Here is a 72,089-nt window from a genome sequence, read left to right on the forward strand (position 1 = left end):
AATACTTTTGTCCCTTTTCTCAAGAAAATGTCTGAAGGGAGCACTTTTACTTCAGTAATATTTTATCTACTGTATCTCTTTTACTCAAGTACATGGTTTGTGTACTTCATCCACCACTGATAATTACAAGGAACAAGCTTATACATTCTCTTATTACCATTTTATTTCTGTAAAGCTGCTTTGAAATGTCCATTGTTAAAAGCACTATACTAATAAAAATAAATTGGATTGAATAGATAAGGACTCGGTTTCCTTGGACAATATAATAACCCCCAAGTTTCATACAGTGTGCTCTGAACTGAAAATGTCAAACACATTTGCACACCATGATATCAAGATGTGTCAATTGTTTAAACATGAGTGGTAATAAAAAAAAACAACAACAAAGAGTTCTGAATGAAATAATGTGCTCATTGCTGTTGTTCTCTTTAGCATCTAATATGTTTAAGCGTTAAATATCACACAGTGACTGTATTATTTATTGTAACAAATAATTTTCTTTTTTTCATGTAAAAGTTGATTGAGTTGATTGACCTCACTCAATTTCATTATCCACTTTATTTGTATCCCTGGGTTCAGGTGGCTTTAGAGCTTATTCCAGAAACACTAGGTGTGAGGTTGGAATATACTCTGGATCTTATGTCCATTAATTCATAAATTGTGTTATAACATAAATGTCCAAACACATACATTACAGAACATAATAAGCACATAATTATAAGGAAAAATATATAGCTGTGAAGAACCAGGACAGTTGAAACAGGGTTGCTTTATTAAATCTTTTCACAATCTTTCCCAACATTTTAAACACAGCTTAATTTGCTCTTCCCACTTTCCATAACCCAGCTGTCACAAAAATGTTCAGTGCAAGCTGTTCTGTCCTCAGTATGACATGCTCAAACATAGAAGATCTGACTGTTTTTCAGTTTCAGCGTTTGCATTTCCTCTATTTCAAATCTTCGACATACATTAGTTTTGTTTCCAAGCCAGAAATGAAAAGGCAAATTATTTAAACTAGTCAACAATTATAACAGTAAAAGGAGCCTTGTTTCAAAAGAAATTCTGGCCCGAATCGATAAGTATTCCACATTGTATCCTTGGGGATTGCCAGTGAGAACAAATGGCTGAGGTAAGCGCTGTTACACTTTGGGTAGACATCTTAACATGGCTCAGAATGCAAAAAGGGGCAGAAATCCTATAATAAATCTATAATCGTTAAGAAAAAAAAAACATCCTTCACTTAAAATTGTTTTCCTAATCAAATACACATACCACAGTCATGCAAACTGCTATACAAGCAATAGTCTCACTCATTCACAATACTGAACAGGAGAAAGGTGCAAATAACATCAATTTGAATGCCCAGTGTCTTTACTAATCTTCCTTCCAGTTACAGATTTACAAGGCATGCCTTCAAATAGCAATTAAGTAACGACAAGGCGGACTCTCAACTTTGTCCATTTGTAACCAGCTGCAGGCTCCTTGAAACACCCATTGTTTAATTTTAAGTTTCATCTGGAATGAATGCAAAAATCCAGTAACATTATTAATATGAAAAAACTGCTGGCAAGGAACAAAAAAAAAGTGAAGGCAAGAGTATCTACTGCTGCTGGTGTCTCTTTTTTTTTTCTTTTTTCCTCCCTTGCACATTTAAAAGGCACTCGACCTCACAAGGAATGTGAACAGATGGAATAGAGACAGTGAGTATGAAAACATGCCTGGCCTTGAGCAAACCCGAAGCATTCATGAGTACGTATGCATTTCAATCTTTGCATTGTTAATCCTTGGGACCATGATATTGATGAGTAATATTACGCATGTCGAACGGTTTTAAAAGCCAGTAATAGGTGATATATCAAAACTTTGCACCTACGAGACCTACAAAGTGACTGTTTTCTTTAGTTATGAGATAACAAAGCTGTATTAAATGCAGTTTTGACAAGTAGAATAGAACTAAGAACCACTAACTTGACTAAAAGGACGGCCCGAAATGCTTTACATTCAGAGGAAATCGTTACATTTATGTACAGACTGCAATCGATGACCAGGTGTCCAGCACCTGAGAAGTTGCTGGCAGCGATTGTGCCCCAGTAGTACCAACGACAAGTTCGATCCTTAAACCAACAGCATTTTTTTTATCATAGAAAATGAGTTGTAATATCAAAGCAAGAAAAAAGATAGTAGCGACTGCAGGTCATAGAAAACACATCACCTCCACTGTGAATGCTTAAAAAATCCTTTGTTATCACCAAAAAAATTGACTTTGACCGATGCGATAATGAAGCAGATGATGCCGGACATTTTCACATTGTTTTTTTGACGGTAAACTGAACGTACCTGACGCATGTACAAAGCTTTTGTAACCAAATTTTTTTGACCACTGAAACACACAATGCCATGACCAGAAATCTCTGATCCAAACAAAGCATTGCAAAAACACCTGATAGATTGGATTAAGCAATGAATGCATTGATAATACATTCATTTCACACCCAAAATGTTCACATTTCCTCTCTTGAGAAGGTAAGGACCTCAGCTTTAAGGTTATATATATCACACAAAAGAAAAAAACAAAACAGAAACTTGATTTATAACTAAAAATTATTTGTTCACAGAATGTTGCAACTAAAAAGCAGGAAAACAATAGAATGTTTTTAAACGTTTTGCCCTCATCAGGTCCCACTTACTCATTGGCCATGACAATATGTCGTGTTTTGGCAAAAATCCTTCTGATCTCTTGTCATCTCCTTATTTCAGAGGGCAGTTAAAATTTCTTAAATAACCTGTTCCATGCACACCTCAGAATGCGCTCGTTTTTGTATCCAGAACAAAAGCAAAAAAATGTCTAGGAGAACAGCTGCTGTAAATGCAGCTACGGCTTTATACCAACCCACGCTTCTATCCCATCCAACACACTCACACCGCTCTTGGCAGGTCTGAGACAGTCCCTTGGCAACCAAAAAGAAAGTGTGTGGGTGACTGTCTGTGTGTGTGAATACCTCTGTGTGTTAGGTGGGGGGTATTGAATGTCTACTCTCAGGGATCAAGCACTAGGGGTGGAATCAGTTCGGTGTGTTTTGGAAAAGAGGAGGGGCTGCAGCCACTCTTTTCTTCTCATGCTAATTTGAAGAATGGGTGAAGCTGGCAAAACAGATTGACCTTTTTCCTACATGTGATAGTTTTTTATTAAGCGCAGGTGCCCAGGTGCAATCTCAGGGTACCGCTCTTGTGAAGATGCCAGAGCTGCAGGAACTCCTCGGGCATTGCGTGGAACCTAGACGAAGGCAGCACATTGTCATAATAGTGATGACTGACAGGTTGCTGGTCGAGGCCAAGAGCAAATGGCCAGAAGCCGAAAGCTGTGACTTCCTCACACACTCCCAGAGCCAGGCTCACCAAGAAGAGGCCCGTGGAAAGACGTCGGCCGTGTACGCCACGATGCTTCCAGAAGCGGCCCACTTTCTTTAGGAAGTCAGGGTTGGCGAACAGCACGGTCTGGTTGGACGCCGAATCAGCCAGGGCATGGTAGGCACGCAGGGACAAGTCCGTGCCCGGCTTCATGGAGAAGGCAGGCATGTAGATGTAGCTGGAGCCGTAAGCTTTCATGCTTTCCACAAAAGCTTTGCGAGACCAAAGCAGGCTCTGGAAGCTGCGGGAAAGAGAAGAAGCAGGTAAACCAGATCGAATCGAATATAATTGAATGAACAATATTTTCTCTCCGTTTTTGAACTGAGAAAGCAGTCTGCGCTTAGAACATGGAAGAACATCCAATTATCAGAAACACCTCATGGGCAGTATTTCCTGAACACAATTTCCTCAATCTACCACATGAGCATACCCCATGAGAACAACTTTGCAGCTAACGTCTTCAATGTTATCTACTTTATACTTTTTAAAGAAAAGCCTCTGTTATGGGTCTCTGTAAAAAATTTCATGGTTGAGCTTAAAATCTTCACGTTCAGATCTAGTGCGTCTTCATATTTTGTCATAGAAGCATAGTATCATGTCACAATGAGTCAGTCATGTGAAAACCCAGAGCACCATTTTTTCACATTGTTTGTTAATAGGATACATAAAACATATAGAATTACCTCTTCTCAATAATACTGGGATTAGCTGTCACCAGCTGGGTCTTCCTGCCTACATCATCGGTATATTTTTTGGACAGTGGGGGCAGGTTACATCTAAAGAGGAAACAAAAGAAGGAAGCCAGAAAATCAATCCTCTAGGCAGCATACAACAGGGGTGTCCAATCTTTTCCCCAAAGGGCCAACATGTCCACAACAAATTATACATTGAATTTAACATTAAATATCATATGTGTCCCTTGATTGGTTGGGATGAAAACCTGTTCGGATTAAAACATTCTCATATGTAATTTATAGGAACATTTTATTAAGAGTGGAACAGGAAAAAAAGTCTAAAATTAGAAGCAAAACCAGTTAAACTAAATATATTTAATTTTAAATTACTTCAAAAATTAAGCAAAACAATTCAATATGCACTTGACATATAATACTGTATTACAGTAATTCCTTGGTACTAGTCTGTAATTTGTTCCCGAACTTGTAATGAGTGCTGAAACTGATAAGTACTGAACATGTTTTTTTTATTGCAGTACTGCACTGTATAAGGAATAAAAAACAGTTCATAAAAGCATTGCTAACCACCTTGATTTAGGCTGAAAATGCACAGAAAGCACAACACAGAGGGCACTCCATAGCACTGTCTATGATGCTAAAATATAACATATATATCCTGTACAATTTATGCTCCAATACTAACTTTTTTTCTTTCGGCTTCTCCCGTTAGGGGTCGCCACAGCGGATCATCTGCATGTTTGATTTTGCACGTTATTACGCTTGATGCCCCTCCTAACGACACCCTCCCCATTTATCCGGGCTTGGGGTCAGGCACTAAGAGTGGCTTGGGTTGGTTCCCTGATTAAACCCGGGCCACAGCGGTAATAGCGCCGCATCCTATCCACTAGACCACAAGGGGACCTTATATAAACTTTTGCACACACTGTAAATTATTATAACTTTCTTATGCCTTATTATTACTTTTTTTTCTTTTTTCTTTAATACTCTTCTTTAATATTGTTTAATTAGACTCACTTAAGAATTTCATTGTGCATTGTACTGTAACTGATGTCTGTACATATGACAAATAAAACTTAGAACTTGCTCAACAATAATTTAACCTTCCCCTGTATTCTATATGATAATAACTATTATTTAGTGCTGTGAAGTGTAACACAAACACTCTCATCAACTCATGTTTTTGCAAGCAGAAAGCACAAGGTGCCTTAGATGACAGTGCTAGCCATTCAAATCGGTACGTATATATGTGTATGTATGTATGTATGTATGTATGTATATATATATATATATATATATATATATATATATATATATATATATATATATATATATAGACATACACATACAAATGTCTCCTAGTTATAATTGTTTACGATATTTCAATCTTACTATTAGAGTTTAACCGTTTGATTGGCCGGACGACTAATCAGAATGATTTTTAGCATTTTTTTATGATGTCGGTTGTGCTTCAAATTACACCGATTATTAGGCAGAAGCGTCTGAAACGCCAAACCACGTGGGCAAGTTTTGCGCTTGCTTAAAATAACATAATTCCCCGTTACCAGCAGGTAGCAGTAGTCTGTATTTGGCATGCAAACAGGGAAACGGACTCGTGTAGCTTTTTCAATCATGGCTGCTAAGTTGCAAAGACAAGAAAAGAATGACAAAAAGTGTGTTCTTTTTTTTGGTGCTTATTCGCTAAACAATTGGATTCTGTTTTTAATGGAAGATGCCGTCCGACACTGAAACCCCCCCGACATTCCATAACGGCCGACAATCAGCTTGGTGTGTACCAAGCTTTAAGTTCTTATCAATCATTCTTAATCTATCCTGGGAGAGAGTTTGAGAATAATATTGCAGGCAAAAATAGCAGTGTATTCTCCACCCTCCACTTGTCGTCCACATTCCCGCTGTCACACACACACACACACACACACACACACACAGTATATATATATACAGGGAGTGCAGAATTATTAGGCAAGTTGTATTTTTGAGGATTAATTTTATTTGAGGATTTAATTTGAACAACAACCATGTTCTCAATGAACACAAAAAACTCATTAATATCAAAGCTGAATATTTTTGGAAGTAGTTTTTAGTTTTAGCTATTTTAGGGGGATATCTGTGTGTGCAGGTGACTATTACTGTGCATAATTATTAGGCAACTTAACAAAAAACAAATTTATACCCATTTCAATTATTTATTTTTACCAGTGAAACCAATATAACATCTCAACATTCACAAATATACATTTCTGACATTCAAAACCAAACAAAAACAAATCAGTGACCAATATAGCCACCTTTCTTTGCAAGGACACTCAAAAGCCTGCCATCCATGGATTCTGTCAGTGTTTTGATCTGTTCACCATCAACATTGCGTGCAGCAGCAACCACAGCCTCCCAGACACTGTTCAGAGAGGTGTACTGTTTTCCTCCTTGTAAATCGCACATTTGATGATGGACCACAGGTTCTCAATGGGGTTCAGATCAGGTGAACAAGGAGGCCATATCATTAGATTTTCTTCTTTTATACCCTTTCTTGCCAGCCACGCTGTGGAGTACTTGGGCGTGTGTGATGGAGCATTGTCCTGCATGAAAATCATGTTTTTCTTGAAGGATGCAGACTTCTTCCTGTACCACTGCTTGAAGAAGGTGTCTTCCAGAAACTGGCAGTAGGACTGGGAGTTCAGCTTGACTCCATCCTCAAACCGAAAAGGCCCCACAAGCTCATCTTTGATGATACCAGCCCAAACCAGTACTCCACCTCCACCTTGCTGGCGTCTGAGTCGGACTGGAGCTCTCTGCCCTTTACCAATCCAGCCACGGGCCCATCCATCTGGCCCATCAAGACTCACTCTCATTTCATCAGTCCATAAAACCTTAGAAAAATCAGTCTTGAGATATTTCTTGGCCCAGTCTTGACGTTTCAGCTTGTGTGTCTTGTTCAGTGGTGGTCGACTTTCTGCCTTTCTTACCTTGGCCATGTCTCTGAGTATTGCACACCTTGTGCTTTTGGGCACTCAGTGATGTTGCAGCTCTGAAATATGGCCAAACTGGTGGCAAGTGGCATCTTGGCAGCTGCACGCTTGACTTTTCTCAGTTCACGGGCAGTTATTTTGCGCCTTGGTTTTTCCACACGCTTCTTGCGACCCTGTCGACTATTTTGAATGAAACGCTTGATTGTTCGATGATCACGCTTCAGAAGCTTGGCTATTTTAAGACTGCTGCATCCCTCTGCAATATATCTCACTATTTTTGACTTTTCTGAGCCTGTCAAGTCCTTCTTTTGACCCATTTTGCCAAAGGAAAGGAAGTTGCCTAATAATTATGCACACCTGATATAGGGTGTTGATGTCATTAGACCACACCCTTCTCATTACAGAGATGCACATCACCTAATATGCTTAATTGGTAGTAGGCTTTCCAGCCTATACAGCTTGGAGTAAGACAACATGCATAACGAGGATGATGTGGTCAAAATACTCATTTGCCTAATAATTCTGCACTCCCTGTATATATATATATATATATATATATATATATATATATATATATATATATATATATATATATATATATATATATATATATCATGGTTTATAAAATACAGTACTGTAAACTCTAAAGTTGTGATGGTGTTATGTAACACATCTCCATCTTAAGTCCGGGATGACCTGTATATATGACCTAGCCATGTCTGATCCTGATTATCACCATTGCAATTAAAGAGACAGACTAAGTCATCCTTCTCACCAAACTGAGGGCAGTGTTGAAAACACCTCGAATTGTGTCTTAACATTTATGTTAAATAACATGATGATCCGGCGTTACCTCATTACGAAATCAGCCTGGTCGATTTCTTTGCCACAGCGGCTGTTCTTCAGAACTCCTCCGTTCCCCACCACCACGCACTTCTTCAGTGGCATTTGAAAGGGAATATCCTGGCAACCGAAAATAGGCCCTCGTTACACAACAGACACATACATTCACATATTCAGCCCAGCTGTAACTACCAAAATGAAAAACACATCCACTTTTACGCAGAAGAAAATTATGCCATGATCAACAACACATTTTCGAACATTACACCCAGAGAACAGACATGCAGGTTAGACATAAAAAACAAAACAAAACAGGATATTGTGTGTATAGTGACAATGATATCCCTAGAAATGTACTGAGGAATATATTTTTTTGTTTCTTTTTATTAATTCCAATATTTGCCTGAACACATAAACACATTACAGGAACCTCTGAGATTGGTCAGGGAATACATTAAAATAAGTAATTAATTACAGGAAATGCATTATGCATTTACATATAACAAATGCATTAACATATAACAGATACTTTCCAGCCTCAATTTACTCAAGTTACAATTTACTTTTACCAGTAAGTATTTAACAGACTGTAATCAAGTGAACAAACTAGCCAAACCACCCCATACACACCACCATGCATACACACGCACAGAAAAGTACCTAAGCTGATATGGACTTGCAAGACTGTGGCAGAAATATTTCCTGAGGAAGCCCATCCCCCATCACACACACACACACACACACACACACATTCTGAGGAAGTTCTAGTTTTCATATGTGTGTGTGTGTGTGTGTGTGTGTGTGTGTGTGTGTGTGTCTGTGTGTTAGGGGGGGTGCATTATCACAGGAACTCATTAGTTCTCAAAGAAAAAAGACAGACCTTAAAAATAAAGGCCTGATGAATGTATAAAGCAGCAGACAGAGAGCCATTTATCTTTCCTGTTTTTATATGCAAAAAGCTTACAATCTGTTTTGAAACAATATTCATTGTTAAAATGAAATATACAAATAAACATTTATTGAATTAAATTGAATCTTTGTAAGCTGAATCTTTCTAGCACACATCCTTTAAAAGAGCAAAGTTCAATTAAATTTAGTTTTATTGGTGTAGCGTTTTTTTAATAATGGACATTGTCCCAAAAAAGCTTTACAGAGATAAAAAACGTTATATAGATTTGCAACGTATAATTTTTAAAAAAATTCTTATACGTTGATCCCTAAAACTCACCTTTAGGGGGGCACAAGCCAGTGCACTCTTAGTGCCGGTGGGGAGGGTTGCGTTAGGAAAGGCATCCAGCGTAAAACGTGCCAAATCAAATATGCGGATCACAAAGGAGAATTTCATACCGGATCGGTCGAGGCCCGGGTTAACAACGACCGCCACAGGTATCGTTAGCCGACAGGGTACCAGTGGAAATTGGGCTACAGTTGGCCGAAGGAGGAGAAGGAGAGGAGGAAGACGTCTACAGAGACGGCAGGAAAAGGAGCAGTGCAGGAGAGTGGAGATTCGGGTTGGTACTTTAAATGTTGGTACTATGACGGGTAAAGGGAGAGAGATAGCTGATATGATGGAGAGGAGAAAGGTCGATATGCTGTGTGTTCAGGAGACCAAGTGGAAAGGGAGTAAGGCCAGGAACATTGGAGGTGGATTTAAACTGTTTTATCATGGTGTGGATGGGAAGAGAAATGGTGTAGGGGTGATTCTGAAGGAAGAGTACAGTAAGAGTGTAGTGGAGGTGAAGAGTTTCTGATAGGGTGATGATCGTGAAGGTGGAAGTTGAAGGGATGATGATAAATGTCATCAGTGCCTTATGCTCCACAAGTTGGCTGTAAGATGGAGGAAAAGGAAAGATTCTGGAGTGAATTAGATGACGTGGTAGATGGTGTACCTAGGAAAGAACGATTGGTGATTGGGGCAGACTTTAATGGGCATGTAGGTGAAGGAACAGAGGTGATGAGGAGGTGATGGGTAGGTATGGTTTTAAGGAGAGGAATGTGGAAGGGCAGATGGTGGTAGATTTTGCTAAAAGGATGGAAATGGCAGTGGTGAACACGTATTTTAAGAAGAAGGAGGATCATAGGGTGACGTGTAGGAGTGGAGAAAGGTGCACACAGGTGGACTATATGCTATGCAGGAGATGCAACCTGAAGGAGATTGGAGACTGTAAGGTGTTGGCGGGGACAGTGTAGCTAGACAGCATCGGATGGTGGTCTGGAGGATGGTTTTGGAGGTGAAGAAGAAGAGGAGGAATGTAAGGATTGAAAGAAGAATAAGATGGTGGAAACTGAAGGAGGAAGAGTGTAGTGTGAGGTTCAGGGAAGAGGTCAGACAGGGGCTCGGTGGTGGTGAAGAGGTGCCGGATGATTGGGGAACTACTGCAGGAGTGATGAGGAGGCAGCTAGAAAAGTACTTGGTGTGACATCTGGAAATAGAAAGCAAGACAAGGAGACGTGGTGGTGGAATGAGGAAGTGCAGGAGAGCATTAGGGAAAGAGGTTGGCAAAACAGAAGTGGGATCGACAGAGTGATGAGAAAAGTAGGCAGGAGTACAAGGAGATGCGGCAGCAGGTAAAAGGGATGTGGCGAAAGCCAAGGAAAAGGCATATGAGGAGCTGTATAAGAGGTTGGACACTAAGGAAGGAGAAAAGGAGTTATACCGATTGGCCAGGCAGAGGGACCGAGCTGGGAAGGATGTACTGCAAGTTAGAGCAATAAAGGATGGAGAGGAAATGTGTTGACTAGTGAGGAGAGTGTGTTGAGAAGGTGGAGGAGTATTTTGAGCAGCTGATGAATGAGGAAAATCACAGAGAGAAGGTTGGAGGATGTGGAGTTGGTGAAGCAGGATGTAGATAGGATTAGTAAGGAGGAAGTGAGCAGCGATTAAGAGGATGAAGAATGGAAAGTCGGTTGGACCAGATGACATACCGGTAGAGGCGTGGCGATGTTTAGGAGAGATGGCAGTGGAGTTTTTAACCAGATTGTTTAACAGGATTCTGGAAGGGGAGAGGATGCCTGAGGAATGGAAAAGGAGTGTGCTGGTACCGATCTTTAAGCATAAGGAGATGTGCAGACCTGCAGTAACTACAGGGGAATTAAGTTGATCAGTCACACCATGAAGTTATGGGAAAGAGTAGTGGAAGCCAGGCTGAGAGAAGAGGTGACCATCTGTGAGCAACAGTATGGTTTCATGCCGAGGAAGAGCACCACAGATGCCTTATTTGCTTTGAGGATGTTGATGGAGAAGTATAGAGAAGGACAGAAGGAATTGCATTGTGTATTTGTGGATTTAGAGAAAGCGTCGACAGAGTGCCAAGAGAGGAGTTGTGGTATTGTATGAGGAAGTCAGGTATGTCAGAGAAGTATGTAAGGGTGGTGCAGGACATGTATGAGGACAGTGTGACGGCAGTGCAGTGTGCAGTAGGTACGACAGACTGGTTCAGAGTGAAGGTTGGACTGCATCAAGGATCGGCCCTGAGCCCTTTCCTGTTTGCAGTGGTGATGGACAGGTTGACGGACGAGGTCAGACAGGAGTCTCCTGACTATGATGTTTGCAGATGATATTGTGATTTGTGGTGAGAGTAGAGAGCAGGTTGAGAAGAGCCTGGAGAGGTGGAGATATGCGCTGGAGAGAAGGGGAATGAAAGTCAGTAGGAGTAAGACAGAGTACATGTGTGTGAATGAGAGGGAGGGCAGTGGAGTGATGCGGTCAGGTACCTGGGGTCAACAGTGCAAAGTAATGGAGAGTGTGTTAGAGAAGTAAAGAAAAGAGTGCAGGCAGGGTGGAGTGGGTGGAGAAGAGTGACAGGAGTGATTTGTGATAGTAGGGTATCTGCAAGAATGAAAGGGAAAGTTTATAGGACTGTGGTGAGACCTGCGATGTTGTATGGATTAGAGACAGTGGCATTGAGTAAAAGGCAGGAGGCAGAGCTGGAGGTAGCAGAGCTGAAGATGTTAAGGTTTTCGTTGGGAGTGACGAGGATGGACAAGATTAGAAATGAGTTTATTAGAGGGACAGCACATGTAGGATGTTTTGGTGACAAGGTGAGGGAGGCGAGATTGAGATGGTTTGGACATGTGCAGAGAAGGGACATGAATTATATTGGTAGAAGAATGCTGAAGATGGAGCCACCAGGTAGGAGAAAAAGAGGAAGGCCAAGGAGGAGGTTCATGGATGTGGTGAGGGAAGACATGCAGGTAGTTGGTGTGAAAGAGGCAGATGTAGAGGACAGGGTGGTATGGAGACGGATGATCCGCTGTGGCGACCCCTAATGGGAGCAGCCGAAAGAAGAAGAAGAAGATACGTTTATCCCTAATGAGCGAGCCAGTGGTGACGAAAAACTACCTGAGACGGCACGAAGAAGAAACTTTCAGAGGACCCAGACTCAAGTCAAGTCTGGTCAAGAAGCTTTTATTGTCATTTCAACCATATATAGCTGACAGTACACAGTGAACGTTCTGCCTGAACCCTGGTGCTACATAAAACAACATAAAGCTACATAACAGAAAAACACAGAGCTAAGGACTAAAGTAAGTTTTCCTCGCCAAATACAGTGCATCGTGTGCAACCTGGTGCAAACATTGCAAGACAAGACAAAATACAACACAAGATAGTGTAGAACAAATACACAAAACAGAAAATAAAACCTACTGTTTATTATACAGTACAGTGTGCAATAGAGAACTGGATACTGGAGTGTACTTGTAAGTAAACACAAAATGTAAAGACAAAAGGTTGTGCAAAACAGCAATAGCAGCAGTCAAATGGATGTGCAACAAAACAGCATGTAAACAGTTATGTAATAATGAAATAAATGGATGTGTGAAGTAAGTATGAGTGTGTTTTTGAGTTCATGATTGAGAGAAAGAAATGTTGCACAGTCTTGATGTGAGGCCTGAATGCTTCGGAACTGCTTCCCTGACGGTAAGAAAGTGAAAAGTGTATGTAAGGGGTGTGTGGGTTCGTCCACAATTCTGTTGGCTTTGCGGATGCAGCGTGAGGTGTAAATGCCCATAATAGAGGGGAGAGAGAATCCGATGATTTTCTCAGCTGTCCTTACTATCCTCTGTAGGGTCTTGCGATCCGAGACAGTACAGTTCCCAAACCAGGCAGTGATGCAGCTGCTCAGGATGCTCTCAATGGTCCTTCTGTAGAACGTGGTCAGGATGGGGGAGTGAGATGGGCTTTCCTCAGCCTTCTCAGAAAGTAGAGGCACTGCTAGGCTTTTTTGGTAATGGACCTGGTGTTGAGTGACCCAGTGAAGTTCTCCACCAGATGAACACCAAGGAATTTGTTGCTCTTGACGATCTCCATGGAGGATCCATTGATGATCAATGGAGAATGGCCGCTCTGTGCTCTCATGAAGTCAACAACCATCTCTTTAGTTTTGTCAATGTTTAGAGACAGGTTGTTGGCTCTACACTAGGCTGTTTACTGTTGCACCTCCTCTCTGTATGCTGACTCGTTGTTCTTGCTGATGAGACCCGCCACCCGCTTGACAAAGGGATTCGAGCTGTGCATTGCTACACAGTCGTGAGTCAGCAGAGTGAACAGCAGTGGGCTGAGCACACAGCCCAAAAGGGGCCCAGTGCTCAGTGTGGTGGTGCCAGGGATGCACGTAGGAACAACTGCGCTGCTCATTTTGAAGATGTCGGTGAAGACATCCGCTAGCTGTTCTGCACATGCGGGAATGTTGCCTGGCCCAGCAGTCTTCTATTGGTTAACTCTGTATAGAGTTTTCCTCACTTTATCTGTGGATAGACAGAGCACCTGGTCGTGGTCTTTCTTGCCACCATGTTGTTGTGCACCTTAAAACAGGTGTAGAAGTCATTCAGGGCATCATCATGGTCACAAACAGGTGAAGTTGTCTTCTTGTTCGTGATCGCTTGGATGCCCTGCCACATGCACCGGTCGTCTCCGCTGTCCTGGAAGTGGCCGTGGATTATCTTGGTGTGTGAGTGCTTCGCCTCTGTGATGGCTCGGGACAGTTTGGCCCTTGCTGTTTTTAAGGCTGCCTTGTCCCCTGCTGTGGAGGTGGAGAATTACAAAATTACAAGCGGTGGAGAACGCACTAGCTTGTGTTTTTCAGAAAGAGGTCTGTGTGTGTCTTCTCTTCCTTCCTTAGGTTTCGCTATGGCAAGCCAAAAAAGGTAAGAAGGTAATGGGAAAAGGTAAATAATCCTTCAGGCTGTGTGTTTCTCCTTGCCCCCGTTTCATCATGAGGGAGATACACACAGTTTGTGTGTCGTGTGACTGGGGACAGACCATGCTCGCATTGCCTCCGTAGCCAGTCCAGTTTGTGTAACTTTTGTAGGTAGTGACTCGAGCTATTGCTAAGCTAAACATCGCTTGGCCAGCTGAAAAGCAGGAATTGCGTACTCAAAACAAACTAGATGAGCACTTGCTGCGACTTAAGTCATTCCCTTTGTGCCAACTCCTGCCTTTCTTTCCCGATCTGCAACCTGAGCTGTCCAGATATTGGAATAATCCTTATTCGGCCCGCCTCTTCAGCCCCAATGTCACCTTCTACTCTAATGTAGTGGGACGATTTCCTGGGTCTAAGAGACGTTTGCTAGCCATCTCTCCCCTGGCACCGCTTCATCCCTTAAGGCCACGGGGTTGCCCAGCAAGCCCCTTCGGACCTCATCGGCTTTGGTGGGCAATGCGTACATGGTGGCGGTCAGGATGAAGGAGTAGAGATTAGGAATGACGACATCCTAGAGTTTGCGTCGTACCACAGACCTGTCTTTTTGGGCCGAGCAGGCTCTGGTTATGGAACAAGAAGTAAGCACTCTCTTGAGAAAGTCATGAGTGGTCCCTCCGCCCAAAGTCTATGGCAGGGGTGGCCAACCCGCAGCTCGCAAACCGCATGCGGCTCTTTGGCTGGTTTCATGCGGCTCTTACGTTCAAATCGAAGTTTGTGTGTTTGATTTTTAATGTGCGTGTTCGCTTTGCTTAAGTTCAATACGGTATTTTTAAGACTTAAATGAGCGTACCCTTACTGGGAAACTTTGCGGTATATCAGACCTTGGCATGAGGCCAATCATAAATTACAGGGATGCACCGAGAATTTTCGGAAATACCTAAATTACCGAAACAACACGGCAGAAACACAATTGTAATGACGCAATAAAAAAGCGCAGCAGCACACTGTTATCTGGATAAGAGCAACATATCTGCGGTGTGCGGATAGCGATTTGCCAAACATGCAATGCTGAAATTTCAAGAGGGGGTGTATCTGCAAAGAGTTTCTCCAAGTCGGGTTTAATTTATCACCTTAAATCCAAACATCCCGATTGCCATTCTAAATATGAGAAGAACGAGGCGCAGAAAAGTAAAGTCAATCCGAGCATGCGCACTCCGTCTGTAGAGGACGTTTTTAAAAAGGCAGGAAAGTTTTCCAGTGATGGTGCCAAGGCAAAAGCCGTAACACAAAAAATTATGGATTTCATTGACTTTTGAATTGAATTTTCATTTCGGTGCATCCCTAAAATATTATCGTTGGTGTGGCTCTGACACAATTTAGGTTTCTCATGTGGCCCCTTGTAAAAATTAATTGCCCACCCCTGCTGTATATTCATCTCACGCGCATGCGCATTTGACGAAAATACCGTATTGAACTCAAGCGAAGTGAACATGCGCATAGAAAAACCCCACAAAGTCTGTGTTTTCTACCCTGAAACACGTGAAATCAAAGCATCGATCTGTTCTGACTGACACTCATGTGAAAGAATTGCTTCGAGTGGCAACAACGGAATACGAGGCAGATTTAAAGGGGGTTTTTCAAGGCAAGGAATGCCAAAAGTCCAACTAAGTAACATGCATAGTAAAAGAAAAACGCTATTGTAAATGATTATATTTTGTGGACTTGGTTAAACTGAGTTTGTGTGTGTGAGAAAGTGCACACAATGTTCATTGTTAAAAATGACTGTCCTGTGGTCTTAGAACTGTAGGAGTCAATTTCTGTCATTATGTTGGTGTGTGACATTTACAATAAATCTGGCTGAGCAGAGGTGTGTGTGTGTGGGTTTGTGTGTGTGTGTGTGTGTGTGTGTGTAAGAGGAAGGGATGGGTGATGTTCATGTGTGCCCATGTGTATGATGTGGCTCTTTGCGTTAACACAGTCAAAAATGTGGCTCTCGGTCTCAGACTGGTTGGCCACCCCTGGTCTATGGAAAGGGCTCCATCTCTTGTGGCACAACCACTGCCTGGAGATGCTGGCCGTGCTTCTATCGCTGAAGCATTTCCTCCCAGACCTGATGGGACATCATGTGCTGGTCCGTATGGACAACACATCCATGGTCTCTTACATTAACCATCAGGGGGGTCTGTGCTCTGACCTGCTTTACAAGCTGGCACAGCAGAAACTCCTGTAGGCCCAAGGGAAGCTGCTCTGTTTTCTCCAAGGAACCCGGAGGCTGAGGCTAGAATGCCTCCATGGGCCTTTTGAGCCCTTGCATGAGGTTCCATTGACGTTTATTGCTGTCAAGACTGCTTTTCTTCTGGCCATCTCTCCTCTGAAAAGATTAGGGGGGGCTACAGGCCCTTTCAATGGCCCCATCTATTCTGGAGTTTAACAGTGCCTTACTCTACCCCAGGCCAAAGATGTCTCCAAGGTGCCCTCTATTGCCACATGGAAAGTTGTGCTCCAGACATTCTATCCTCTCTTTTGGGACCCCGACCAGGAGACGCTGAATCGTGTGTGTCCAATGTTAGCATTAGACCTATACGTTCACAGAACTGCCCTGTGGAGAAAGTCAGACCAGTTGTTTGTCTGCTCACGGTCCGTATAAGAGGGGTCTTCCTGCGGACAAGCAGACCCTTAGCAGGTGGATTGTGGATGCTATTTCCTCTTCTTATGAGTCCTCTGGTCTCCCTGCTAATTTCAGGGTCAGGGCTCACTTAACCTGAACTGTGGCAGCCTTTTCCTTTGGGGGTTCTGTCCAGGACATTCACAATTCTGCGGGTTGGTCCACCCCTCTGACCTTCATCAGGTCTTACAGCCTTGACCATAGTGCCACTCCTGGCCCCTCAGTCCTTCGGCTTAGCTGTGCCATCCAAATTAGGGAGGAATTTGTCAGTCTCGTGGTGTTGTTCTCTTGTTCCCAAAGCGTTGTTGACGCTGTGTGTGTGTGATCGTCTCTAGGTTACTTATGTAACCCTGGTTCCTTGAGGAAGCGAGCCGCTGCGTCTTGGTACCATACTTCCTGAATACCTGTGAGTGTTTCCTTCCCTCTCCGAAGCTAGCATGGTCTCCACTGCATGTGCTTTTGTAGCTTGTAGCTTCCTGGTCACTACGTCACCCCACCAGTGACGTCACATGCTTCCGTTGGGTTTTACACATGTGGGTTGCAGATTACACACGTGGTTTAGAGTGTGGTCATGCAGAGGCATTCCCAAGCATTGTTGATGCAGCGTCTTGTAGCCTCGGGGAACCATTGTTACATATAGTGGTGGGAGAAAAAAAATCGATTCACCAAACTATCGCGATTCTTTTTAAAATGATTTTGAGATCGATTTGTCTACCTCAGAATCGATATATATTTAATTATTTTACTTTTCCAGAGAGGTGGTGGGAAGATGTTACCGCTTTTATTCCAACAGAGGGTGAAGCGTATTTTGTCGTTTTCCGTATCAGATGACGTCGTATCCGTTTTAAGCTGGTGTGAGAAAGCAAAACTATTGCAAAGTTAGTGAAGCAAACCTCTGAGAATTGTTTAACGGGGAAAGATCCTGCTTTAGTCACAGACAATGTGTCTAATATGGTTATCGCTGCCCAATTAACCGGCTTTCTCCATATTAAGTGCTACGCGCACACTCATAATCTGGCCTCACAGCGCACACTGAAGCTGCCCGCTGTCGCAAAGTTACTCGGATGAGTACAACGCATCACTGGATATTTCGCTAGAAGTGCTGCAGGACTTCATGTTTTGCAGGAAAAACAAAAGTTACTGGAGCTCCCTGTGCACAAACTTATAACAGACGTTTCAACGAGATGCCATAATAGCTCTCACCTGAGGTGAGGAAGAGAGAGAAGGATATTAGCACCTTGACTGAGTTGGACATTGGAACAGTTTAACGGCACTTTTATTTTATTTCAGAGAGTATTGTTTTTAGTTATTTGTTGCACATTTAAATATTATATTCAAGTTTTTGGTACTTGAAAAGTTTTATGCTTCAAGGTTCTTTATTCTCTATGTATGTGTGTGCTCCTGAAATAAAAATTCAGAAAAATGTGATGCATTGTTTTTGTTAATATAACTCATATACAGTCTTTTTAAGGGTATGATCAAGTATTTGCCATTGTCTAATCTTTATTAAGCAAACAAAAATCACAATTTAAACAATGAATCGCAATAGCTACAGAATCGCAATATGTATTGAATCGGCACAAAAGTATCGGGATAGTATTGATTTGCCAGATTAGTGAATCGTCCCAGCCCTAGTTACATACGTAACCTAGAGACGTTTTCTATCACATGCCTTGCTTTTTTCCTGTCACTGGAGTGAATGTGCTGACATGCACATGCTGACCTGCTGCTTCCGCACTATAGTGGATCAGAAGCTATGAGAGAGTTTGTGATATTCATGAAAATGGTCAATGTATGACTTCAGTAAGGGATACAATGGTATGCATAGGGCAATCATTAACAATTAACAATGAAAGCAGTGCATTACTATAGAATTTGGCTTTACTTTGCTGACACCTAAAGCTATGCGCATCTCTATAGGCTTTAGCTTACTTGGGAATCTTGCCCACTTTTGTCCTTACTGTTTTGTCCTTAAAAGTTCTTAATATGCACAGGAAACATGATTATAAAACACAAAAGCCTGCCACACAACAGAATGCTAATTGGCCTTTCAGCTTCCAGGACAAAAGTAAAACTTTGAAATGCTAAAGGAAGTCACAGAATGTAGAAATATAACTGTAGAAATGGAAGGAAATATGCCCTTATACCAAGACTAGGACCATGTTGTTTACAACCAGGCATTGGATTTGTCAGAAATTTTTAAAAATAAGTAAGAGATGATTTACATTTATAGAGACAGGTTTTACATTTATATTTATTTTCAATTATGTTATTTATCCAACTAAGCAAGTGACAGTTAAGGGTCTTGCTCAAGGGCCTAGCAGCTGTAGCTTGGCAGTGCTAGGATTTTAACTTCTGACATTTTGATCAGTCATCTAACATCTTAACCAGTGAGCAACCACTTCCTGGGACAATCTGCATTAAGCTCACGTTTCCTACTATTTTTTGTGACCGTTTCAATTCAAGATCTTCAATGCTAACTTGTGCTTAGCAAACAGCAAGATAAAGCATGATATTCGAAACTGGTGTCTTTTGCATAAGTTAATGCAAAGGATAAGACTGATGGAAAGTGCATTTTAGGAAATCATACTTTAATAAAATGCTAAACTTTCAACACATCTTTCATTCAGCTTGTAGAATTAAAGCTTCTAATTTAAAACTTTTTATGTACTGTGCTTGGTGGATAATCAAACAGCTTTACAAAAATCCAAATGTAGATTTAAATAATTAATGAGTAAGCTAGAGTCAAAAGGGAAACCTATTCTCTTCATGGTTATAAAACTATACAAATCACTCCCTTCTCCTCCCAAGCTGCAATTACCATGTCATTTTGTGCTTGTGGAGGACTTGTGGCTGGAGGTTGAAGTCTTTGAAATATTACTTAAAATTATTTTTAATAGATATAGTTACTACTAACTGATTGTTTACTTCTACCTACAAACATGCAGCCAAATATATGGTTAATTAGCTGCATATGTTTTATTAATAATTACCAACCCACCCAACAAGACACTTAGGTATATTATTAGCTGGCATATTGCCTTAGCAGATCACTACTTGGGTGTGATTGGCCTAATAATAAACGCAAACCCTTGATGTTTGATAAATACAGGACAAAATATTATAATCTAAAGTCTAAAAATACAGACAAGATTATTAAAGGATTCTGGACAATGAATGTTGTCTAGTGAGAAAAAAAGGTAATTTTCTATGCATTAACATTTCCGACAGACATAATTGCGTAATAGTCTTTAGCATTTTCAAGTTTGCTTTCAGTGTCAATTTAAGTTGAAATACATATTTGAGGTTTCTACGAATAGCTGCACAAAAATTTAAAATTACATCTGTTTGCATACTGCAGAAATACACCAAGCTAAAATTTCAAAAGCCAAACTGAAGAAAAGAGAAGTCAAGAAACAGCCCTGCCTGCCATGGTAGAAGTGGAAAACTGCCAAGAATAGATGTCTTTGGACCTAATTAATTTTTTTTTATAAAATACAAAAAGAAAAAACACTCAAATTTAACACAATATAAGCATAGGTGCTTGTAAATAAATCATTCTCAGTGTGTAAAGATATAAAAATAGGAACAAATATGAAGATAGATACTCATATAAATCTTCCAGGGACAAAGCTGAAATGGATGATATTTATATATACAGTATATGTACACATATAGAATAGATAAATACAAATGTATTGCCATTGCATTGTACAGGTAAACAGCAACGGAATACAATTTAACATCTACCAGAAGTGCAAATAGTAGCAATTGTGCAAACTGAAGAAGTGCAGATAAATATGTAACTATATGTACAACAAATAAATACAAAGGCTATGGGCAGTGAAAAATGTGCAGAAGCTATATGAATGATCTTTACAAGAAAACGTTCATTTTGGGAAAAAGAAAAACACAGAATATGTAGAGAAATGTGAGATATATACATTTACAATAATTGCATGTACAACCTTACAAAGGTTATACACAGTGTACATACATATGTTGGAAACAATATAGGATATGCTATGAAATTACAAATATGTACAATTCTATAAATATGTACAGTATATTTGGTCACAATGATACAGACTTATGGGACTTTTGACGCTGAATCCCAAAGCCATCAGCACTGCTGTTGGTTAGTTAGCTTGTAGGTGAATTCTTGCAAATGAAACTCCACTCTGGAAGCTTCCGCAAGTTCAGGAATATTGTGATAGTGCTGAAAAGAAAACTTAGACGTACGTATTGCAGTGCATGACAGTTAGTCAGACAAACCTAGTAACTGCTGCGCTTTATATTAGGTTCTGGGAATTTTAAATAATATTCAAGCTGCACTAACAGGACGTCAGCCCAGGAAAACCAAAAAAAAATGACAAACTAGATATTTGAGTTCTTGAGGTCACAAGAATGATCTGTTGTACATACTCTGGCTAACCATTATCATAATGTAGCTTGTAGATTTTATAGCATTATACTGTTGTAAACACATTTTAGTAACGCAAGACCAAAATCTCTAGTGTAAATGAAAGCATTTAAAAATATGTGTAAGTGTGGGACTAATAGGTGTAGCACAGTGCATGAGGAAATAAAAAGTGTGAGAACAGTGCCAAGTATAGAATGAAAAAACCCTGCAGCGTCCTTTTCTGGGCCTGTATTTTTGATTGGCAGATTGCTGCTCTGTCCTCCTGAGATGCACAAGCTGAAGTGTGGGAGAGCAGAGAAATGAAAACACAAGCCACCTTCTTACACACACTCTCACACAAACAGCCACACTCTCTTAAGAAGAATGCTTCCACAAGACATACCTACAGTGTGTGCAAAGTCAGCACATTGAGGTTAGAGACTGGCTAAGGAAACAGTCTCTAACCTACATGTCGAAAATAATCATGAAATATCCATATAAGTTGTAATAAATTAGGAATTTTAACACTGGTTGGTGGCATATAAAATAAAGTTCCTATATTTATAATTGTGCCTTGAATCTTTTAAGGACTTTTTTGCTGCTCTGCAAATTCACAGTTCTATATAGTGGAGCCTAAAACGGCGACTTTAACATCTCTGCAAGAAAACCCCACTAATCACTATAATCTTCTCTGAACGACTGGATTACAATGTAGAACAGGAATTTGGAGACGTATAAGTTAACAGTTTTAAATACAGTTAACCAATATTTAACAATAATGGTCAAGAATATTTTATCAAAGGCAATTAGAAGCAGACATTTTTCCTGTACATTACGAGGGGCGTATAAGTCAAACCGGGACTTTTAATTGTACAGGGATAAAAATGGATGCTAGCGTGTTAGTACTACAGGCAATAGTAATTGCCTAGTGTGTCCTTTTACTGATATGCGGCACACATGTCACGGGCCAGTCCTGAGACTTTGAATCAAGATGGCAGACAACAGTTTTAGTGTGTGCATGCAACAGTGTGTGGTAATAAAGTTTATTGTGAACAAAGCTGTAAAACCCGCAAATATCTAAAAAAGACTTCAAGCACAGTGTGGTGATGAGACGCTCAGCCACGATAAGACATTTAAATCATGTAAATATTTACATTTGACCACTAATCACAAGGACAGAAAGCAACCCCAACTAGTGAGAAGACCTTTGGCAAGTTTTACAAGAAGCAAGGCAAAGTATTTCAGCTTTGGGCAAACAAAATTTCCAGAAGCCGAGAGTGTGTAAAGCTGTTTATGCTAAGGAGGAATTTTTCAATGAAAATAATGTGAAACATCTGAAAATGGATATATTTGTTTGGTCAAAGTAAATCTGCATTCCTTTCACTTAAATAGTTTATTGCATAAAAAATAAAAGGAGCCTGCATGTGTCTTTGTGTGTGCAAACTTTTGACCAGTGCTGTACCTTTGTAATAAATTAAATTAATAAAGATAACGTTTGTTTTAAAATCTTCTCTAAATGATATAAAAAAAAAATGAAACCTACTAATGTATTGCTGTAATAAAAACTGGGGGTCTCATTGTGTTCATATTTTCAGGAAAGTCTGTGCAAGACAGTGTTTACATTTTATATTTTTCTGAAAACCATAGAAATCACCCACACAACATCTAAAACTGCTAGCTCACATAATTTTACTTCGCTTTTTGGCTAATTGCTGTGTGTGTGTGTGTGTGTGGAAAATTTGTTAAAAAAAATGTTAGGTAGTATTTTGATGCTAACTGAACTGGGCTGTGTCTGCTAAATTTAGCACCACTGATAATAAGGCCATACCACTGCACTGTCAAGACAGCCCTTTACATCTTTGCACCCGCTTCTAAAAAAACTCTCTTCATATTCTTATCTAGAAATATCACCACACTGTTTATGTAACAAGGTGGAGGAAAGATAACTGATGCTTGTGCTTCTTCTGAGGTAAAGTGACCTCAGAACTCTGGTCCATCAACAGTACAGTTATAGTTACTATTGTTAAAATATTCTGAATTGTAAATGGAATAATTATATGTGACTAATAATGGAATAAATAGCTTTCAAAAAATTAGCCTGTACGTCTATCATGCAGCTCAGCTAAACTATAAATATCGCTAATATATGCAATGAACTATGCTTTTCTTCCAGAAATTAAACTGAAAACCTGAAAAAGGAGGTGATATAATAGTAGTAATAATTTAAAGTATGTGTTTTGTTGTCTGTTAATACAAATCAGTTAATTCCAGATAAGACAAATCCCATACCGGCTGCAAAATTGTTTGACAGTTAATATATTTATTTCTGTGAAGCTGCTTTGTGGCAATGCCCATTAATTAAAGTGCTCTACAAATTAATTTGAATTGAATGGACAACTGCCTAGATAGCTGTCTGACTTAGGAACCCAAATGTATAGTTAAACAATAAAAAGCCAATGTAAAAAACCTTTTTGGACTTGCGTTTAAATATATGTTGCTCAAAAGGTTTTCTTGGACAGATACAATTTTAATAAAATATATTGCAATCATTTGCAAATCTCATAAACCCATATTTATTCACACTAGAACATAGAAAACATATAAAATGCTCAAAATGAGGTAATGTACCATTTTAACAATAAATAAGGTTATTTTGAATTTGATAGATGCAACAGGTCTCAAACATTTTGTGAGACGGGGCAACAAAAGGCTGGAAAAGTATAGATTTTTTTAATATATATATATTTTGAACTAATAAGGTTAATTGGTGTGAGGTTAAGTGGTCAGTAATTAGAGAATCAGAGACACCCAGAAGTAAAGATGGCCAAAAATTCACAAATCTGCAAAAAACTGCATCTACAGTACAAATTGTATAACAATTTCAGAATGTTCCTCAACATAAACTTGCAAAGACTGGGGTTACATAATATCATAAAATGATTTCAAGAATCTGAAAAAAGTTCTTTTTTTCTGACTAGGACCATGTTGTTTACAACCAGGCATTGGATTTGTCAGAAATTTTTAATAATAAGTAAGAGAGGGTTTACATTTATAGAGACAGGTTTTACATTTATATTTATTTTCAATTATGTTATTTATCCAACTAAGCAAGTGACAGTTAAGGGTCTTGCTCAAGGGCCTAGCAGCTGTAGCTTGGCAGTGCTAGGATTTTAACTTCTGACATTTTGGTCAGTCATCTAACATCTTAACCAGTGAGCAACCACTTCCTTGGACAATCTGCATTAAGCTCACGTTTCCTACTATTTTTTGTGACCGTTTTAATTCAAGATCTTCAATGCTTACTTGTGCTTAGCAAACAGCAAGATAAAGCATGATATTCGAAACTGGTGTCTTTTGCATAAGTTAAAGCAAAGGCTAAGACTGATGAAAAGTGCATTTTAGGAAATCATACTTTAATAAAATGCTAAACTTTCAACACATCTTTCATTCAGCTTGTAGAATTAAAGCTTCTAATTTAAAACTTTTTATGTACTGTGCTTGGTGGATAATCAAACAGCTTTACAAAAATCCAAATGTAGATTTAAATAATTAATGAGTAAGCTAGAGTCAAAAGGGAAACCTATTCTCTTCATGGTTATAAAACTATACAAATCACTCCCTTCTCCTCCAAGGCTGCAATTACCTTGTCATTTTGTGCTTGTGGAGGACTTGTGGCTGGAGGTTGAAGTCTTTGGAATATTATTTAAAATTATTTTTAATATTCGAAGAGAATTTGGGAAGATATAGTTACTACTAACTGATTGGTTACTTCTACCCACAAACATGCAGCCAAATATATGGTTAATTAGCTGCATATATTTTATTAATAATTACCAACCTACCCAACAAGACACTTAGGTATATTATTAGCTGGCATATTGCCTTAGCAGATCACTACTTGGGTGTGATTGGCCTAATAATAAACGCAAACCCTTGATGTTTGATAAATACAGGACAAAATAATATAATCTAAAATCTTGGAAAATACAGACAAGATTATTGAAGGATTCTGGACAATGAATGTTGTGTAGTGAGAAAAAAAAGGTAATTTTCTATGCATTAACATTTCCGACAGACATAATTGCGTAACAGTCTTTAGCATTTTCAAGTTTGCTTTCAGTGTCAATTTGAGTTGAAATACATATTTGAGGTTTCTACGAATAGCTGCACAAAAATTTAAAATTACATCTGTTTGCATACTGCAGAAATACACCAAGCTAAAATTTCAAAAGCCAAACTGAAGAAAAGAGAAGTCAAGAAACAGCCCTGCCTGCCATGGTAGAAGTGGAAAACTGCCAAGAATAGATGTCTTTGGACCTAATTAATTTTTTTTTATAAAATACAAAAAGAAAAAACACTCAAATTTAACACAATATAAGCATAGGTGCTTGTAAATAAATCATTCTCAGTGTGTAAAGATATAAAAATAGGAACAAATATGAAGATAGATACTCATATAAATCTTCCAGGGACAAAGCTGAAATGGATGATATTTATATATACAGTATATGTACACATATAGAATAGATAAATACAAATGTATTGCCATTGCATTGTACAGGTACACAGCAACGGAATACAATTTAACATCTACCAGAAGTGCAAATAGTAGCAATTGTGCAAACTGAAGAAGTGCAGATAAATAGGTAACTATATGTACAACAAATAAATACAAAGGCTATGGGCAGTGAAAAATGTGCAGAAGCTATATGAATGATCTTTACAAGAAAAAGTTCATTTTTCGAAAAAGAACAACACAGTATATGTAGAGAAATGTGAGATATATAAATGTACAATAATTGCATGTACAACCTTACAAACGTTATACACAGTGTACATACATATGTTTGAAACAATATAGGATAGGCTATGAAATTACAAATATGTACAATTCTATAAATATGTACAGTATATTTGGTCACAATGATACAGACTTATGGGACTTTTGATGCTGAATCCCAAAGCCATCAGCACTGCTGTTGGTTAGTTAGCTTGTAGGTGAATTCTTGTAAATGAAACTCCACTCTGGAAGCTTCCGCAAGTTCAGAAATATTGTGATAGTGCTGAAAAGAACACTTAGACTTACGTAATGCAGTGCATGACAGTTAGTCAGACAAACCTAGTAACTGCTGCGCTTTATATTAGGTTCTGGGAATTTTAAGTAATATTCAAGCTGCACTAACAGGACGTCAGCCCAGGAAAACCAAAAAAAATGACATAAACTAGATATTTGAGTTCTTGAGGTCACAAGAATGATCTGTTGTACATACTCTGGCTAACCATTATCATAATGTAGCTTGTAGATTTTATAGCATTATACTGTTGTAAACACATTTTAGTAACGCAAGACCAAAATCTCTAGTGTAAATGAAAGCATTTAAAAATATGTGTAAGTGTGGGACTAATAGGTGTAGCACAGTGCATGAGGAAATAAAAAGTGTGAGAACAGTGCCAAGTATAGAATAAAAAAAAAAACCCTGCAGCGTTCTTTTCTGGGCCTGTATTTTTGATTGGCAGATTGCTGCTCTGTCCTCCTGAGATGCACAAGCTGAAGTGTGGGAGAGCAGAGAAATGAAAACACAAGCCACCTTCTTACACAAATTCTCACACAAACAGCCACACTCTCTTAAGAAGAATGCTTCCACAAGACATACCTACAGTGTGTGCAAAGTCAGCACATTGAGGTTAGAGACTGGCTAAGGAAACAGTCTCTAACCTATATGTCGAAAATAATCATGAAATATCCATATAAGTTGTAATAAATTAGGAATTTTAACACTTTGGTTAGTGGCATGTAAAATAAAGTTCCTATATTTATAATTGTGCCTTAAATCTTTTAAGGATTTTTTGCTGCTCTGCAAATTCACAGTTCTATATAGTGGAGCCTAAAACGGCGGCTTTAACATCTCTGCAAGAAAACCCCACTAATCACTATAATCTTCTCTGAACGACTGGATTACAATGTAGAACAGGAATTTGGAGACGTATAAGTTAACAGTTTTAAATACAGTTAACCAATATTTAACAATAATGGTCAAGAATATTTTATCAAAGGCAATTAGAAGCAAACATTTTTCCTGTACATTACGAGGGCCGTATAAGTCAAACCGGTCAAAGTAAATCTGCATTCCTTTCACTTAAATAGTTTATTGCATAAAAATAAAAGGAGCCTGCAGGTGTCTGCAAACTTTTGACCAGTGCTGTACCTTTATAATAAATTAAATTAATAAAGATAACGTTTGTTTTAAAATCTTCTCAAAATGATACAAGTCAAACCCTGTAATTGTACAGGGATAAAAATGGATGCTAGTGTGTTAGTACTACAGGCAGTAGTAATTGCCTAGTGTGTCCTTTTACTGATATGCGGCACACATGTCACGGGCCAGTCCTGAGACTTTGAATCAAGATGGCAGACAACAGTTTTAGTGTGTGCATGCAACAGTGTGTGGTAATAAAGTTTATTGTGAACAAAGCTGTAAAACCCGCAAATATCTAAAAAAGACTTCAAGCACAGTGTGGTGATGAGACGCTTAGCCACGATAAGGCATTTAAATCATGTAAATATTTACATTTGACCTCTAATCACAAGGACAGAAAGCAACCCCAACTAGTGAGAAGACCTTTGGCAAGTTTTACAAGAAGCAAGGCAAAGTATTTCAGCTTTGGGCAAACAAACCTTCCAGAAGCCGAGAGTGTGTAAAGCTGTTTATGCTAAGGAGGAATTTTTCAATGAAAATAATGTAAAACATCTGAAAATGGATATATTTGTTTGGTCAAAGTAAATCTGCATTCCTTTCACTTAAATAGTTTATTGCATAAAAATAAAAGGAGCCTGCATGTGTCTGCAAACTTTTGACCAGTGCTGTACCTTTATAATAAATTAAATTAATAAAGATAACGTTTGTTTTAAAATCTTCTCAAAATGATAAAAAAAAGGAACCTACTATTGTATTGCTGTAATAAAAACTGGGGGTCTCATTGTGTTCATATTTTCAGGAATGTGCAAGACAGTGTTTACATTTTATATTTTTCTGAAAACCATAGAAATCACCCACACAACATCTAAAACTGCTAGCTCACATAATTTCACTTCGCTTTTTGGCTAATTGCTGTGTGTCTGTGTGTGTGTGTGTGTGTGTGTGTGTGGAAAATTTGTTAAAAAAAATGTTAGGTAGTATTTTGATGCTAACTGAACTGGGCTGTGTCTGCTAAATTTAGCACCACTGATAATAAGGCCATACCACTGCACTGTCAAGACAGCCCTTTACATCTTTGCACCCGCTTCTAAAAAAACTCTCTTCATATTCTTATCTAGAAATATCACCACACTGTTTATGTAACAAGGTGGAGGAAAGATAACTGATGCTTGTGCTTCTTCTGAGGTAAAGTGACCTCAGAACTCTGGTCCATCAACAGTACAGTTATAGTTACTATTGTTAAAATATTCTGAATTGTAAATGGAATAATTATATGTGACTAATAATGGAATAAATAGCTTTCAAAAAATTAGCCTGTACGTCTATCATGCAGCTCAGCTAAACTATAAATATCGCTAATATATGCAATGAACTATGCTTTTCTTCCAGAAATTGAACTGAAAACCTGAAAAAGGAGGTGATATAATAGTAGTAATAATTTAAAGTATGTGTTTTGTTGTCTGTTAATACAAATCAGTTAATTCCAGATAAGACAAATCCCATACCGGCTGCAAAATTGTTTGACAGTTAATATATTTATTTCTGTGAAGCTGCTTTGTGGCAATGCCCATTAATTAAAGTGCTCTACAAATTAATTTGAATTGAATGGACAACTGCCTAGATAGCTGTCTGACTTAGGAACCCAAATGTATAGTTAAACAATAAAAAGCCAATGTAAAAAACCTTTTTGGACTTGCGTTTGAATATATGTTGCTCAAAAAGTTTTCTTGGACAGATACAATTTTAATAAAAATATAATGCAATCATTTGCAAATCTCATAAACCCATATTTATTCACACTAGAACATAGAAAACATATAAAATGTTCAAAATGAGGTAATGTACCATTTTAACAATAAATAAGGTTATTTTGAATTTGATAGATGCAACAGGTCTCAAACATTTTGTGAGACGGGGCAACAAAAGGCTGGAAAAGTATTGATTTTTTTTTTATATTTTGAACTAATAAGGTTAATTGGTGTGAGGTTAAGTGGTCAGTAATTAGAGAATCAGAGACACCCAGAAGTAAAGATGGCCAAAAATTCACAAATCTGCAATAAACTGCATCTACAGTACAAATTGTATAACAATTTCAGAATGTTCCTCAACATAAACTCGCAAAGACTGGGGTTACATAATATCATAAAATGATTCCAAGAATCTGAAAAGATTTCTGTGCACAAAGGAAAAGGGCAAAAATTAATATTGGCTATGTTTGATCTTTGGCTTCTCAGGTGGAACTGCATTTAAAACAGGCATAACGCTGTAATGGAAATGACTGCATGGGCTCAGAAAGAAAGGTAGATTTATGCTTGTCACATGCTAGAGCACAGAGGATTAAGAGCCTTGCTCAAGGGCCCAAGAGTGGTAACTAGGCAACAGACTAGGCTTGAACCCCTGACCTTCCAATCACTTACCCAGCACCTTATCCACAAATGTTTGTGCATCCTGACTGACTGAAGAACACAGGAAGATACTATAAAATGCACATCCTGTTGGTCACACACTTTGTCTTTTCATAATGAGTCAAACGTTACATTTCACTTTCCTTATTTAGTCCCAAGTTCCTATTCGAATTTCTTACTTCACTTTTACTAATATTCAGCTGGTTAAAAATAGTGAGAAATCTCTTTTGAACACTTTTTTAAAAGGTCTTATGGATGTTAATAGTTATGTAATAGTTAATGTAATAATGTAAGTAGACTATCAAAGCTATCAGAATTAATTTTTACATGCAGCCTATTAAACCAGTCATGTTTCAACAGATAATTCAAACTGAATAAAAACCAAAAACATAAAAACGTCAACTCAAACTGGTAAAAAAAAAGACAGATTAAAGCTTGTTGGAATTAGCTTCTATTCTTTATATATATATGGCAGTAGATCATAATATATTATATAGATCATATAATATAATATATAGATCAAAAAAGGCTTAGTTTATAAATATACAATTTATTGAAAATAATGCAAAATTGAACATTATTGTTTTTTGTTATAAGCTACCTTCACTAGTGTTTCTTACAGTGACACTTTATATAAGTTGTTTAACTGCTATTTCAATTTTTTCTTTTTTTTTTTAATTACCACAACAAGCAATCTGAAAAAAAGAAAGTTCCTCATATAATGCCTTTTCAGCAAGTCAGAAATATTTTACAATATTTGTGACTTGTTTTACAAGGGATACAATTTATTCAGTGCAAAAACATGAATAGTGCCCACAATGGTTAGTTTGAGTGAGGTTGAATAGGTTACTGAGCCCCTAAAGCAGAGGAGCCCAAACTAGTTGGTCAGTGGCAACCTTTGTTTGTAGAGTATGATAAGAGAAAATGAGAGAACAAAATCTGCATTTAGAAAGCATTAGGACCAGCTCTCTCATTAGCTCACTGAATAGCTTTAATAGGCCTTGGGCTTAATTTGATTGTTTCTCATTGTATTATTTGCATTATTTAAACAAATGGGGTTTTTTTGTTTATGTATTTATTTTAAAATATTAATAAATCATAAATGACAGGAACCATGGCAACTTTGATTTGACTATAATGGTAGAATGCAAGATTAATTTTCAGCCTATGGCCCTTAATCATTTAGATTTTTTGCTCTTTGTAGGAAAAGGTTTAGGCACCTCTGCCATAGAGGGAACTTCCATTCAAATTTTTTGGGTTAACAATCCTAACCATGCCAAATGCCTGCTGAAATCATGGCTACCATGTTTTTTTATTAGACTTTAGTTAAATCCACATGATTAGCACTTATCCAGAGTGACAAACAACTTAGCAGTTGAGGGTTAATTGTCTCAAGGGTCCAGCAGTGACAGCTTGGGTGTGCTGGGATTTGATAGTGTGATTTTCCAATCCAGACTTGAATGCCTCAACCACTGAGCTACCACCTCCCTTTACATATGAGGACACCCCAAACTTTAAATGCTAGATTGGCAAAATAAGTTTTTGTTTCTTGATGCTTTTTTGTTTGAATAAAGAATGGATTTAAAGAAATAAAAAGGAATGTTCATTCTCTTCATTGGTTATAGGCCAAAATATAAAAACCTGCACTACAACATCAACATAAGGTAGAATAGTAGAATAAAGTTTTTGCTGTATGTACTAACCACATTTCAGATCTATAGGTCTAACTGTTAATTGTGAACAATTTGATTAAAATTAGTGCACCAAATTTCATGGTTGTATGGTCAGCTTAGATTACTGTTTGTGATTCAGTTGTTCTCTACATTCACATAGGTTTCCTATAGGTCCTCAGGTTTCCTTCCACTATCCATATGAATGTAGATAAGCACATTGACTAGGCCGTGAGGTGTAAATGGTGCCCTGCAATGGACTGGCATCCCATTTGGGATGCATTTCCATGTGGCTGACTTCCGGTGACGTAGCTTCCTGTGTTTGACTTGTTTGCCGCGAGTTCCGTGTTTGTATTCGTGTTTGTATTCGTGTTTATATTCGTTTGTTTGTGTTTTTCTCTTTTAATAATCCTAAATTGTTTGTCTTCCTGACTTGTGCCTGTAGTCAGTTAAACTCGACTACCACTATATCTTCTCTCACTTTATCTTATTTGTGTATCCGAAATCTGTTCGTGATTATGAGCACTATGCCGGCTGTGTGTCTGACTTTGAGCACAGGTGAGGACTCGTTCGATTTGCAAACGGTGGCGTTGGAGATGGAGGTTTTGGAGAAACAGATTCGCGAGCTGCATGAAAAGCATGCCCGGCTGCGAGAGCGGAAAGCGGCGCTGGAAACATCCCGGGCGGACGCGCACTCGTCCCAGGTAAATTCCGGGTTGAACCTAACGCTCCCAGCACCTCAACTCCGTGTTTCTCTGCCCAGACCCAGCGCACCTACAACTCCGGCAAAGGTGCAACATGGACCCTGGATGCGGCAGCAGCGGAAGAGACAAGCAAAGCCCGGTCGAGGACGTCTCCCCGCCACCACTACAGGCCTTCGAGATCTCGACCGAGAACCGCCGCCCCTCTCCGCGAGGCGGAACGCGACACTGTGATTCTCGGAGATTCCATCGTCCGGCATGTCCGCTACGGAGCTAAAGGTAAGGTGCACACTCGCTGTTTTCCTGGTGCTCGTGTTCTTGATGTCGCTGCGCAGGTACCCGCGGTCCTGAAGGAGAACTTGAGCGGTTGTTCTTCATGCCGGAACGAACGACACCAGGCTGAGACAAACGGAGGTATTAAAGAGGATTTCAGGATCCTGGTGGAGACGGTACGCAGCACATCACCCACAACGAGGATCATAGTGTCAGGACCTCTTCCCACTTACCAGCGAGGGGCTGAGAAGTTTAGTAGACTTTTAGCTCTAAATGAATGGTTACAGTCATGGTGTCGAGAACATAAACTTCTCTTTGTTAATAACTGGAACTGTTTCTGGGAGCGTCCTAGGTTCTTCCGCCCTGATGGCCTGCACCCCAGCAGAGTTGGAGCAGCAGTGCTATCAGATAACATCTCTAGGATACTTCACACCATCTGACTGGTAAGACATCAGGAAATCTTCGACAATGAGAACACGCATACAACAGACCAAATAGTTACAAGTTCACACACAGCCCAGTTTATGGAAACCGTATCTATTCCTCGTGTAGCAAAACCAAGAAGTAAATACACAAGATCCAGAAACAATCTCATTGAAGTTAAAACTGAAAATGCCAGATAAACAAACACCAAAAAGTTTTAAAGTTTGGTCTTTTAAACATTAGATCACTTGCACCCAAAGCACTGATTATAAATGAGATGATCACAGAGAATAATCTCGATGCACTCTGTCTCACTGAGACCTGGATTAAACCAGGTGATTATATGGGTCTAAGCAGTCGACACCGTCAGGATATGTTTATAAGCATGAGCCCGTCAGACTGGTCGTGGGGGGGGTGTAGGAACCATTTATACTGCTTCTCTTAATGTTAGTCAGATGTTAGGATTCAGCTTTAAATCATTTGAAGTGCTCGTTCTTAAAGTTGTACTTTCGGACATACATAGTAAACTCGCTCTGGTCACCGTGTACAGACCCCCAGGACCCTACGCTGATTTTCTTCAAGAGTTTGCTTGTTTTCTATCAGATCTCTTGATCAATTTTGATAAAGTGCTGCTTGTAGGAGATTTTAATATTCATGTAGATGATGTAAACGATGCTCTAGGATTATCATTTGTTGACTTATTAAACTCTTTTGGGGTTAAACAAAACGTCACCAGACCAACTCATCGCTTTAACCACACACTAGACTTAATAATATCCCACGGAGCAGACGTCACTGATATAGATATTTTACCTCAGAGTGATGACATCACAGACCATTACCTCATACTGTACACACTACCGGTAGAGCAGATTAGCCGTGTTGCACCACGTTATCGACCTGGTAGGACTATTGTTCCAACCACTAAGGACAGATTCATAAATAACCTGCCTGATTTATCTCAATTTCTCACTAAACCCATAACTACTATTAATCTTGATGAGATAACTAAGAACATAGACCTTATCCTCACTAGCACATTAGACACCGTTGCCCCTATCCGGTTAAAAAAGGTTAGAGACCAAGCACCTGCATCTTGGTATAATAGTCATACACATGCCCTCAAGAGAACAGCACGTAATCTGGAGAGAAAATGGAGGAAAACTAAATTGGAGGTATTTAGAATCGTATAAAGACAGTATGCTCAGCTACAGACAGGCGCTAAAAGCTGCTAGAGCTGAACACCTGAGCAAACTTATAGAAAACAACAAAAACAATCCCAGGTTCCTTTTCAGTACAGTAGCTAAACTAACTACAAATCAGGGCTCTGAAAATTGTGTTCCATCACAGTTTAGTAGTGAGGACTTTATGATTTTCTTCACTGAAAAAATAGATAACATTAGAAAAACAATTGTGGCAGTTCAACCTCTTACAGCATCTCCTGAGACAGTGTTACCTTCAACTCCACAACTCCACTGTTTTACATGTATAGGACAGGAAGAGCTGTATAATGTTATTGCCAAAGCTAAATCGACAACATGTCAGTTAGATCCAATTCCTACTAAATTACTGAAGGAAGTGTTATATACAACTGGTGAGCCTCTTCTAAATATTATTAACTCCTCACTATCTTTAGGTCACGTCCCTAAATCCCTCAAGTTAGCAGTTATTAAGCCCCTCATTAAAAACCTAATCTGGATCCAAACACGTTATCAAATTACAGACCAATTTCAAATCTCCCATTTATGTCTAAGATTTTAGAAAAGATTGTCGCTGCACAGTTATGTTCCTACCTGCAAGAGAACAATATCTTTGAAGAATTTCAGTCAGGTTTTAGGCCCCATCATAGCACAGAAACTGCTCTAGTTAAAATAACTAATGACCTGTTTTTAGCTTCAGACCAAGGCTTCATCTCGCTGTTGGTTTTACTAGATCTTAGTGCTGCATTCGACACTATAGACCATGATCTCCTCCTAGATCGCTTACAAAATTACATCGGCATTCAGGGACAGGCATTAAGCTGGTTTAAATCCTACCTGTCCGATCGTTACCATTTCGTAGATTTGAATGGAGAGCTATCCAGGCTAATGCAAGTAAATTATGGCGTGCCGCAAGGTTCAGTTCTAGGACCCTGCTCTTCACAATATACATGCTTCCGTTAGGAAATATTATTAGAAGGCATGGAATTAGCTTCCATTGTTATGCTGATGATACTCAGCTATATATTTCATCTAAACCAGGCGATACAGCTCAATTAACCCGGATGACTGAGTGTGTTAAGGAACTAAGAGATTGGATGACCCATAACTTTCTACTTTTAAATTCTGATAAGACTGAGATTTTGCTCATCGCCCAAAAACTGGTATACAGACGCTCCAGCATCTCAACCTGCATTTAGACGGATGTTCTGTAACCACTAGTTCAACGGTAAAAGACCTGGGTGTTATTTTAGACAGCGACTTGTCTTTCAAAAATCACATCAATCAGGTTACAAAACAGCCTTCTTTCACCTTAGAAATATTTCTAAGCTAAGAAATATGTTGTCTATATCCGATGCAGAGAAGCTCGTCCATGCGTTTATGACCTCCAGAATAGACTACTGTAATGCGTTACTAGGTGGATGTCCTGCTTCATTAATAAACAAGCTTCAGTTAGTCCAGAATGCAGCAGCCAGAGTTCTTACAAGGTCAAAAAAATATGATCACATAACCCCGATCTTATCGTCCCTACATTGGCTTCCTGTTAAGTTTCGAATAGACTACAAACTATTACTTCTCACTTATAAAGCACTAAATGGTTTGGCTCCGTGTATCTATCCAGTCTTTTAACACGCTACAATCCGCCACGCTCCTGAGATCTCAAAACTCTGGGCTTCTAGTAGTTCCTAGAATAGCAAAGTCCACTAAAGGTGGTAGAGCATTTTCACATTTAGCTCCTAAACTCTGGAATAGTCTTCCTGACGGTGTTCGGGGCTCAGACACACTCACCCAATTTAAGTGTAGATTAAAAACGTATCTTTTTAGCAAAGCCTACACATAACACACATCACATCATAACCTTGTGCTCCAGAACATCTGATCACATGCACATTATCAACTTGTGCTGTTAATATCATGAACAGCAGCTACGCTAATTCCTCTCCACTGCTTCTCTTTCTCTCCCCATCCCGAGACACCCTGAGGTTTGGCCAGCTCCAGTCACCTCCCACCTCGTGATGATTACGGACCTTTGAAGAAGTAGATGCCGAACTCACAAACATCCTGAACCATCTAGAGACGTACCAGTGCCATTTGGATCCCGCTACATGTGTGGAGTTTTGACATTGGACCTCCTGGAGTGTTTAAAGGCTCTGGCATGGAGAAGCTGATGCTGGATCTGTGGTGATCACAAATGCTGAGCTTATAAAACTCGGAGCTACTAACCATATAGACTGTTTAAGACTGCAGAAAGAACATTACTTATAATCTTATACTCCAGTAATCATGTTAGTTCTCACTCTCCAGTGTTCTTTATTGTTGAAAGATTTATGATCAAACTCTTGATGTCACCCAGATGAGGATGGGTTCCCCTTTTGAGTCTGGTTCCTCTCAAGGTTTCTTCCTCATAACATCTAAGGGAGTTTTTCCTTGCCACAGTCGCCACGGCTTGCTCATCAGGGACAAATGCACACCATTCACCATCACTGTTGATTTGTGTAAAGCTGCTTTGAGACAATGTCTGTTGTGAAAAGCGCTATACAAATAAACTTGACTTGACTTGACTTGAATTCTCAAGCCATCTGCCCTCTGTTACCACAACAGTCACAACATTAATCAGGATAAAGCGATTATTAAAATATATTAACTAAAAATATATGGTTCCAAATGCCAATATATTACCAACACTATTACCAATAAATTTCTATACTACTAATGCTTATTTTCATGAGAAGGCATTGTACAATTTGATTTAATAATTGACTTTAGAACACGGTTTGCAACAGATCAATGTAAACAGATTCCAAGCAACAGTAAAAAACTTTCTTTCAGCTTCTCCCATTAGGGGTCGCCACAGCGGTGTTCCCTGACCAGGAATCGAACCCGGGCCGCAGCGGTGAGAGCACTGCATCCTAACCACTAGACTACCAGGGATTCCAGGCAACAGTTAACTTCTAAATTCATTTAGAAATTGGATATAATTATTATGATAATTGTGCCATCTGCAAAAAAACAACAACAACTATGACTGTATGCGCAATGACCATCATAACCCTGTGTGTTTGCTGTTTTGGATAATACTTATTTGTTCATGGTACCTGTACGAATAATGGGTAGGTGTCGTTGTTGACTGTATGGTAGTGGTAGAGCTCTCCATCATACCACAGGACTTTGCCGATCTGTGAATTCTCCTTAGTCAAAGCAAAAGTCCTCTTTGGGTCACAGCATTCAGTTAGCAGCTTCCTAGAAAACATACGATTAAATAAATGTATAATTTTATTATAAATAAGCATGAATTTCAAGATATTTAAATGCAAATGTATTCTTGTATACAAAGGAATTTGTTTTGTGTATGATTGACTACCATTCATATTTATACTTTAATTCATTCATTCATTTATTTCAACGAATTACTGTCATTCATTCATTTTCAATTCTGCCACTTCTGCTGGTATGTTTTTAAAAGGTAGGATGAAAATTGGAGACCCCAAAAGAAACACACATGGACATGGGGAAATGCATGCAAAACCCCACACAGACAGTACTTATGGACCTCGGAGCTGATTGGGGTTGAAGTGATCCAGATCCCCAGTCTGACAATACTGGACCAAAGGCTGAAGACTTCAGCCCAGATGGACAAATTCACCCCAGATGGGCAAATTCACCCCAGATGGCACCCCAGTCTATCACTGGGCATCATTCACACATTCACACTTGAGAGCTAAGCTGAGCCAATCTACTTGCATCCTTCTGGACTCTTGAAAGAAACCAGAAAACCCTGGGGAAACCTGCATGCAACCATGCAAAACAGAACATGCAAAGCTCCACACTGACAGTAAGCTTTGGTAAATCGAGAATTAAACCAGAAATCGTTGAACTGTGAAGCAGCAACATTGGCTTCCTGGTGCATGAATAATTGTAGTGCTACAAGTCTGCCTGTTTATTAGTAAGGACAGTGTTGAGTTGAGTTTCAGTGTTGAGTTTCAGTATGTTTGTGTTTTTGTAAGAGTTTAAAAAAATGAATAAACTGAATAAACAATAAAAGTAGATCATTTTGCATGAATTGTATACATCGGTATAATATATTAAATCCAGTAAAAAAATCGCTCATCCTAGGAAAGTTTCACTAATGAATTAATAAAGGCTGTTGCTTTGAAAGAGTCGGAGAAAATAAAACGATATTGAGAGAGCGTGTGCATCATATTTAGAAAAAAGAATAATAAGTGACAATCAGAGAGAATTGTTGGTTTGTAAAATGAGTGACTAGCTAGTTATCAGCGTCTGGGTGTGAGCAGGAAAGAAGGTCTCGCCTCTGTGCCTTCGCTCTCAAGACCTCCACCTACATAAACCTGTTTGAAACCATGCCTTCCCAAACTAAAGCCGCTGCAGGTGTCAGGCTCTGCAGCATTATCTTAATCAGCTTCTCTACAGCGCTGTGTCTGTCACACAGCCTCATGGGAAGGACTGTAACAAAATAGGGCAATGGAAGAATGAAGTCTCTCTGCAGCTGCACTAATACAGGAAACAGGGCAGAACGCACTCTGCGTTAAGGACGGTTAGAGTTCATTATGAGAAATGCCAATGGAGCAAACTGCTCAGGACAGACATACACTGGATATCAATGAAATTTTAGGGTGAACATCAGATTTTTTTCTTTCTGTGAAGGCTATTGTACATTACAGCACATCTATCTTCACTGTGATGAGTCTGATGGAAACTGGGAGGCACAAGGTATAGGCCGAGGACTGATAAATGATAAAGTGAGCATAGCAAATGTAATACAAGAGACTATGTAGGTGTCAGAGAAAATAAATCACAGACTTGTATAGCAGGAAATGAAAAGCATGGGTGATCGTACAGCTCGTGCATGGACCGTTGCAGGAGGTATTAGTGATACCTGTACAGGTCGATGCCAGTCTTGTTTTTGGTCCACGTCTGGCCCTGGTGCAGCACTTCTTCCACGATGTCCTTATCGTTCGGCATCCTGTATACGGGGAAGATGTAGAGCCAGCAGAGCACGAGCACACAGACGGCGGCCAAGACCGACTTACTCCGGTGGAACCGCAAACACCCCATCATGCCCCCTGTCATGGACCGACAGGCGGACGGACGGACAGATGAACAGAGAGACAGAGAGATCGACCGCGCTGCCGTTTTTACTTACGTCCCCGCGCCATTACGACTGATAAACGCGTCTGCTCTCCAAAAAGATTGCGTCGTCCTCCACGTTCATCGCGCAGCCTGCATCCGACACCCTGCGTTTCATTGTTTCAAGCTTCGCGTCCCCCTCCCTCCTTCTCTCCGTCCCTCCCTCCATCACACGCTTTTTTTTTTTTGCCCCCGCTGTCTCCTTTAGAGAAACCAGAAAAAAAAATCACCTGCCCCCCATGTCTCACTTAGTTACCGGTTCATCCCGATCGTCTTGTGCTACAAATCATTACTGTAGAGATCTTCGGTAAATTCTTCCCTGCATTGCTCCATCGCAGTCTTCTTAAAAGAGGGTTGTGAAAATCTGTACCAGTGTCTCTACAGCCGAGACAAAGACACCTCGTTCCGACTGGATGCCTTAACACGGCGAGTCGCTGACACGACTCTCTGCTGCCCTCAGGTGGTCGAGCAACATCCGCCATCACTTCACCCCCATTGTCCTGCTAATATTGATGTGGTGTTTGGGGGAAAGCCGCAGCCACACCCTTCCATCTAGAGCATCAAGTGTTCACAAAAAAATGCCCTCAAGACTGCATTAATTTCTCCTTTTCCCTGCATTACGGGGTTAATACCACTACCGAGCTTGGTAAAAGTCAATGGCTTTTATACGCAGACATACTGGTTCCAAAGTTATGATGGTCTGAATTTTTAAGTCTTACAATGACGATAGTGATACGACTCAGAATGTTCGCATTGTCAGCAGTCGATAGAATTCAGTTGTCTAAGTGTTATTGTATTTTTTTGTGTTGTTTTTTGTGTTTCGAAGCCCAATTTTAGCTCTTGTCTCTTTTCATTTTTTTACCGCCATCGCTAAACATTAAACGACAAACTACTATTCAGAAATCAAGCACCAATATAAGTTATTTGCTCTCCTTTGAGTTAGCATGAAATAAGTTATTTACTAGAGCCCTGATCTAGAGCCAATGTTCCTTACCCTGCTGCTGGAGTTCCCTGATTCTTACACACATCCACAAAATAGCCCCTTCTTGAGTTGCAGTGGGTAAGTATACAAGGTAGGGGTATCCCAGAACTATGTTTAGGAACCTATGATCTAGAGTATAATATAACCAGCTGAAGCATGTGACTTTTTTTGGTTTAAGTACAAACACACACATACTCATTTCACACATCCGTGTCTTCAGTACCACCCATAATATATCACATTATTTAATTAAAACAAATCTGTTTACATGCTGTTTATTGCACATCCATTTGACTGCTGCTATTGCTGTTTTGCACAGACTTTTGTGTTTACATTTTGTGTTTATTTACAAGCACATGTATACAGTTCTCTTTTGCACACTGTACTGCAGGTTTACTGGCAGCGTTATTTTGTGTTTTGTGTATTTTGTGTAATCCATGATAAGACCTTTAAGATTTCTATTTGCATTTACAGTATTATTCAGAGCGACCTGCAAAGGTAATTTATAGTCTCTATAAACAAATACATTGCGATGCACATATACAAATACATTGCGATACGTTGCGGTTCACCAATTTGTCAGAAACTACTACCGGTTGTCTTTGTAAATATTTTCAGTGGGTGGCACAACGTAATTAAAAAAAATGTGCATTAAACATACCTAACTTATTTATTGAATGGATTTTCCACAGTTGCTTTTGTACCTTTTTATACTCTTTCTAACCCTTTTCTTTGAATCTACTAAAGAGTTCGTTATTTTCAGCATTCCTGTGGGTTTAGAACCACCGGGCTACATTTACATGCTTATGTACACAATGAAGCCTGTTTGATTGATCATGTAGACGGTGGCTTGTGTTCAGAGATAAGTTACCTCTAAATAGTAACAAAATAACAGGTCTACCAAAATTCTGCAGACTAGTATTTAGACCTCAGATGTAAGGCTGGTTAAATTCTTTGTCACAGCTACAAACACACCACTGCCCAAGGACCGTGAGAAAACTGCAAGACATACCACATTCTCATTAGTGATGGACGAAGTACACAATGTTTTTCAGTGAAAGTAGAGCTACACTCAGTAAAATATTACTCGAGTAAACTACACCCTTTAAACTTGACTTGAGTAAAAGTATTTGCCCTCAAATGTATCCAAAGTACTTTGATTTATTATGGCTATAATGTAATTTTTGTCACAAGACTCTTGGTTAAACACAGATTGATATCTATTAAAATGATCATGAGCCAAAAACCTTCTTTTAAACCACTTAAAAAAATAAATCACGCAAATAAGGCCACGTGAGTTGTGGCAAGTTCGAGTCAGGAGTTTCTTTCATCATTTATTCCTCTGAAAATGTTCTGCTTGCTGTTGAACTCACGTGGAACCGTATGTTGGTGCGAAGTAGATACCACCAAATGGCAATCAAAACAAATTTAAACAGAGCGCACGCTCGACCCTGATTGATAGCTTGCTGCATGTGTAACCAGTTACATTTTTGCAGATTTCGCAAAGTAAACAGTAAGATATTTGACCTTCAAATGAAGTGACGTTCAAGTAAAAGTGGAAATACTTCAGTAAAGTACAGACGCACGGAAAAGCTACTTAAGTTAAGTACTTCGTAGCTGTCCACTATAACTGTCCACTATATAAGCATACCTTGTATATACACTTTGTTCCTCATATATATCTTTATGTATTTTATATTTTTTACATAGTTTATACTCTTTATTTATCTGCCTTGTTTTTCTTTGTTTTATTTTTCTCCCCATCCTATTCCCATGCCGGACAGTTGTATAAAGCATTTCACTGCATGTCGTGCTCTGTATGTATGTGTATGTGACAAATAAAAATTAGATTTGAATTTGATTTGATTTGATTTTATTGACTACTGATTTTAATTGTAGCTATTGCATATCTACGTATATGGAAAATATAGGGGCCAACATTTTTTCTTAAAGTAGACATGAACTGTAGTAGGCCAAGACCTGTTGGTTTATCGAGAGCACTTGGGGTAATATACATAGGTTAAAGCTCATCAAGAAATAAAACTTATACAAACAAACAAAAAAATGTTTTTTATCCTATTATTTATCACATTTTCATATATTTTATTAGATATTCTAGGTGATATACTGAAGCCCTGGTGTCATTTGAAAGAAGCAATGATTCAGCAACAAACCATATATGGTAAATATTAGTTTTTTACATGAAATATACTGTAAATGAGCAAATGCATCATCTTGTGGCATCTTACTGTAACAAAGCAGGGTTTAGTAATATTCACTCAGTCATCAGCTGTTTTATGAGTCAAGTTCAAATTTTTCCATAAAGCACAGTGATAGCTAGACAATTTTTGTCTTTTGAGATGCAACGGCATACAACAAAATATATTTTAAATTTCTATAGTTGGAGGAAAATGAAGATACAATTTTGTTAGAATTAATTGACAGCATGCAAGACAAGAGCATCTAACTCATATACACATTAATACAATAATTATTACAGCATATTAGTAGATAATATACATCTTAGATACAAAATAATACATTTACATAACATTAGCTATGCTGCTAATCATGTATTTTTATACAAGTTTTTTGGATACTGCATTAAAAAATTATGGATAGAATAAACTTCTGCTCTTAATTGAGACATATTTCTTATTTAACTCATTCGTTAAATCAATTCATAAATGCATTAGAAAAATGTGCCTTTGCCTTATTGTGATTGAATAATTCGCTCAGAATAGTAAAAATAAATTTGTATTGCATCAGTTAATTGTGCAACTTGGAATGGAAACATAAATAATGACCACTATATTGGTAAACAAGTGAGGAACAATATGTATAGATAATACTGAATGATTAAAAAAGTCCAACCTGAACCTTTTGAGAAATGAACATGATTTTGTAGGCATAGACAAGCTATATCACCCTAAATTGTTCCTGATGGCTTAGTTACCTCACTACTAATAAAGCATTGTGGTTGGAGCATCATTATATGTATAACATCATTATAAATACTTGTACATATTATATCAGAGAAAATTTGATTCTCAACCAAAGAATATATATATTTGGGGAGAGGATAGACATGATCACAAATCAAACATAGAGCCACCATATGAAATCTACATTAAAATGATTATTTTAGAAGACAGAACCCACGTTCATTTACAGTTTGTTTTAGGGGCAGAAAGATGACATTTATTCTAATTATTGCAGGTGCTGGAAAATATACAAAAAGTTTTGTTCCGTACAGTAAATTACACCAAATAGGTGGTCAGGAAATTTTATACACTAGAGAAATGCCAAAAGTAAACCTTGAGCTAGTGGAACTGCCACATGATCTTCAATGCTATCCATTTTACAAACAAATTAAGATATGCCTAGACAATCTACCCAGTTTTTACTCACACAGAGAAGAAAATGAGTTAGGTGGATTAGAAAATCAAGCAGTCTCTGACAGAGGATATAATCTTAATAATCTTCCCTTGAACATTGGTCTGCATTTAACATGAAAGTTACAAAAGAGGATAAATAAAAAACAAAGATAATATTATCTGTATTTATTGTATTTATTAACTTTGCATTGTAATTAAAAAAAAATCATTAGACTGTCATTAGCCTTAATTTAATTTAGAGCTAATCTACAATTAAAGTTATTGTGCACTAGATGGCAGTGTTATCTCATTCTAAACGCTGCTATTTTAATCAATATTTCATTTACAACAGCACACAAGTACACAGACTTTATCACATAAAAAAGAGCACATTTTTTGGTTTTAGATTACAAAACCCAATATGCATTTCGTAACTTGGTGTAACATATTATTTTTTTTTTTTTTATCACCACATTATCTGTCTTTCACATTCACCTCTGAGTTGCTTATTTGAACAAGGGCGATTTCTGTCTCAAATATGGCAGTGGACACTTTTTCTGAATCTGATTGGATATTTTAAATACAGGTTTAAACAGTAAAAAAGCTGTTAAAAGACTCAAACTATGATTGATTTGCATGCTATGACTGGGCAAGACTTCAGAAGGGTGTGCTATTTTAACAAGGTTAGAATACACTGTGTAAATAAAAAACAGGTGATGTTGATGGATTGAATCATTGGTTAGTATGCAGGCTCAGTAGAGCATTTAAAAACCAAGGCAGTTCCCAAGCTGTGACAGCAGATATGTAGCATTAGATGTGTGATGTAGCCTATTATGTAAAAGGAGTTTGACACCCTGCAGCAGATGAGTGTCCCAGCTTCAGCAGGAGGAATATTTGTTCATGTAACTAATGAAAGTTCTCTTTCAACAATACTGTGTTTGACTCCCTTGAGCCACATGAATTTCAATTTGAATCCAAGTCTCATTACATCAGATTTTTTCTTTCATATGCAGTATATTCACACTTAATGAAAAAGTATTTGTTTCTTTCTGGCGAATGGGAGTTGCTCAATATATCTATTGCACAAAAACCTACACCACAATGCCATTAGGTTTTCTACATATTGTTATGAGTATTATAAACATCTCACACCCTGAACAACCGCTTCATAAAGATCTCATTGACTATTGATTGAATTGATTGGTTGATTGGTTGTTCTTGCCACATATTTAATAGAAACATTTTCATCATTATAACTGTTTCATCAACAAAATAAAATTTTAATACAAAATGGAAGGTCATTAAATACTACACCCGAAATCCAAGTGATTGACACATGGCTCTCTGTGATACGGAAGTTAAGAAGCTTACGGAGGTTGTGACACATGCCGTTGCCAAGCTCAATATAACTTAACCGAATCGTGAGCAGAAAGTGCTTTCATCTAGTAAATTAGATGAGCGCTTTCTAACACATGTGTCACAACCTCCACGACGGGACTTCCTTTCTTTCCCAACCTGCACACCAAGGTGTTCAGGTCATGGGTTAAGCCTTTTTCGGCCAGCCCCTTTACCCCAAGTTTCAATGTGTATTTCCACATTATGGGGTGGAGGAATATGTGTATAAGGCAATGCCGCGGGTTGAAGAGACGCTTGCCATCTATCTTTCTCCCGGGATCACCTCCTCCCTTAAGACCCTGACACTACACACAAAGCTTCTACGCGTGTGGGTGAAGCCTATGCTTCATGAGAAGGAAATATCAGTCTGACCTGCTGCAAGAGTTGAATGTGGGAGGTGCCCCGGGCAGCCATTTTGATGAGCTTCGCCGTACGGCGAATCTAGCTCTCAGAGCCACTAAAGCGACCGCTAGGGCCATGCATAGGACCGGTCTATGGCTGGAAAGTCACCTGTGGCTTACTCTGTGAGAGATGTCTGATAGAGACAGGGCTGTACCGCTGGACGCCCCGCTAACCTCTTCTGGCCTCTTCGGCGACTCCGTAAACTCGGTGGTCAAAAGGTTTCAGAAAAATAAGGAACAGGCGGCGGCGTTCCAGTGGTACCTTACACGCCTCTCACATGGGGCTGCTTGGTGGGTGCAGCCCCAACCACAACCCTCCACCTCCCTCCGGAAGGTACAGAGACGCAGTATTGCAACTTGCTCTCCCGGTGGTGTCCGTTCTGCTCTTGTGATTGTGAGCACCACCAGCTGCCCGGCTGGTTCAGTGCTGGATTTCCTCCAGGGACATTTTGCCAAGGTGTTGGCTCCATCCACCCTAAAAGTCTATGTGTCCACCATTTTGGCTTATAATGCCCCCTTAGCTGGGCAATCTCTGCGCAGAGACCCCATGGTAACGTGTTTTCTTCTCAGCACCTGGAGGCTAAAGCCCCCAGTACGACCTGCCTGGGTGGGACCTGGCCGTCGTTTTGGGAGCTCTGTCTGAGCCCCCCTTCAAGCCTCTAGCGTGAGGCATCTTGGAGGCACCTTTCCATCAAGACCATGTTCTTGTTGGCATCTGCTCTATCAAGAGAGTAGAAGACTTGCAGGCCCTTCTGTGACCCTAAGTATGGGGTAAACTCCTGGTCCCTCTGTCCTCCTTTAGCTGTGTTTGACAGATACAAACTAGGCAGGGATTGGTCAGTCTGGCGTGAACTGACACTCGTTCCCAAAGCGTTTTGACGCAGCTCGAGAAAGGGAAACGTCTCTAAAGGGAACGTCTCTAGGTTACATATGTAACCCTAGTTCCCTGAGGGAACGAGACGCTGCTTTATGCCACACCGCCCTGTGGCGCTTTCTTTTCCCTTACAGAAGCTGGCGCTGCCTCAATCCATATGCGTTTTATACTTCCTGGTCATGACGTCACTCCGCCGGTGACAGCCAGTGTCTAATCTTTTACTGATTACACACATTATTTCAGAGCGTCAACACTCGGGTGTGTTCCCAAAGCATTTCGACGCAGTGTCTTGTTCCCTTAGGGAATGAGTGTTACATACATAACCTAGAGACAATCTTTCATCAGTGGAGGAGTTTTATGGGGTAGGGTTAGGCAAGGGAAGTTTTTCTCTCAGTTGTAGAATCTGTCCCAGAAATTAAATTCTTGCATATAGAATGTAATAAATATACAAAGCCATGCACCGACAACCCTGAATGCTCCCACTTAAGAGATGAATGAAAGACTTATCACTTGAGTGTCTGTTTCTCTCTGTTACATTACCACTCTTCTCGTACTAGTTGATTAAATGCAACATCCAAGGAGGCCTTATAAAGCAGTACAATGTTATTTTACCAAGGTTATCTTGGTTTTATAACAGGGCACCACTAATGTAGATCCAACATTGTAAGGTTCTGAATCAATGCTCCTACTACTAGGTCATCATTTTGGAATGTCACCATGGCAATGAGCATAACGGTTTAAGCTAGGCCTATATTCAGGTGATGGTATCTCTTACATATAAATCTCTAGCTGGAGCAACTGTTCCAAGTGTTTATTGTTCTAGCCGGACAGAACATCAGAGGCACAAAACGTAGCTGTCATCAGTCTGAACAATGGATGGATGGATGTTGACAGAGCCAAATCTTGGCTTAATATTTAATACCTTTCAGAGAAAAGCAGGAGTAACTAGCTTTAACTGCAGCACACAACTTCATAAAAAGTGTTCTACGATTAATGTGTTCAGAACGGGAGCCGAAGTATCACACGTTCTGAGAAGTATAAGGGCAGCAAAAAAAGTGTGTGATGCGATGGGCCCCAACAACTGCACTAGCATCATGTTTCTGAATAAATAGAAGAGTCACCTGTCTAGGATGAAAGCTAGCTTGACACAGAAGCATTTGTCGGCACTCTCCACTGTTCCCACTCTCCACTGTTGTGTGTGTGGGTGTGTGAGAGACATATGAGATGTTGGATTATCCCATCTTTGTTATTTTGTCCTGTGGATCTAATGAGAGAAGGTACATGGTATTCCTATGTAGTAAACACTAACGACTTTTCATTCTTTGTATTGCATTATATATATATATATATATATATATATATATATATATATATATATATATATATATATATATATATATATATATATATATATATAAATACAATACAAAGACATCACTGTACTGATCTAGTCAAGCTTGATTGTTGTATCTTTGCAAAAGTATGCCCAGACTCACTTTTGTAAATCAATCTATCATAAAATACTACCAACTATAAATCCTTCATTTATATAACATGCAAATAAGGCACTTTGACCCCGAGGCATTACAAAACCTCAGTTTATTAACTAAACAGAATGTTTGTCTCTACATGGGCCGCTTCCTAATAGGAGTTCCCAATGAGGTGCAGCATGAGGAATGTGAATATGGGACATTGTCCGCATGACATCAATGTGATCTTCTAACACATAACATACTTGTCCACATGCTGGTAATTTACTGGATGAATACACAGGGCCCCTTTAAGGTCAACTATTTCTTTTAATAACAAGGTCTTTCTCTGGTCTAATTTTGGTGTCTGTCAACTTTAATGAATTTGGGTTTAACTGCTCAGTGCTCACTTATTATGAAAACAAAAGTAAAATATATGTTTGGGTTAAAAAGTTTTTTTATTCAATGTGTAAGTCTATTATGTCATGAAAGCATCATGCATGTGATTATAAACCCCATTAATCAAATTAATCATTAAAAATGCGAACATGTGTAGTAATGTCCATGTAATAATGAGAAAATTAGTTTATACAAGCATGCACATGAAATAATATTGTCCAATCTTGAATGCAACACAGCAAATTGAAAACTGTGTTTGCACATCCCCACAGCCAAACCTAAGTTAACTTGTAGTGTATTCTTATGTATTGGCTGTATCATCTGGGCCTCATGGTGGGTGATATTTAATCCATGAAGGACTGCCAGCTCATTCCTCAGGACAAACGCTTTGTCTATATCTGTTAACAGCACATAAAAGGTTCCATTGTCTCAGCAGCCCGTTGTTCTGCTCGCAAATCAGGCGGACATCTACGCAACAGCATCCAGGTAATAAAAAAAATAATTCTTATAGTACCACTACTACTAATAATTCTATAATGATAAATAAATGTCCTTGTCTAGCATCTGCCAACTTTATAAATGGACAACTCAGTTTAACATACATTAATTCTAAAAGGAATATTCAGTTTGTGAATTTGTGGGGCACATTTCTTTTGTAATAACATGTATTTTCCTCTGTGTGGTAAAAAGTGTCACCATGTCAGGGTAAGTATTCTTGTTTTTGCCTTCAATTGCTTTTTATACGTTTATTTAAATTAATTATTTTTCTTTTGGCATATCACATTTATTGAGACAGAAAAATAATATTTGTTAGTAGACTTTACCAGTAAAATCAACTTAGATAACTGAATTATTAAGACAGGCTTTGCTGAAAGTACCTCTTTCAAAATATTCTTTACTATATTATATAGGAAAAAAACACCTTTAATTCTCACATTGCTTTTTTTTTTTTTTTTTTACTTTTATCTTTATGCACTTCATCACTGGATTATGACAGCCTGGTGAGCATATTTTACAGCATTACTGCATAAAAATGATTGCATAAATTTGCATGTATTTGTTTGGTAATGTGTGCAGCAGGTTTTGTGTATGATTTATTTTTGTAAATGTGGAAACTTAATTTAAAGTGACGGATCTAGCATAACTTGCTTTTGACATGGATGCTCTGTTCCAGGCACGTCCGAAAGGAAACCCCAAAGGTTTTGACAAGGTATTTATAGAAATCATCTCACCAGTGCTAAAGGTTATTGATGGGTGGATTGATATGAAGTATGCATACTTTGATCCTGTCAATTCCTTTTTATTTAAAAAATTTAAAATATATTGACACTGTGTTTTTTTTATTAAACAAAATATGACCTTTTAGCCACTGTCCTTTTTTTGTCCGGTGATTTGATATTCCAATGAAACACACAGTGCATGTGTATTACAAGTTAGATTGGTAAAAAGGAAAAGAAGCAAAAACAATAATAATAATAATGAAGGAGGCGAAACGAAACTTATGCAAAAGGCATATAAACCAAATGTCAATGTCATAAATAATAAGCTACGTTTAAAACGTGCCATATAGTAATTATTGAAAATTATCAAATTATTATTCGTGCTTCATTTGAAGTAGGCAACAAGTGGCAGATTACATTTAGAAGCCACTGAGGTGAAGGGAATAATACTGAGGAACTCATTACAAATCACCTGTGAAGGACTAAAATCCTGTATACTGTATATTAGGCAGCAAATGATCATTTCTTAAAGTTGATGTGTGGGAAGCAACAGAAGGTAAATTGTGACTGCTAGATGACTGGGTTAATGCATCTATAAAATGGCAGGGCTTGTGGAGTGTTTCTGAGATTTAATAGTAAGTACCTACCAAAATGGCCCAAGAAAGGACAGGGGTGAATGAACCAAGAACATGATGATGGATACCCAAAACTCATTGGTGCATGTAGGGAGCGAAGGTTAGCCTGTCTAGGATGATCGTACAGAAGTGCTACAGTAGGAAAAATTGTGGTAAACTTTGGCATCAGAGCTTTTACACCACAAAAAAGTGCCTACAATTGTAGTGTATTAGAACTAGATTATGGAGCAGTGGCAAAAAGGTGGCCTGGTCTGATTAATTAAATTTTCCTTTGGATGGCCAGTTGTGTGTGTGTGTGTATGTGTGTGTTGCTCTCCAGGAGAAGAGATGGCACCATGATACACTATGAGAAGAAGGCAATTTGGTAGAAACACTATAATGTTGGCATTTCTCTCCTGGGAATCTATGTGGATTTTACTTTGAGACGTACCACCTGCCTAAACATTGTTGCAGACCACTCCTTTATTGGTCTGAATTGTATGTATGACATCAGTATTCCCTATTAATCCTTTCAGCGAGATTATGCTCACTGCCACACTGGAAAATCTGTTCAGGAATAGTATGAGGAACATGACAAAGAGATGATGAGGTACCAGTGATAAGAGTTCCTGTCCCTTTCTTCTCTTTGGATCTGCCTGATTCATCCTGACACCCTACCTCTGGATGGAGTTGTCTTCAATTGGAGACAACTCCGTGCAGCTGGGACTGTAATTAATATCAATAGTTCTGCATTTAAGCGCCTATCACTGAACAGTACAACAATGATGGTACTATAATGAATAGACATTCGATGCCACTCAGATGAAAGTGGGTTCACTTGTAAGTCTGGTTCCTCCCAAAGTTTCTCCCTCATACCATTTAAATTTTCCTTAACACAGTTGCACACTCGCACTATAATACTGTTAAAAATGCTATACAAACAACACTAAAGTGAATTGATATGAGTTCAAGTTGTTCACTTACAAATGTGTACAAAAATCCAATCAATGGACTCAGATCTTAGAGAACCTGCTGTTCATGACTTGCTGTCAGATATTACAGCACACCTTCAGGAGCTTGTGTAGTTCATGCAGGTAGTGTGAATGTTATGGCTGATCAATGTATTTTTTATACCTACTGGCTAAATTTAGAATTGAGTTTGAATGTATTACTGACTTTTGCATACATCAGTATTCAGAGCTCAGATGTTATATAAAAGCAGACTGTGCTATTACGAAATGTATATGAGATTTGCACGAACTGGATGGAGAAAGCAGGGAGATGTATTCCAATTATGCATCATTCTGAACATGGACATGAGCCCATTTTACATGCATAATGCCTGATAGCTTGATATAAGCAAAATATGTCACGTTCAAATATATTGTCAAATGTTTTACACTAAAAAGCTTACTAAATATTAAAGGTTTTTTTTGTTAATGAAAGTTGTTTGAAAATCAGAGGAGACAGCACTGAAGACAGCTTTATTAAAATTATGAATGATATTTACTTAAAGTGAGCTTCAAGCATAGCAGATAAGCGCTTAATCAAATGCAGGAATAATGGGAATAATGTATTAATTAAAATGAGCAAACAGCAAACACATGTTACAATTTCATAATCTTAATTTAGTATTCATATTTTTTATTAATTGTTGGTTCAACTAATATTGAATAGTGAATGCAAAATAAACGGATCTGATATTTTACAAGATGCAAAATAGTTAGGTGGAAAACATATTGGTAAAGAAATCCAATTGTAAAGATGAATGTGAAGATTTATTAAAAATTGCTTAAATTGGTCATTGCAAATAGAACTATTTATGTAGCAATAATTGAGCAAAATCAGACAAGCAGCTTTGCTGTTATACCGAATACCAGCATGTCTGTGATTGGGTTTTAAACCACAGTGCCAAATATCTTTGAACTTTTAATCTTTGCTGAATAATGCTTTAACTTATTTATTGTGCTTTTATATCTTCACAGCCAAAATGCAAGATTTCTGCATCTCGGAAACTCTCTCTCAAGGTTTGTGTCAATGATTCAGGACATTTATATACAAACTGTCATGTTTGCTAGATGAGTCGAGGTAAGAACATGAACATTAAAGCTGCAGCATTGGTGTTTACATTTCTAATGGAGGAAACACATGCTGCCAAATCTGTGGCAGATCTGTGCTGTGTGCTGTTTAATTTAATTTAAGTTAATATTACAGTTAACATCTTTTCAGAACTAATTTTGTGTGTGTGTGTGTGTGTGTGTGTGTGTGTATATATATATATATATATATATATATATATATACACACACACATATATATATATATATATATATATATATATATATATATATATATATATATATATATATATATATATATATATATATATATATATATATATATATATATATTAGGGCTGTAACGCAGATTCATTTTAATGGCACAAATTTTAGCAATGCTTGAAAAAATAGCATTGTTTCAACATTTTTATTAAAAAGATAAATAATGAAAAATATAAGAGGCAAAATAAAAACTAACACATTATTCACAACGTCCTTTCTTTACTCAGATATAAAAAAAATAATAAACTCAAAAAAAAGATTTTGATTACTGAACATTTGTTTCACTCAAGTCTAAAAACCTTTTTTTCGCACTAAAAATCGTCATGAAGCACACACACCTGCCAAATAAAACCGTTTGTGTGGAAAGATAGCAAAAGTTATACATTGTTAAAGGAAGATACCTAGCTATGTCACATATCTGAATTTATAGTTTACGAGTGCCGATTAAATTTGTAAATCACAAACAAATAGGAAATATTTGGTTATATCAATGTTCGCACCCAAAAAAGAATGTTTAACTTAATGTCGCCTGGCTACTATAGAAACACACAACTAACTTTAGAACTTTACATTAACGATGCAGCAATCCACTTTATGACTTAAAATATGTGCACACAATTCCTAATCCTATTTTAAGAAATCCTACACAAACACACATTGGCAGGAGAAATTTATGCCTCTGAATTATTATATTCAAATTATACTAATTATATAACCACCCTTACATGGGTTCCCTGGTGAGCTAGTGGTTAGGATGCGGCGCTCTCACCGCTGCAGCCCGTGTTCGATTCCCGGTCAGGGAACCAACCCCAGCCATCAGGGATGAACCGCTGTGGCGACCCCTGATGGGAGAAGCTGAAAGAAAGTTTATATAACCACCCTTACATAAATCTAGGTTTTCTTTTCAAGCTATGGTGTTGCTAGTTAGTTACTAAGCTATTATTTTGTTGCTAACAACATAAATCATAGATGTTTCATGGAAGCAGTTACATTTTGGCAACTTTCTTAATTTTCATTCTTTATTTTTATTATAAAATACAATATAAAATGATTATTTTAAAGGGCATCAGACTCTTTCTTAATAAATGCCTAAAATCTGTTTGTTTATTTAGATGCTGCTCCTCAACAGAGCAATGGAAGAGTTGGAGAAGGAAAAACAAGATAGGGATGAAGAGAAATCACGCTACCTGGATGAAAAATTAATTCCGCTACAACTCTCCGGACTCTCGCTGGAAGAATTACAAGTAGATATATAATTTACGTTTTTGAAATAAGGGAAAAAAAACAATCTAATTTTATTTATGCTGTTTCATTGTGCACTAACAAGGTGATTTTTTTGGGAACCAGTGGAATTCCAATAGCATAACTCTTATCTTGACCCTGACCCTGGTTAACCTATTAAATGTCCAAATTATCTCAATCTTGACCTCCCTATAATTTCTGGGACTGCCCCTTTAAAGATGTCCCTAAAATATTCTTTGTTGTGGTCAAAATTCTGCTTCTGCAACTCCTTTTTCCAAAGCTTTTTTTGGGCTTGCCAAGCAACCCAGTGTGCTCTCTGTGTGGGTTTACACAACCCCAGTGTGGGTTTACAATGTAAATCTGGCCAGCACCTGTGCACCAGTTTTATCTCCCCACCAAAGAGTAATTGCTCTGAGAGCATTTGTAACACTAAAATAGACCAAGTGTAAATGCAGCCTCTAAAAGTTCAACAGCAACAAGCACCTGCTTTCGACTAAGTGCTTGAAGCCACAGAACAAACAGTGCAGAAGCAACAGACCAACAGAAAGATTAAAAAGAGTTTAAAACATTAGAAGTAACTTTTATATCATCAGTCATTATTTACCATAAAAGGTAGACAACATATATTTTACATTTTTAATAGCATGTTACTGGCCACAAGTTCCTAGTCAACAAAATCCAAACATTACACTGATAAAGAAGAAAGATTAGGCTGGTCAACCTGCAAATGTAAAAAAGTGATGTCTAAATGGCAGTGGACTTGATCTTTGGGCCTGAGGGATGTCACTTAAAAAGCAACAACTTATTTTGATATACTGTGCAAGTAGGGATGTCTTTACCTTCATGGTAGATCATGGTAGACCAATGTGAAAAGAGCAGCACTTGATAGAAAAGAATGCCTCGGCCTCAGGGGAGGAAACCCCGCAGAGGAAACGTGTCACTAACGGGTTTTTCCCCAGCAACTGCTCGGCAAGTGAAGCATTACGGTCACGTAAACCTTAAGGATGCAAGGAGACAACCCTTTGGCAAACTATTTCTAAAGAAATTCCAGCACTGGGCCAACCGGGCAGTTAACTGGGTCTAAGTGGTGACCTTCACACCATATAGTGAACAGACAGCACTTTGCGGCATTCAACCTCCTCATGGAGAAAGCTCTGGATTGGAGAATGGTCTCTTGGCTGAGAGACCAGAGGCTATAAGCTCAGGGGCCGAAGCCTCTGCAGCTTAGGAGCGAGGGTGAAGCAAAGCGCCCCCTGCCTGAGACAAAAGATCCCACCTGAGGGGAATCTCCCAGGGAGGGTGTTCGAGAAGGTTTACCAGATTGGTGAACCATGGCTGGCCTGGCCAGCACAGGGCTTCCAGGAGAAGACAGACTCCACCCCGGCGAACTATTTCCAGACCTCCCTGGAGCAGTGCAACAGGTGTACAGGTATAGCGTCGGCCACGCCTTTACCATATTGTCCAGTCCGAGAGGAGCTGGGTGAGTGAGGGAAAACCAGAGGGGACAATGCAAGGTCTCTTGAGTCGCAAAGAAGTCCACTTGTGCCCTGTAAAACTTCCTGAAAATTTCTGCACCACCACATTCAGGTGGAACCTCTGCTCTGCGGTCCTCTGCCTTTGCCTCAGTTCAAGCACCCTAGGATGTATGGGGTGTACACTGCTCTCGGTGAGAGCAGCTTCCCTTGAAGCACCGGAGGTTGCAGGGTTAACAAACTGATCTCCCATGGCACTGAGGAGAGGCAGGCACCATATGCTGAGGTGCACACACACACCCAGCGGAACCTATCTGAGGTCTTGAGCAGTCAGGACCTTTTTGCCGACCTTGGGCGCCGCCTAGCATCCCTGTCTGGGGAAGTGCGTGTGGCTACGCTGAGTTTCTGAACCTCCTGATGCCCACTTACTAATACTTACCTGATCTTATAAATGTGGTAAACAAACATACAGAGCGCTTCCTGAACAAACAGAAGCTAGTAAACTCTCAACAGCATGTGCTAGTATAGCTTCCTGGTTTTTAACGTCACCCCACCTGTGACGTCACGCTTTTTATTTGGACTGATTACACACATGGTTCAGAGCGTGGTCATGCAGAGGTGTTTCCAAAGCGTTGCAGCTGATGCAGCTCGAGTTCCTGAAGGGAAATGGAAGATTCCATGTCAATGTGTTTCTTCAAGCAAGTGCTGCACTGCCAGGTCACACAGTACTCACACAGGGTCATTTTGATTTTTGTTACATTTGAGAAACCTCTCTGACAATGGTCATAATAAAATAAATAAATAAATAACAGCATGGATTTTTGCACCCGACAAAAATATATTAGATGCAAAATGATTTACATGCTTGCTCATTCTTTCAGAATCTGTGCAGAGAACTGTATGAAAAGATTGACATTGTTGATGAAGAGCGATATGACTGTGAGGCTAAAGTGATGAAGCATAATAGTGATGTAAGTGTGGCTTTGCTCATCCCGAATAGATGCTGTACTGTATGCTTAACTTACATGTGGTTGTGGTTTAATAGCATGTTTTATTTCTTTATTATCCCAGATTCGTGAACTAAAGTTAAAAGTTGAGGATTTGGGAGGTAAGTTCAAGAAGCCAGCTCTTAGGAAGGTACGTGTTTCTGCTGATGAGATGATGCGTGCTTTGCTGGGCTCCAAGCACAAGGGTTCCATGGACCTGCGGGCCAATCTCAAGTCTGTCAAGAAGGAGGATATCAAACAAGAGAAGGTATAAAAAGCATCAGATATAAACTTTATATAAAATGTTTTTTTTCAACAAAATATTACAGTATTTTAAGCTTATATTTGCTGCTTAATAGAACATGCACTGGTCCTGTGGATTGTGCTGTAAGATAAAAAAGGAAAAAAAATACAATTAAACAAAATACAAATGGTATATTCTGGCTGGAGATTTTCCAAGGGTGGTCATCAATATAGTGCTTTGTTTCTTCATCAGGTATTGACCTCAGAAGTAGGTGACTGGCGTAAGAATGTAGAGGCCATGTCTGGAATGGAAGGAAGGAAAAAGATGTTTGATGCTGCTGGTGGAACCCAGTGAACTACACACAGATAATACCCATTGGAGTTCTGTGAAAAATGTAAAAAAATTTACAGAAGTTTCTAGTTTTTATTGAGCTTGGCCTACTCTACAAAATAAGTAATATTATCAACATATTTATTATGAAATCTCTGTTCTGAGTAACCTTAAGACCATCTAATCAACTGTTAATTTTTGTCTGAAATGTCTGTTAAAATAAGAAGAAATTATAGATAATTTCCAAGATTTTAAAGACTCTGGTCCTAAGTGTATTATCACAGAAATACATAATTGTATAGCGATAGCAGAGATAGAACTATAATGTCTATGTATGTCTATGAGCTGTGTGAAAGTCTTAATTGAAAAGATATGAAGCTTGCATAGCATTAAATAATAGATAAAATAACATGTTTTATAACAAATCTCAATACATGCATTGAAACTTACATTGTGATGGTATTGCATTTAGTATTTAGTGGTATGCTTATTTTATTCAGAGACTGTGTCCAAAAACATCTCAGAACCAATATCAAGGACTTCACTAAAGGACTGTAAAGTAGCATGCATTCATTAACTCTTTCCTCTGAGTAGTTTATCCACAATTTCATCTTTGTTTTATGAAGTCATTCATAAATTTTACAGATGTTTATGAAAGATCCAGTATGAAAAATAGCTTGAAACTATTTCAATCAGGTCTTTCTGTTATACTTTTCTTGCATATTGTTATTTTGAAGCGTGAATGCAGATGGCACAGATTAATAATAATAATAATAATAATAATAATAATAATAATAATAATAATAATAGCACTAAAAGTAGTCTATAATACACAAATTTAAATTAATAATATTTTAAAATGCATTTTAATGAGAATATTAAACCTAGCCCATAGAAAGTGAAAGCAGACTCCTGAAGAAGATACTGAAAATCTGAATGATCTATGAGGAGCATATACATCCCTTGCAACACCAGCTGTACATCAAAAGAAAGCATTTTGAAGTCACTATGAAGTCTAAGCTGGCTGCTGTTGTGGAAAGTCTGATGCTGTGTACGGCTAAATAAAATAATAGCGTCAAAGTCAAACTCTTGAACATCAAGCCCTTCCTGGAATTGTGGTAGTAATGGCAACTTTATTGTAGAGCTAAACTGATCTAGCTTGGTACACTGCTAGGTTCCCACATGCTAAAGCTAGCCAATAAGCATTTAGTTTTTCAACCGTCTAGAAAATATTTTAAACAATTATAAAACGATTACTATTACTATTAATAGTGCATGGTGGTCTATTAAGTTAACTGCAAACTTTAATGAACACACATACAGTATATCTCACACATAACCTAACAACTGAAGTTTAGCCAATCACTCATCAATGTCATGTCATTACAATAGTTTACGCTTAAACACCTGAATTCTGAGACCTAATATTCACGACAGGAATGATTAAATTATGTTGCATATTACATATTACACATACATACAATACATACATATATTACATATTATATTTTGCATGTTATGCTTTGAAAACACTCTTTTACATTATTGTACATTTTTGGTGATGCAAAATTTGGGGTGTGCCATTTTGTGACAATTGAGCCATTCAGAGAAGCTCTGTGCCATTTGGAGGGGTGTTTGATAAATGTTACAAAAACAATGTCAAAGCAATTACAGACGTTAAGAGATTTAGACATTCTTCTCTTAAGTATTATATAAACAGAAAAAAAAACTTCTCAAGGTGATTCCAATGAACCAGGTCTTTAAACAATGTGAGTTGTTTGACCTATTTACTAACTAAATCACTTTTGTAGATCTGAAAGCTTTAGAATGTGTAGTGGGAATAGGAGGGCCACTTTCTAGTCTTTTAAGATCGAGCAACACAAGCAAGGAGACAGGACCTGCCACATTAGAGGCCAGTAATGGGTCATTTACCACTTCTCTGTGCACTGATGGCCTAAATCCTGACTAATACATTTCATCCATATTATTTCTGTGTAGGTGTAAGCATAACTATCACCTTTTATATAGTTTTGGAAAAAAAGTTTTATTTTCAATATAAAGAAAGTTTATATTAAAATAAATATAAAGTAATCAAATATAAAGAGGTTAAGGGGCACAGTGAGTGATGTGCTATCAAATAAACACCTCTTTGCATTTTTTGTGATGATTCAGTGCCAGACAGAGAAGTTTTTTGGCCAATGCAGATGCCAATGCAGATGTCTATCACCATGCACAAAACTCCCAAGTGTCCAATTTTATTCGAGTTCGTCCACCACTAGAGTGCAGTATGGTAGCATAAACAAAATTCAATGCCAATGCTTGCATGTGTGTGTGTGTGTGTGTGTGTGTGTGTGTGTGTGTGTGTGTGTGTGTGTGTGTGTATATATATATATATATATATATATATATATATATATATATATATATATATATATATATATATATATTAAAAGAGGTATATCTCCTAGTTTCTCATCAACTGTCGACTGCAGTAAAAGTAAACAAGCCAGTAGAGGATGTTCAGGAGTGTATTTGTTTAATTTATAATTTATATGCACCCACATGCTTTTTCTTGATATTCACATCTTAAAGTAAATTAAAATAAATAGCATTTAATATTTGTTTTTGAATATCCCTTGCATGCAACTACTGCATCAACACACTGGTGATATCGCTAAACTGTTGCATTCCCCTTGTCCAGGTTTATACTGCAGCTCCTTTGTTTTTTGTTTCTCTCTTCAGACACCACCTCAGAAAATGAAATTCTGCTCAGATTGGGTTATTGTCTGGTGATTGATTTGGCTAGTATAAAACCTTTTTTTTCCCTCATGGATGAAAGCTGTGGGTTTTTGTTCATTGTTTTGCTGAATGATAACATTCCTTCAAGTTAGAATGGATACATTTTGTCTGTAAATCTGGCAAACAAATGATTCTGCTACTATCATCATGAACTACAGCACGGATAAAGATTAGAATCACAGAAGCAGCAATACATGCTCAGGACAATCCCTCCAACATGCATAATTGAAGAGCTTGTTATGTTTTGGATCATAAGTAGATCCTTTTTTTCTCCACACTGAACTATAACAAATAAAACAAACAAATGAAATAAAAAATTAGTAGACATTCATAACTATACATTTTTGTCATGAATCAACCTAACATGGCAAATTTGTTCAAATTGGTGTGGGATCAAATTAAAAGATGCCCAAAAGTTGTTTAAGATATCTAGAGGTAAATATGAACAACAATGAATTGAAAATTAAATTACACTAATTAAATTACATAATCAAGAATAGTCCTTTGGTTTTAATTCCAAAAGTTATTTAAATATTGCATTCAGCATTTAAGCTTTTTTTCTTTTTTTTACAGCCACTATAACAGGTTTAAAAGTAATCAAAACAACATAATTATAAAGATAAGGATTATACTTGGAAGCCACAAGTCTTTAGCAGATAGTAACTGTCTGAAGTGTGGAATCCAAGGAAACTGATTCTTCTCCCTTTAGATGCTTTGACAGGAATAAAACTTTTTTAATAAAGTTTGTCTAAATAATCAAAAGAGAAAGTATATTTCTTTTTTTGCCAATGAGTAAAAAATGTACCAATTACCAGGGGAAAAGTCAGAACAGAAATATTAACCCATGTCCAAAATACTGCAGTATAAGAGGGATAAAACACTTTTCATCAGTTCGCAGGTTGTTAATTATTTCTACATTTATAACAGTATGTCTCATTTTGTCTAATTACTTGAGGCATGAGATTTAAGGGAGAATGAATAGATGTTAATGTTGCTCAAATAAAAATCAAGCCTTTGACAATTAATCATCAGCATCTGAAGGTTTAATGAACAGATTACAAGATTGGAACAACTAAATTTTGGGTTTTCATTATCAACCGATTTAAATAAAATGCCTTGTCATCAGACCATGGAGGAAAAAATAAAATTAATAATCTATGAGCCTGTGAAAACACTTCGTATTTCCGAACTGATCTCTCTAGCACTAGTGACTAGGCTAGGACTGGTCATTCTGTTACTGGACCCAATCCAGTTGGTATGGATCTTGTCGAATACTTCGCTTTGTATTAGTTCTGGTGGATTACACAACATAATATTCAGGACAGTGTGACTGTGTAACATCTTATCTTCCAGTGTTGTGAAAGCACTTTTTACAATAATCCGTCTGAGATAGAATCCTGAAATACAAATATATGGCAAAAGTATTAGGGCACCTGACTTATGTGGTTCTAACCATATGTGGTTACTTCCCAAACTGTTGCCACAAAGTATGTCTTTGGATGTAGTAGAATTTAATTTTCCTTTCACTTCAACTAAAAGACCCAAACCTATTCTAGCATAACAATTCCCCTGTACACAAAGTGAGCACCTTAAATGTATGGTTTAAATAGGTTCGGTTGAAGATCTTGAGTGGCCTGCTGTAGAGCTTTCACTTCAACCTTATTGAACACCTTTGGGCTGAATGTGAATGCTGACTGCACCCGAGGCCTTCACCTACATCAGTACTCTACTTGCAGCTGAATAAGCACAAATCTCCACAAGTCTTTTCAAGTCAAGTCAAGTTTATTTCTATAGCGCTTTTCACAAAAGACATTGTCTCGAAGCAGCTTTACAGAAATCAACAGTCAAGGTGAATGGTGTGCATTTATCCCTGATGAGCAGCCGTGGGGCCCTTAAGGGATGTAAGATTTTTTTGATCAGGTGTCCACAAATTTTTTCTCTATATAGTATACTGTAGCTGATCAGGCATAACATTATGACATTATAACATTATGACATGTGAAGTGAATAACACTGATTATCTCATCTGGCATGGCATCTGTTAGTGGGTGGGATATATTAGGCAGCAAACATTTTGTCGTCAAAATTGATGTGTTAGAAGCAGGAAAAATGGGAAAGCATAAGGATTTGAGCGAGTTTGAAAAGGGACAAATGACTAGACAACTGGGTTAGGGTTAGGGTAATCAGGGCATCTCCAAAACTGCAGCTCTTGTGGGTCCAAGGAGGGAACAGTGGTGAAACAGTGACAGGGTCATGGGCATGGGGTCCAATCCAACAGATGAGCTACTGTAGCTCATATTGCTTAAGAAGTTAATGCTGTTAATGGAAATGATCATAATGTTATGCCTGGTCGGTGTACAAATCAAGGCATTACAGTACATGTATGTTAGAGTAATTATGTGAGCTGTATAAATTAGAGAGTGATAAAAAGATACACATTAGTGTTTAACATCCTCAAATAATCAGAGATAAAAAACATGCCAATATACAGTTACACAAACTTCATAGAGTCTTCATACTTCATACAATCAGACTGCCCAAGGGATGGTTATATTCAGTCACCCATATCATTTATCAAACCACAAAAAAGTGCTGGGGGCTATTGGGTCTGCAATGTTGGAGGGGGAGGAGCAGCCAGTGCTTTACATCAGCCTGGAAGCTCTTAGTAAGGGAAAGCAAGTACTGTACATGTTCTTTCAATGCAGTCTATTTCAGTAGATATTTAAAGTATTCTATATTTTGCAGTTTCTGGGATTTCTAATATGTGATGTTCAGTGGTAAAGACTTTTGGCCTGTTTGACTTGACTGTATAGGGGAAGTAGTAGCTCAGTAAGATGTTTGAAATTTATTTAAATCCTAGAACCACCAGCCTACCTCTGTTGGGCCCCTGAGTAGGACCCCAACTGTTAATAAGTTGTTAGTTAATTAGTAGTACAAATGAGGTAATTGCAAGTCATAAACAAATTAATTTACATTCCAAGCCATTGCTGTTTTTTTACTCAATCGACTGTGCAAATAAACTGCGCAATTTGCCATAGTCAACTTTAGTGCACAACTCAGGTTAGTTTAAGCTGGTTTGGTTTTGCTCACATTTTTGTTTGGTAAAATTGATGTAATTCATGCCCCAAGTAGTTAGTAGCTGAATGTATATTTTAGCCAATTAAAACAGTGCCACCTCTTTTGTATCCCTGTCGGGTTCATTATGTCACAGATTTTGCCAATTGAATATAGATGAACTCAAAATCAGCTAAAGACAAGATAAACAATAAATGGTAAATCTTGCAATCTGTGCAAACAGATCTTGTGCCGCAACAGATCCATCAATGCTCTGCAGGCAACACTTAATACATAAAAAAATAGCAACATGCTCAGTAACATTTAACCTCTAGAACTGTTCATTTGCACCTTTTCTGTTTTTTTTTTTTTTTATAAAATGAGAACATTTGATGACCAATGACTAATTTTGCTGTATCCACTAAAACAAAATTTAGACAGTGTGGAAATGTAATGTGTGTCTGTATACTTAAATTCCACTCATGGCCGCTTCTTTTTGGCACCCTACGCAAAGTTCCTTTTCACCACACCCCCCTCCGGCCCATGCCAATGGCTCCGCCCTCCCACCACATTGCTCCACCCCCACACCACACAAATCATTCACAACCTTTCATAAAAAAAGGTTAAACAGATTTAATAATTATTGCAAAATTGCCTAAATTTAAGTATGGAAACATATACTGTATATTAAACTTCAGCAGGAAAACTAAAAAAAAAAAATGTTAATAAGCGAGGGCTCGATTTTCACTGGTGCCGCCCCAGAAGGTTGCACCCTAGGTGTTGCACCCATACTATGCCTAGAAACTCTGCTGGTTCCACTTATGACAGAAGCACTGTCATTAATGTTTGGGTTCCTGGTTCTTCTCTGCATTAAAGTCTTTTTAATGTGTAGAATTGTATTATTTAAAAAGGTCAATCACCTGCATTTACTGCCTGCACCAATCAACTGATTTTCAGGATCGCCTGTGTCTGCTGACTAGTCATTTTCACTTATTCAATCAACAGTCTCATCTCTTACCTCAGTAAAGCATGCCCAGGTTTTCCCTGCAGTTCCCCTTTCTGTTTTTTTAAAGGAAATTTCCCAGACTCACAAAGTAGCTGTTTAGATGCTTCAGGACCTATGGATTGCTGCAGGCACTCAGTGGCTAAGTTAACTATCCAGGAGGTGCCCCTAAAAAAAAAAATGATGCGAAAAAATAATGCACATGATCGTATGAGCAAATCTACTTTATTCTGTAGCACCCAGGGCAATAACTGACACTTAAAGTAAACAGCATGCTTAGTGCAGGAAAGTGTTTTATCTGGGAATTTACACAATTCTATGAAGACCAATTTGTAAATGCTCATGCAGATGATTAATGCAAATCTATGTTCATATCTGGCTTAATAAATTAGTTCTATCATTTTTATTCTTTTGAAAAGACACTGATAGCAGCGTGATTTTACATGCAAAGTAACATCAAATAATAAAGTAAAAATATTTGCTATCACACAATGGTAAATAAATGTCCAATTTTACGGTCTGAGTAAAAACTTACTGTTTTTAGTTATTCTGTTTGTGAATCTGACACTATTGTGAAACAATTAAAGTAGTAAGAAAGAGAAGGAGCAGATAAAACAAGAGAAAGTATGTCAGAGGGATGAAAGATAAAGACTAAAAACCTAAAGACAGAAAGCGTGGGATCTGCAACAGCGAAGAGCCCTCTGTCTTTCCTCTGATAATAGTAGAGCAAGATCTTTAACACCAGCTATCTCTTTCTTTTCCCATAGTAATTAATGCATGAACAACCAATAACACAGTGCAGCAACATCAGCAAAGTAGCTTTTAACAAACATAACATGGACTTTCCTTTTCACTGATGCTCTAATACTGGTGTTTCTCTGAGATGGGGTGCCTAAGGCAAATATCACCTCACAGGCCTTCAAAGTCCTCCCTTTGGTCAATAAAACTTTATTTCCCGAATCCCCATTAAAATGCTTTAAATGAGAAAGGATCTCAGCATTGCTGGGCCAGCATTTACTACACTGAACACAGCATAGAAAATGTATGTACTGCCCTACTCTGCAAGAATGAGGAAGATTTGAATGAATAAAATAACATATTAGTCATTTACTGCAGATCCAAGCTGGTTAGACATTGAGGGAAGATTACTGCGATTGTCTAAGATCTTGACAACTCTTAGTGCAAAATGTGTTTCTAATAGCTTAAAATACTAACAAAACAAAACATAAACAAAAAGTAAGTAAGTAAGAAAGCAAAGGTGTAGTCACTGACTGACTGTCAGACTGACAGCTAATAACAATTCCCTCTTATTGCATATCCACAACTCACAACTGCACTTGTGACCTGTATTGTGTATGTTCATACTTTGTATTCTCCACCTGATTCTTACTCTGTTGCTACATGAGAGAAACATAAGATGATGAAGTGAGTCTATTTCTCGGTATACAAAAAAAGAATACTTACATTAATTATCAAACAAATCTGAAAACATTCCTCGGAAAAACAGAAATTACATTTAAAGTTGTCTGCCAGAGTCCTTCCAACATAACTAAGGACAATGTTTGTCTTGTGCTGGAAAAATAATAAAAATTTCTTTGCGAATGTAATGGAGACATATTTGCAGCTTTTAATGGTGATTAGAGGCACACTTGTGTTTTGGAATTTATACATGATGGAATTTACTTACCCTATATGGCTGAACAAATAGTGGTAGTCTTTAAATGTCAACCTACCTTTTCATAAAGCATTTAAATGAGCAGTTTCACTCAATATTAACTAATTAAATAAAGTGATAAAAATATTTTTTTTGTGGTGCCTATGTGCTTTTCCCTCTACATGACCTCTTCAAACTCTTAACATTGATATTACCAGGGAATCACTATCAGAATGTATTTATTGGTAGAGACTTCAAAGCTCTTCTGCAAGACGCACTAGATAATATCTGCTAAATGCCATGACATAACTGTTATGTTGTTGCCATTTTTTTGTGGCAAAGTGATTGAAAGCCACCTCGCTAAATAAAATCCAAATCAAATCCACTCTTTAGGGGCTGTTTTTGTGCTCTTCTTTTTTCATATTTTGGCTTCTCCCATTAGGGGTCGCCACAGCGGATCATCCGTCTCCATACCCTCCTGTCCTGTACATCTGCCTCTTTCAAACCAACTACCTGCATGTCTTCCCCCACCACGTCCATAAACCTCCACCTTGACCTTCCTTTTTTCCTTCTTCCTAGCGGCTCCATCCTCAGCATTCTCCTATAGATATAACCCTTGTCCCTCCTCTGCACATGTCCAACCATCTCAATAGCGCCTTCCTCACCTTGTCTCCAAAACGTCCTACATGCCCTGTCCCTCTAATAAACTCATTTCTAATCCTGTCCATCCTCGTCATTCCCAACGAAAACCTCAACATCTTCAGCTCTGCTACCTCCTGCTTCACCTCCTGTCTGAAACTCAATGTCACTGTCTCTTAACCATACAACATCGCAGGTCTCACCACAGTCTTAGAAACTTTCCCTTTCACTCTTGCAGATACTTTACTATCATAAATCACTCCTGCCACTCTTCTCCACCCATTTACCCTGCCTGCACTCTTTTCTTCACTTCTCTAATTTACTCTCTATTACTTTGCACTGTTGACCCCAGGTACCTAAACTCCTCCACCTTCTCCAGCTCTTCTCCCTGCAAGCGCACCACTACACTGCCCTCCCTCTCATTCAGACACATGTACTCTGTCGTACTCCTACCGACTTTCATTCCCCTTCTCTCCAGAGCATACCTCCAGCACTTCAGGCTCTTCAACTCTCACTCAAGCTGCTCCCTTCTCTCACGACAAATCAGTGTCATCTACAAACATCGTAGTCCACGGAGACTGACCTTGTCGGTCAACCTGTGTATCACCACTGCAAACAGGAAGGGGCTCAGATCCGTTCCTTGACGCAGTCCAACCTCCAGCTTGAACCAGTCTGTAGTTCCTACTGCACACTTCACTGCTGTCATACTGTCCTCATACATGTTCGCACCACCCTCACATACTTCACTGACACACCTGACTTCCTCATACAATACCACAACTCCTCTCTCGGCAACCTGTTGTACACTTTCTCTAAATCTACAAACACACTCCTGACCTTCTCTATACTTCTCCATCAACATCCTCAAAGCAAATAATGCTTTTGGGAGAGGAATGTGGAAGGGCAGATGGTGGTAGATTTTGCTAAAAGGATGGAAAAGGCAGTGGTGACCACTTATTTTAAGAAGAAGGAGGATTATAGAGTGATGTATAAGAGTGAAGGAAGATGTAACAATAACAACAATGTAGTGCTTTTCTTAGGCATGAAACCATACTGTTGCTCACAGATGGTCACCTCTTCATGTAGCCTGGCTTGAACAACTTTTTCTCATAACTTTATTGTTTGACTGATCAACTTAATTCCCCTGTAGTTGCTGCAGGTCTGCACATTTCCCTTTTTCTTAAAAAGATCAGTACCAGCACACTCCTTCTCAATTCCTCAGGCATCCTCTCACCTTTCAAAATCGTGTTGTATAACCTGGTTAAAAACTCCACTCCATCTCTCCTAAACATCTCTATGCTTCTACTGGTGGGTCATCTGGCCCAACTGACTTTCCAATCTTCATCCTCTTAATTGCTGCTCTCACGTCCTCCTTACTAATCCTATTCACTTCCTGCTTCACCATCTCCACACCATCCAACCCTCTCTCTCTCTCTCTAATTTTCCTCATTATCAGCTGCTCAAAATATTCCCTCCACCTTCTTAACACACTCTCCTCACTAGTCAACACATTTCCATCTCTATCCTTTATTGCTCTAACTTGCAGCACATCCTTCCCAGCTCGGTCCCTCTGCCTGGCTAATCAATATAAAACCTTTTCTCCTTCCTTAGTGTGCAACACATACAGCTCCTCATATGCCTTTTTCTTGGCTTTTGCCACATCCTTCTTCACCTGCTGCCACATCTCCTTGTACTCCTGTTCACTTTTCTCATCACTCTGTCGATCCCAATTCTGTTTTGCCAACCTTTCTCCTTTTGCTTTCCTGCACTTCCTCATTCCACCACTATGTCTCTTTGTCTTCCTTTCTATTTCCAGATGTCACACCAAGTACCTTTCTAGCTGTCTCTTATCACTTCTGCAGTAGTTGCCCAATCACCCAGCACCTCCTCAACACCACTGAGCCCCTGTCTGACCTCTTCTCTGAATCTCATACTACAGCCTTCCTCCTTCAGTTTCCACCATCTTATTCTTCTTTCAGTCCTCACTCTCCTCGTCTTCTTCTTCACCTCCAGAACCAACCTACAGACCACCATCTGATGCTGTCTATCTACACTGTACCCTGCCAACACCTTACAGTCTCCAATCTTCTTCAGGTTGCATCTCCTACATAGTCCACCTGTGTGCATCTTCCTTCACTCTTATACATCACTCTATAATCCTCCTTCTTCTTAAAATAAGTGGTCACCACTGCCTTTTCTATTCTTTTAGCAAAATCGACCACCATCTGCCCTTCCACATTCCTCTCCTTAAGGCCATACCTACCCATCACCTCCTCATCACCTCTATTCCCTTCACCTACATGCCCATTAAAGTCTGGCCCAATGACCAATCTTTCATTCCTAGGTACACTCTCCACCACTTCATCGCTCTTAATCTATAACATTTCCTTATCCTCCATCTCACAATCCACTTGTGGAGCATAAGCACTGATGACATTCATCATCACCCCTTCAACTTCCAGCTTCACGTTCATAATCCTATCAGGAACCTTCTGCACCTCCACTACACTCACTTCAGGATCACCCCTACACCATTTCTTTTCGATCCACACCATGAAAGAACAGTTTAAACACACCTTGAATGTTCCTGACCTTACTCTTTTTCCAATTGGTCTCCTGAACACACAACATATCTACCATTCTCTGCTCCATCATATCAGCTAACTCTCTCCCTTTACCAGTCATAGTACCAACATTTAAAGTACCAACCCAAACCTCCATTCTTCTAAACTTTTCCTTTTCCTGCCATGTCTGTAGATGCTTCCTCCTCTCCTTCTGCTCCTTCAGCTAACAGTTGCCCAATTTCCACCTGTACCCTGTTGGCTAACAATACCTGTAGAGTCGTTGGTAACCTCGGCCGTGACCGATCCGGTATGAATTTCTGATTTGTGATCCGCCTGTGCAACCCTAATGGCTGGAGTTGTTGTTGCCATTTATTTGTGGCAAAGTGATTGAAATCCATCTCACTAAGTCAAATCCAAATCAAATCCACTCTCTAGAGGCATGGTTTTTGTGTGCTACACTCATATATTTAGGTTTCCAAGCCCAATTGGCTACAATGGCATTCTTTAATTTTTTAAAACTTTAACCAGTAAACCAAGCTAAAAATTAAACATTCGGACATTTGGTGCCTCCCAGATGAGGATAGGTTCCCTTTTAAGTCTGGTTCCTCTCAAGGTTGCTTCCTTATGCCATCTCAGGGAGTTTTTCCTTGCCACAGTCACCACCAGCTTGCTCAACTTACACTTATAAAGAACAATCTTATTCAATCTTTCTTACCACATTATTTGTGTATAGCTACTTTGAGACAATGACTATTGTTAAAAGCATTATACAAATAAACATTTTTTGAGTTTAATAAAATAAATCGCAAATGATGATTTACAACAAAGAAAATTATTAAAGTATCTATATCATGCCAGATTGAGAATCCAGTGGTACTAAGCCAAATAAATGTATGACGTCCATTAAATCATTTTATTTCAGTAAGTCTGCTTTGTATTCATGCATTGCTCCATAGAACAAATGACAAAAATGTGTGCATGCGAAAAACAATGAGAATGTGTTCATTTTATATCTTCTTGCTCTTGTGAGAGAACAAGAACATATTTAATGAGACCAATGCCCAAGACTGAGCACAGATACTTATGGTGTGACTGGAAATTTTCACTACTTGAGGTAGATTAACTAAATAAAATAATATAATGTTCAGAATATAAAACATGCATTTTGTCCTGATCTCTTGAAGCTTACTGCCAAATGCAGCCACGCACTTTTTTTTCTCCATACATTCTGGCTGCTAATTACAGTGCATTATTGTGCATGGTGAAATGGGTCATAACAAAAGTGTTGTAAATATCACTGACAAGCTTTTAAACTAGACACTGCAAATTCAGCAGTCCATGCATATCAGTTCTGTAGTCTTATTAGATTCAATTTAGGGTTAGATTAGCGAAAGCTGTTTAACTCAAACCATATGGACTGAGATGTGACTACACTATATGGTTTAATTTAGTAAAAGGCCTTAATAAGGATGTCAGCTGTATTAGAAAAGTCAGAATTGTAAGTCATTGTAGAGACATGGTTATATTTGGAAACAATGTACCATATTTTCCGGACTATAAGCCGCTACTTTTTTCCCACGTTTTGAACCCCGTGGCTTAAACAGCGAAGCGGCTAATTTATGGATTTTTTCTGGGTTTTTTCCCGGTTTCACAAGTTTCAAACCAAAAAACTGAGCCCCGTAACATTAGACCAATGAAATTGCTGAACGGGTTCAGGTGAACCAATAAAATTCTTTATATTAAATCAGATGCGCTCCCACTGAATCGGGCCGCACCACATCATAAATATGGATGCGGTTCCCCTGATGTTTGACCTGCCGCTCACTCGGGCTGTCAACAGGAAATGCCAATAATTTGTCACGCTGAAAACAACCGGGCATGAAAAAAACGCTCTTCACCTGTGTTCTGAGCTCCACGGCATCGGGAGAAAAGCTTCTTTTTTAAACGCACGACGATGCCAAAAGAAAAACTCCCGAGAGAAATTGTTGTGAAAGGAAGGAGGAAGACAGTGAACAATGACTTTCTTTGTAGGCTACTGTTTAGATACAAGCCGTGTTACAGACACTGCTCGAATCCGCGCCACAGCTGTGAGAGCGCCACATCCTAACCACTAGACCACCAGGGAACAATGTAAAGATTACATAAATAATTATTATTAATTATAAAATAATAATTTACATTCTTTGGACAAAATGTTTTTTTTTTAAGTTATATTTGATACTATTTACCCCATTTTTATACTATATACAAAAATTACACAGAGACACATTTGGAAAGTATTCAGATCTTCTTTACTATTTTCACATTTGTTATGTTGCATTCTGATACTAAAAACATACAGATTGATTTTTATTTCTCTGATTTTTCTCAGTACCCCATAATAACAACATACATTTTTTTTTTAAATAAAAAAAACCCCCAAGGAATATCACATGTACATAAGTATTTAGACGCTTTGCAACAACACTAAGCAACAACAATTAGCTCATGTGCCTCCCATTTCTTTTGATTATTGAATTTTTCTATACCTGTGGAAAGGTTTATTGACTGGACATGATTTGAGGTCTATTGAAGCAAAAAACAAGCCGTGAAGTCAAAGGAACTGCCTGCAGAGCTCTGAGACAGGATTGTTGCACAGCACTATTTATTTAGCTTAGACTATACAAGACCAGAATATATGAAAAAATACAGACAATAAATAGAACACAATATACAGAGTATATGACAGGTCAGTAATGTACATTAAGTTTGAGAATGCATGGTAGTGCAAATAGCAGTATTGGGGATGATGTGATGACTGTTACTGATGTGAAGCAGGGGATATAATTAAGGTCATTTTTAATTAGGGTGATTGCCTGAGGAAAGAAACTGTTTCTGTGTCAACAGGACAACTGGACTACAACAAAGTTTGTAGTCCAGGGTGCAAAGGGTCAGTAGTGATTTCTCCTGCACATTTCCTGGTTCCCTTTCAGGAACTCGAGCTGAATGTTCACGCTCTGAAATAATGTGAGTTATCAGTCAAAAATTGGACACTGGCCATCACCGGCGGCGTGATGCCACGACCAGGAAGTATAAAATGCATATCAAGTGAGGCAGCACCTGCTTCTGTTTGTTCACAAAATGCTCTGTGTGTATGTGTTGAATTGTCTGTCAATTGTTTGTCAGAAAAAAAAGGAATAAAAAAAAAAATTATATATATATACATATACAGTGGTACCTTGACCTACTAGTGCAGTAATGTACGAGTTTTCCGAGGTATGAGCGGTCACTCGGTCGATTTTTTGCTTTGTTACGTGAGCAAAAAATTGAGGTATGAGCTCGAAACACCGCTGCTAGATGGCGAAACGAAGCCAGAAAGCGAAGATTGTGACGAAAATTAAGATAAGCAAAGAAGAAAAAATTAAAAAATTACAAGTTTAGGGATACATAGTGTACAGTAGTGATAGAGTAGCAAAAAATCGAGTTTTCCCTCCTCTGCCACTTATCGCCTCTCCAGACCCCTGCCCCCCTCCGCCAGCGTTTTCGTTAGATAAAGTCGTCTCACCTCCAAGGTAAATACACTGTATAAAACCTTATTATATCTTTACATACTCTTTCTATTATGTTTTTATACAAGATTTGGTTTTTAGAAATGTATTTTCCTAATTTAATAACATGAAACATAAAAACGGGGTGTCATTTTGAGGGTTGGAATGGATTAATTTTAAGTATTTTCTATGGAGAAAATTGATTTGATGTGCGAGCAAATTGAGATACGAGCTAAGCCACGGAACGAATTAAACTCGTAGGTCAAGGTACCACTGTATATATATATATATATATATATATATATATATATATATATATATATATATATATATATATATATATATATAT

At 38.4% G+C, this 72,089-nt stretch overlaps 2 protein-coding genes across 2 annotated transcripts; one reads left to right on the plus strand and one right to left on the minus strand.

Annotated features, from left to right (window-relative positions):
• Nucleotides 1-749: 749 nt before the first annotated feature.
• st8sia1 (ST8 alpha-N-acetyl-neuraminide alpha-2,8-sialyltransferase 1) lies at nt 750-39,996 on the minus strand. The gene is made up of 5 exons (XM_046873157.1): nt 38,903-39,996; nt 37,104-37,248; nt 7,941-8,050; nt 4,092-4,184; nt 750-3,649 (listed from the first exon to the last, which is right to left on the minus strand). Exons 1-5 carry the CDS (start codon nt 39,094-39,096, stop codon nt 3,187-3,189), a joined length of 1,005 nt encoding a protein of 334 aa, XP_046729113.1. The 5' UTR covers nt 39,097-39,996; the 3' UTR covers nt 750-3,186.
• Nucleotides 39,997-48,446: 8,450 nt separating this feature from the next.
• tnni1d (troponin I, skeletal, slow d) lies at nt 48,447-56,564 on the plus strand. The gene is made up of 9 exons (XM_046873429.1): nt 48,447-48,536; nt 48,741-48,755; nt 49,048-49,051; nt 49,225-49,260; nt 51,870-51,911; nt 53,339-53,470; nt 55,822-55,911; nt 56,012-56,194; nt 56,423-56,564. Exons 2-9 carry the CDS (start codon nt 48,748-48,750, stop codon nt 56,522-56,524), a joined length of 597 nt encoding a protein of 198 aa, XP_046729385.1. The 5' UTR covers nt 48,447-48,536; nt 48,741-48,747; the 3' UTR covers nt 56,525-56,564.
• Nucleotides 56,565-72,089: the final 15,525 nt, after the last annotated feature.

Source organism: Silurus meridionalis, chromosome 18, assembly GCF_014805685.1.
Source record: "Silurus meridionalis isolate SWU-2019-XX chromosome 18, ASM1480568v1, whole genome shotgun sequence".
NCBI lineage: Eukaryota > Metazoa > Chordata > Actinopteri > Siluriformes > Siluridae > Silurus > Silurus meridionalis.

What these genes read in the sequence shown, in the direction of transcription:
- st8sia1 (XM_046873157.1), bottom strand. Translation starts at nt 39,096, where the DNA reads ATGACAGGGGGCATGATGGGGTGTTTGCGGTTCCACCGGAGTAAGTCG. An exon ending in ACTGGCATCGACCTGTACAG is followed by an intron (nt 37,249 to 38,902) that starts GTATCACTAATA and finishes TATGTTTTCTAG; the next exon opens with GAAGCTGCTAACTGAATGCT. An exon ending in CAGGCTGATTTCGTAATGAG is followed by an intron (nt 4,185 to 7,940) that starts GTAACGCCGGAT and finishes TTTCCTCTTTAG; the next exon opens with ATGTAACCTGCCCCCACTGT.
- tnni1d (XM_046873429.1), top strand. An exon ending in TGATGAAGCATAATAGTGAT is followed by an intron (nt 55,912 to 56,011) that starts GTAAGTGTGGCT and finishes TTATTATCCCAG; the next exon opens with ATTCGTGAACTAAAGTTAAA. An exon ending in AGGATATCAAACAAGAGAAG is followed by an intron (nt 56,195 to 56,422) that starts GTATAAAAAGCA and finishes TTTCTTCATCAG; the next exon opens with GTATTGACCTCAGAAGTAGG.